This window comes from Phyllobates terribilis, unplaced genomic scaffold, assembly GCF_046119375.1.
Source record: "Phyllobates terribilis strain yellow unplaced genomic scaffold, ASM4611937v1 Scaffold_13__5_contigs__length_258822181, whole genome shotgun sequence".
Taxonomy (NCBI): domain Eukaryota; kingdom Metazoa; phylum Chordata; class Amphibia; order Anura; family Dendrobatidae; genus Phyllobates; species Phyllobates terribilis.
The window spans coordinates 120,602,282-120,674,370 of NW_027362773.1; the positions used below are offsets into that span (position 1 = coordinate 120,602,282).

The following is a 72,089-nucleotide window of genomic DNA, read 5'->3' on the forward strand; positions in this document are numbered from 1 at the left end:
CCAGGTACAAATAGGCAGCTGGTGGTTGGGGGCAGCCCGTTCCTGCCTGCTGTACCTGACGGGACACAAATATAGGGCGAAGCCCCACGTCAATTTTTTTTAAATTATTTCAGGAAATTCATGAAATAATGAAAAAAAAATTGATGTGGGGCTTCGCCCTATATTTGTGTCCAGTCAGGTACAGCAGGCAGGAACGGGCTGCTCCCAACCACCAGCTGCCTATTTGTACCTAGCCGGACACAACAATATAGGGAAGCCCTTTTTTTCTTAATTATTTCATGAATTTCATGAATTTAAAAATAAAATACGTGGAGCTTCGCCCTATTTTTGTGTCCAGCCAGGTACAACTAGGCAGCTGGGGGCTGGAATCTGCAGCGCAGGGAGGCCCAAGCTTTCTGGGCCCCACCCGCTGCAAATTGCAGTCCGCAGCCGCCCCGGAAAATGGCGCGTTCATAGAAGCGCCATCTTCTGGCGCTGTACCCAACTCATCCAGGGCCCTGGTGCGGTGGCTCACTGGGTAATAAAGGGGTTAAGGCCAGCTTGGCATTATCAGCTGGCCCTAAGCCCGAAATTCATGGGGTCACGCCAATATTAGACATGACCACCATGAATTTCTAGTAAAGTATTTAAAAAAAACACAAGCACCCAGAAAAAAGTCCTTTAATTGAAATAAACACACAATTCTTTATTGTTCTAAATTAAACCATACTTACCGCCACGCCCATTCCAGCTGAAGCCAATGATCTCCTGCAATAAAAGTAAAATAATAAAGCAACATCATCCTTACCTTTCCATGGCTCCCACGACAGCTTCAGCTCTGCTACATCGAGATGACAGGCTGGACCGCAGCAGAAAGCTGCCATCCAGCCTGTCATCCCGCAGACACTGAGAAGCGCAGGCATGCTTGCGCTACTCAGTGTCTGGCTGTGACGGCATCCAGATGAGCCGAGGTCATGTCCAATGAACTCGGCTCACCTCATGCACGTCACTGACAGCGTGGGAAAATTCTCACGCTGAAGCGCTGAGTGCAGGAGAATTTTCCCACGCTGTCAGTGACGTACATGAGGTGAGCCGAGTTCATTGTCGGCTCATCTGGATGCCGTCACAGTCAGACACTGAGGAGCGCAAGCATGCCTGCGCTTCTCAGTGTCCGCGGGATGACAGGCTGGATGGCAGCGTTCTGCTGCGGTCCAGCCTGTCATCTCGATGTAGCATGTAGCGCTGGCGTCCCTGCCCTCTGCTAGGCAGGGACGCTGCTCCCCTCACCGCTCTGCTCCGTGCCCGGCGTCCTCTCCCCGCTCTGCTGTCAGCGCGCGCTCCTTCCCGGCGTCCTCCTCCCGCTCTGCTCTCAGCGCGCGCTCCTTCCCGGCCCCTGTGCTTAGGGCGCGCGCGCGCGCGCTCCCCTCCTCTTAAAGGGGCCGCGCGCGCCGTCCTAAGGAGTCCCCGGCCAATGGCCGGAGGACTTCATCATATATAAGGCACCTCCTCCAAAATGGAGGTGCCCGAGCAATGTTGTTTGCACCTGTGTCTCACCTGTGCTTCAGCCCTCAGGTCCCGTTGCCAGTTTCCTGCCAGTTACCTGCCAGTTTCCTGCCAGTTACCTGCCTGATTCCCGCCTGAATACTTGTTACCTGTCTGCCAGTCTGAGGTCCGACGGTCTGCCTTACTACTCCTGTCAGTCTGTCTAAAGGACCAGCCTGCCCGCTCACCTGGGAGCGCACATCAGCTACCTGCCTACTTTCCTGAGGTCCGACGGTCTGCCTTACAACTCCGGTCAGTCTGTCTATGGACCAGCTTGCCCGCTCACCTGGGAGCGCTTCTCCGTTACCTGCCTGCTTGCCAGCCCGGAGGCTCCGTTGTCACGTGCTGTGACCATCAGCTACTTCAGACTCTTGTCCGCTCACCTGGGAGCGCTTCTCCGTTACCTGCCTGCTTGCCAACCCGGAGGCTCCGTTGTCACGTGCTGTGACCATCAGCTACTTCAGAGACTCTTGCCCGCTCACCTGGGAGCGCTTCTCCGTTACCTGCCTGCTTGCCAGCCCGGAGGTTCCGCCGTCACGTGCCGTGACCACCTGTTATTCCAGAGACTCTCGCTTGCTCACCTGGGAGCACACATCTACCATCTGCCTGCTAGCCTACCCGGAGGCTCTGCCATCACAGGTCGTACCTACCCTTTACCCAGAGACTGCCCTGATCACTTGCCGTATCTCCCTGTCCGTTCATCCAGAGACTGCCGCCCGCTCCCTTACAAGGGCCGCCCCCTTGTATAGTAGCTCAGAGGTTCCGCCTCCCAGACCCGTTACAGTTTGCTCGGGCCATGGAACCCGGTGGCACCCAAGCTCCCTCGCTCTCGGACCTCTGTCTTGAACTGTCCCGTCAGAGGTCCCAACAGGAGTCCATCCTGGGTCACCTGCGGAATGTTAATACTCGCCTGAACACTCTGTCTGATCCACCAACAACCTCCGCCAGTGCCATATCTTGCAATCCGGCAGCTCCGCTGCCCACTAATACCATGGTATCCTACCCCGGACCCCGGCTTTCTGCACCTCCTCGCTTCGGAGGCGACTCCGTCCAGGCTCGGGGCTTCTTAAATCAGTGCACCCTGCATTTTGAACTTTTGTCCTACCAGTTTAACTCCGACCGGGCCAAAATTGCCTTCATCATGTCCCATCTCACCGGGGAGGCCCTGGCCTGGCTAAATCCTCTATGGGAGAGAGGAGACCCCCTGGTGTCCAACTTGCCTGCTTTTCTCACGGCTTTCCGGAAAGTCTTCGACGAACCCGGACGGAAGACCTCATCTGCATCATCGTTGCTACGCCTCCGTCAGGGGAGTCTCACCGTGGGCCAATATGCCATACGGTTCCGTACCCTTGCCTCGGAGCTGACCTGGGATAACGACGCTCTGGTTTCCGTCTTCTGGGAGGGTCTGTCCGGACGTATTAAAGATGAACTTGCCGGTCGGGACATTCCTACCACTCTCGATGACTTAATAACTCTTGCCACCCGGATTGACCTACGGTTCCAGGAGCGTGCCAGAGAGGTCACCCGTGAGAGGAGGTTACCACGTCTAGCTCCTACTTTTCAGAAACCCGTCACTCCTTCTGTCTCTAACCAGGTACACCCTCCTGAGCCTATGCAGGTCGACCAGACCAAGATGGTCAAGACCCGTCAGGACTTACGCCGTGCCGAGGGGACCTGCTTCTACTGTGGCAGTAAGGAGCACCAGATCCGTGCCTGCCCGGAAAGGTCGGGAAACGCCTGTGTCTAGGTTCGCTCAGAGAGGTCCACCTAGACAAGAATAAATCCTCTCCATCCCTGCTGTTGTCAGTTTCAATCGTCTACGGGGAGAACCGTTATTTCGAACTAGCCCAACTGGACTCTGGAGCAGCCGGGAATCTTATTTCACAGTCCCTGGTAGAGAAATACCGCATCCCCACCAATCCTCTGGCTGTACCCTTGTCTGTGGCTGCCGTGGATGGGGGGCTCTTACCACGCCCCATCCAACTCATCACCGAATCCATTACCCTGCAGGTGGGAATGCTGCATTCTGAGAGTATCTCCTTTCATGTTCTGCCTGGACTCTCTCACGCCCTCTTGCTAGGTCTGCCTTGGCTCCAGAGACATGCACCCGTGCTTGACTGGCAAACCGGAGAAGTCCTTCGCTGGGGACAAGACTGTCATAAGACCTGCCTGGTTCCCGTCCATCCCGTCCGTCCCTCTCCTACCCCAGCTAATCTACCTGGACTTCCAATTCCTTATTGGTCTTATGCTGATGTCTTTAATAAAAAGGAGGCAGAGACATTACCCCCTCATAGACCATACGACTGTCCCATCGACCTGTTACCCGGTACTACTCCTCCCCGTGGGCGTATTTATCCTTTATCCGCTGCTGAGACCCGGTCGATGTCCGAATATATTGAGGAGAATCTGGCCAGGGGATTCATCCGGAAATCTACCTCCCCGGCGGGAGCAGGCTTCTTTTTCGTTAAAAAGAAGGACGGCTCTCTCCGTCCCTGTATAGACTATAGAGGCCTAAACCAGATCACGGTGAAGAATAAGTACCCCCTTCCGCTCATTCCAGAATTATTTGATCGTCTGAGGGGGGCTAGAATCTTCACCAAACTAGACCTCCGTGGGGCGTACAACCTGGTTCGTATCCGTCAAGGGGATGAATGGAAGACGGCATTCAACACCCGGGACGGCCACTATGAATACCTGGTAATGCCCTTTGGTCTCTGTAACGCTCCTGCCGTCTTTCAAGAGTTGGTCAATGACATCTTCCGGGACCTTCTCTACTCCTGCGTAGTGGTGTACCTGGACGACATCTTGGTCTTCTCTCCGGATCTCCAGACTCACCGGAGGGACGTTCGTCAGGTCCTGCTCAGGCTCAGGCAGAATCACCTCTTCGCTAAATACGAGAAGTGCCTCTTTGAGCAGACCTCGCTTCCGTTTTTGGGCTACATTATTTCTCAGACCGGCCTACGAATGGATCCAGAGAAACTGTCTGCCATCGAGAAATGGCCTCGACCGGAGGGGTTGAAGGCCATTCAGCGGTTCCTGGGCTTCGCCAACTACTACCGCCTTTTCATACCACACTTCTCTTCCCGGACTGCCCCAATTTCCGCGCTCACCCGTAAGGGTACTAATCCCAAAGAGTGGCCGCCCGAAGCAGAAGAAGCCTTTCTTTCCTTAAAACAGGCCTTCTCTTCCGCCCCGGTGCTGCATCGCCCGGACGGCAACAAGCAGTTCTTCCTGGAAGTGGACGCCTCCTCCTCTGGAGCTGGAGCGGTACTTACTCAAAAATCTTCTTCCGGGAGGATGGTAACTTGCGGCTTCTTCTCTAAACTCTTCTCCTCCTCAGAGCGCAATTATTCCATAGGAGATCGAGAGTTATTGGCCATCAAACTGGCATTGGAGGAGTGGCGTTACCTGCTTGAGGGGGCTCTTCACCCGGTAATAATTTACACTGACCACAAGAACTTGGCTTATCTCCAGCATGCCCAGAGACTTAACCCGCGCCAAGCCCGGTGGTCCTTGTTTTTTGCTCGTTTTGATTTTGTCCTTCATTTTCGCCCGGCTGACAAAAACGTCAAGGCGGACGCCTTGTCTCGATCCTTTCTGGTATCTGATCTCGAGGAAGATCCGAAACACATCATCGATCCCGCCAGAGTAATGCAGGTGGCTCCCGTGAGTCTAAATCGTCTTCCTCCCGGAAAGACGTTCGTATCAGTACCTGATCGGGAGAAGATCCTTCACTGGGGTCACTCGTCTAAACTGGCTGGCCACGCTGGTCAGAAGAAGACCCTCCAGCTTATTTCCCGGCACTACTGGTGGCCTACCCTGCACAAGGATGTAATAGACTTTGTTTCTGCCTGTGTGTCCTGCGCCCGCAACAAGGTTCCGAGACATCTGCCAGCCGGTCGCCTCCTTCCGCTCCCAGTACCTGCTGCCCCCTGGCAGCATATTGCAATGGACTTCATAACTGACCTCCCACTCTCTGCCGGTTGTACGGTCATTTGGGTGGTCGCTGACCGCTTCTCCAAGATGGCTCATTTCGTTCCCCTGCCAGGCCTCCCGTCTGCACCCGAGCTAGCTAGAGACTTTATTCGTCACATCTTCCGTTTTCATGGCCTGCCCCTCCACATCGTGTCGGATCGTGGGGTACAGTTCACCTCACGCTTCTGGAGAGCCACTTGTAAACTACTAGACGTCTCCCTGGACTTCTCTTCCGCTTACCACCCACAGTCCAATGGTCAAGTGGAGCGGATCAATCAGAACCTGACCAGTTACCTCCGGCACTTCGTTAATGCCCACCATTCTGACTGGGTGGATCTCCTACCATGGGCCGAGTTCTCTTACAATAATCACGAGAGCGAATCCTCCTCCAAATCCCCGTTTTTTGTAGTCTTTGGTCAGCATCCTCGGATTCCTTTTCCTGTCTCCACCTCGGTGGACAACCCGGCTGCGGAATCTCTCGTTAGCAAATTTTCCTCCATTTGGGAGAGTACCCGATCCGCACTCCTTCAGTCTTCCGAGCGTATGAAAAGACACGCTGACAAAAAACGTCTGGACCCTCCTCAATTCCGTCCTGGGGATAAAGTCTGGCTCTCGTCCAAATATGTCCGGCTCAAGATCCCTTCCTATAAGTTAGGGCCTCGGTTCATCGGCCCACTGGAGGTCATCAGTCAGATCAACCCGGTGGCCTATAAATTGAAACTCCCGGTCAACTTACGGATCCCTAACTCCTTCCATGTATCTCTCCTCAAACCTGTGGTACTTAACTCTTTTTCCAAGTCTACAGGTACGCCTCCTGCTCCGGTTTCTGCTGAGGACGAGTTTGAGGTAGAGAACATTCTTGCCACCAAAAGGGTAAGAGGAAAGACCTTTTTTCTGGTAGATTGGAAGGGGTTTGGTCCTGAGGAGAGAACGTGGGAGCCCCGGGAGAACATCCATGCCCCTCTCATCCTAGCTAAATTTCTGTCTGGCCTAAAAAAGGGGGGGGCCTAAAGGGGGGGGTACTGTAGCGCTGGCGTCCCTGCCCTCTGCTAGGCAGGGACGCTGCTCCCCTCACCGCTCTGCTCCGTGCCCGGCGTCCTCTCCCCGCTCTGCTGTCAGCGCGCGCTCCTTCCCGGCGTCCTCCTCCCGCTCTGCTCTCAGCGCGCGCTCCTTCCCGGCCCCTGTGCTTAGGGCGCGCGCGCGCGCGCTCCCCTCCTCTTAAAGGGGCCGCGCGCGCCGTCCTAAGGAGTCCCCGGCCAATGGCCGGAGGACTTCATCATATATAAGGCACCTCCTCCAAAATGGAGGTGCCCGAGCAATGTTGTTTGCACCTGTGTCTCACCTGTGCTTCAGCCCTCAGGTCCCGTTGCCAGTTTCCTGCCAGTTTCCTGCCAGTTACCTGCCTGATTCCCGCCTGAATACTTGTTACCTGTCTGCCAGTCTGAGGTCCGACGGTCTGCCTTACTACTCCTGTCAGTCTGTCTAAAGGACCAGCCTGCCCGCTCACCTGGGAGCGCACATCAGCTACCTGCCTACTTTCCTGAGGTCCGACGGTCTGCCTTACAACTCCGGTCAGTCTGTCTATGGACCAGCTTGCCCGCTCACCTGGGAGCGCTTCTCCGTTACCTGCCTGCTTGCCAGCCCGGAGGCTCCGTTGTCACGTGCTGTGACCATCAGCTACTTCAGACTCTTGTCCGCTCACCTGGGAGCGCTTCTCCGTTACCTGCCTGCTTGCCAGCCCGGAGGCTCCGTTGTCACGTGCTGTGACCATCAGCTACTTCAGAGACTCTTGCCTGCTCACCTGGGAGCGCTTCTCCGTTACCTGCCTGCTTGCCAGCCCGGAGGTTCCACCGTCACGTGCCGTGACCACCTGTTATTCCAGAGACTCTCGCTTGCTCACCTGGGAGCACACATCTACCATCTGCCTGCTAGCCTACCCGGAGGCTCTGCCATCACAGGTCGTACCTACCCTTTACCCAGAGACTGCCCTGATCACTTGCCGTATCTCCCTGTCCGTTCATCCAGAGACTGCCGCCCGCTCCCTTACAAGGGCCGCCCCCTTGTATAGTAGCTCAGAGGTTCCGCCTCCCAGACCCGTTACATAGCAGAGCTGGAGCTGTCCTGGGAACCATGGAAAGGTAAGGATGAGGTTGCTTTATTATTTTTCTTTTATTGCAGGAGATCGTTGGCTTCAGCTGGAATGGGGGTGATGGTAAGTATGGTTTAATTTAGAACAATAAAGAATTGTGTCTTTATTTCAATTAAAGGACTTTATTCTGGGTGTTTGTGTTTTTTTTTTTAACTTTCACTATGGGGTTAGTAATGGGGGTGTCTTATAGACGCCTCTCCATTACTAACCTGGGCTTGATGTCAGCTGGCATTATAAGCTGACATCAACCCCAACCCTATTACCCCCTGCCACCGCACCAGGGCAGCGTGGAAGAGCGAGGCTAAGTGCCAGAATTGGCGCATCCTATGGATGCGCCATTTCTGGGGCGGCTGACGGCTGGTGTTTCTAGCCTGGGAGGGGGCCAATATTCATGGCTCCCTTCCTGGGCTATTAATATCAGCCCCCAGCTGTCTGCCTAGCCTTTGCTAGCTATTAAATTAGGGGGGACCCCACGTCATTTTTTTGGGGGGGGTCCCCCATTTTAATAGCTAGTAAAGGCTAGGTATTCAGCTGGGGGCTGATATTAGTAGCCTGGGAAGCTCCGTGGGTATTACCCCCTTCCCAGGCTTCAAACATCTGCCCCAGCCGTCTGCTTAACCTCCGCTAGAGACTAAAATTACGGGGAACCCCACGCCAATTTTTTTTAATAATAAATCCTTTATTTTAATACTAAATGACAAGTACAGTAACCAACACTATCACTGTACTTCTTCTATATGTGACTGACATGTTTCTATCTATCTAATCTATGTGTGAAGCTCTATTCTGTCTGTTATAAATTGTTGGGTACAGATGCTGAATTGCCGGCCGGCTTTTTTAAAGAGACGGTGCATGAAAACACTATTATTTTTTTTGATAAATCCTTTACACTAAATGACAATTACAGTAAGCAACACTGTCACTGTACTTCGTATATATGTGGCTGACATGTTTCTATCTATCTAATCTATGTGTGATTCTCTATTCCTTCTATTCTAAATTGTCGGGTACAGATGCTGAATTGCCGGCCGGCTTTTTTAAAGAGACGGTGCATGAAAACACTATTATTTTTTTTAATAAATTCTTTGCAGTAAATGACAAGTACAGTAAGCAACACTGTCACTGTACTTCATATATATGTGGCTGACATGTTTCTATCTATCTAATCTATGTGTGAAGCTCTATTCTGTCTGTTATAAATTGTCGGGTACCGCTGCTGAATTGCCGACCGGCTTTTTTAAAGAGACGGTGCACGAAAACACTATTATATTTTTTAATAAATCCTTTACACTAAATGACAAGTACAGTAAGCAACACTGTCACTGTACTTCATATATATGTGACTGACATGTTTCTATCTATCTAATCTATGTGTGATGCTCTATTCCTTCATGTCTAAATTGTCGGGTACCGGTGTATGCCGCTGCTGAATTGCCGGCCGGCTTTTTTAAAGAAAGCGTCTTCTGAGCAGTTTGTCAGCTTTTGGACACCTTTGAAGGTGTTTTCTATGTGTTCCTATGTGTTTTTGTTTGCCTGCCATTGGTTTTAACGGTGTTCGACGGTGTTCTAAGGTGTTCGACGAACAGTTCGACGAACAGTTCCTCGAACATCCCGGTGTTCGACGAACCGAACCGAACCCGAACACTACGGGGGTGGCTCAACACTACTGCTGACACACTCCAGCCACATGAGGTCTGGCATTGTCCTGCATTAGGAGGAACCCAAGGCCAACCGCACCAGCATATGGTCTCACAAGAGGTCTGAGGATCTCATCTCGATACCTAATGGCAGTCAGGCTACCTCTGGCGAGCACATGGAGGGCTGTGCGGCCCTCCAAAGAAATGCCACCCCACACCATTAATGACCCACTGCCAAACCGATCATGCTGAAGGATGTTGCAGGCAGCAGATCGCTCTCCACGGCGTCTCCAGACTCTGTCACGTTTGTCACATGTGCCCAGTGTGAACCTGCTTTCATCTGTGAAGAGCACAGGGCACCAGTTGCGACTTTGCCAATCATGGTGTTCTGTGGCAAATGCCAAGCGTCCTGCAAGGTGTTGGGCTGTGAGCACAACCCTCATCTGTGGACGTCGGGCTCTCATACCACCCTCATGGAGTCGGTTTCTAACCGTTTGTACAGACACATGCACATTTGTGGCCTGCTGGAGGTCATTTTGCAGGGCTCTGGTAGTGCTCCTCCTGTTCCTCCTTGCACAAAGGCAGAGGAAGCGCTCCTGCTGCTGGGCTGTTGCCCTCCTACGGCCCCCTACACGTCTCCTGGTGTACTGGCCTGTCTCCTGGTAGCGCCTCCAGCCTCTGGACACTACGCTGACAGACACAGCAAACCTTCTTGCCACAGCTCGCATTGATGTGCCATCCTGGATGAGCTGCACTACCTGAGCAACTTCTGTGGGTTATAGAGTCCATCTCATGCTACCACGAGTGTGAAAGCACAACCAACATTCAAAAGTGACAAAAACATCAGCCAGAAAGCATTGGTACTGAGATGTGGTCTGTGGTCCCCACCTGCAGAACCACTCCTTTATTGAGGGTGTCTTGATAATTGCCAATAATTTCCATCTATTGTCTATTCCATTTGCACAACAGCATGTGAAATTGATTGTCAATCAGTGTTGCTTCCTAAGTGGACAGTTTGATTTCACAGAAGTTTGATTTACTTGGAGTTATAGTCTGTTGTTTAAGTGTTCCCTTTATTTTTTTGAGCAGTGTATATACATATATATATATATATATATATATATATATATATATATATACTGTATATAGGTGCATCTCACTAAATTAGAATATCATCAAAAAGTTAATTTATTTCAGTTCTTCAATAAAAAAAAGTGAAACTCATATATTATATAGAGTCATTACAGAGTGATCTATTTCAAGTGTTTATTTCTGTTAATGTTGATGATTATGGCGTACAGCCAATGAAAACACAAAAGTCATTATCTCAGTAAATTAGAATACTTTATAACAACAGCTTGAAAAATGTTTTTAAAATCCAAAATGTTGGTCTACTGAAATGTACAGTACAGACCAAAAGTTTGGACACACCTTCTCATTTAAAGATTTTTCTGTATTTTCATGACTATGAAAATTGTACATTCACACTGAAGGCATCAAAACTATGAATTAACACATGTGGAATTATATACTTAACAAAAAAGTGTGAAACAACTGAAAATATGACTTATATTCTAGGTTCTTCAAAGTAGCCAACTTTTGCTTTGATGACTACTTTGCACACTCTTGGCATTCTGTTGATGTGCTTCAAGAGGTAGTCACCGGAAATGGTCTTCCAACAATCTTGAAGAAGTTCCCAGAGATGCTTAGCACTTGTTGGCCCTTTTGCCTTCACTCTGCAGTCCAGCTCACCCCAAACCATCTCGATTGGGTTCAGGTCTGGTGACTGTGGAGGCCAGGTCATCTGGCGTAGCACCCCATCACTCTCCTTCTTGTTCAAATAGTCTTTACACAGCCTGGAGGTGTGTTTGGGGTCATTGTCTTGTTGAAAAATAAATGATGGTCCAACTAAACGCAAACCGGATGGAATAGCATGCTGCTACAAGATGCTGTGGTAGCCATGCTGGTTCAGTATGCCTTCAATTTTGAATAAATCCCCAACAGTGTCACCTGCAAAGGACCCCCACACCATCACACCTCCTCCTCCATGCTTCACGGTGGGAACCAGGCATGTAGTGTCCATCCGTTCACCTTTTCTGCATCGTACAAAGACACGGTGGTTGGAACCAAAGATCTCAAATTTGGACTCATCCGACCAAAGCACAGATTTCCACTGGTCTAATGTCCATTCCTTGTGTTCTTTAGCCCAAACAAGTCTCTTCTGCTTGTTGCCTGTCCTTAGCAGTGGTTTCCTAGCAGCTATTTTACCATGAAGGCCTGCTGCACAAAGTCTCCTCTTAACATTTGTTGAAGAGATGTGTCTGCTGCTAGAACTCTGTGTGGCATTGACCTGGTCTCTAATCTGAGCTGCTGTTAACCTGTGATTTCTGAGGCTGGTGACTTGGATAAACTTATCCTCAGAAGCAGAGGTGACTCTTGGTTTTCCTTTCCTGGGGCGGTCCTCATGTGAGCCAGTTTCTTTGTATCGCTTGATGATTTTTGCAACTGCACTTGGGGACACATTCAAAGTATGCCCAATTTTTCGGACTGACTGACCTTCATTTCTTAAGGTAATGATGGCCACTCGTTTTTCTTTACTTAGCTGCTTTTTTCTTGCCATAATACAAATTCTAACAGTCTATTCAGTAGGACTATCAGCTGTGCATACACCGGACTTCTGCACAACACAACTGATGGTCCCAACCCCATTTATAAGGCAAGAAATCCCACTTATTAAACCTGACAGGGCACACCTGTGAAGTGAAAACCATTTCCGGTGACTCCCTCTTGAAGCTCATCAAGAGAATGCCAAGAGTGTGCAAAGCAGTCATCAAAGCAAAAGGTGGCTACTTTGAAGAACCTAGAATATAAGACATATTTTCAGTTGTTTCACACTTTTTTGTTAAGTATATAATTCCACATGTGTTAATTCATAGTTTTGACGCCTTCAGTGTGAATGTACAATTTTCAAAGTCATGAAAATACAGAAAAATCTTTAAATGAGAAGGTGCGTCCAAACTTTTGGTCTGTACTGTATATTCAGTAAATCCCCTCAATACTTGGTCGGGGCTCCTTTTACATCAATTACTGCATCAATGCGGCGTGGCATGGAGACGATCAGCCTGTGGCACTGCTGAAGTGTTATGGAAGCCCAGGTTGCTTTGATAGCAGCCTTCATCTTGTCTATATTGTTGGGTCTGGTGTTTCTCATCTTCCTCTTGACAATACCCCATAGATTCTCTATGGGGTTAAGGTCAGGCGAGTTTGCTGGCCAATCAAGCACAGTGATACTGTTGTTTGTAAACCAGGTATTGGTACTTTTGGCAGTGTGGACAGGTGCCAAGTTCTGCTGGAGAATGACATTTCCATCTCCAAAAAGCTTGTCGGCAGATGAAGTGCTCTAAAATTTCCTGGTAGACGGCTGCGCTGACTTTGGTCTTCATAAAACACAGTGGACGTACACCAGCAGATGACATGGCTCCCCAAACCATCACTGATTGTGGAAACTTCACACTAGACCTCAAGCAGCTTGGATTGTGGCCTCTCCACTCTTCCTCCAGACTCTGGGACCTTGATTTCCAAATGAAAATTGGAACTCTGGGACCTTGTGGAGTGTGTCAATGACTGCCTTCTGAACATCTGTCAAGTCAGCAGTCTTTCCCATGATTGTGGAGCCTACTGAAACAGACTAAGGGAACTTTTTAAACACTTAGGAAGCCTTTGCAGGTGTTTTTTGTTAATTATTTTAATTTACTGAGATAATGACTTTTGTGTTTTCATTGGCTATAAGCCATAATCATCAACATTAACAGAAATAAACACTTGAAATAGATCACCCGGTTTGTAATGACTCTATATAATATATGAGTTTCACTTTTTGTATTGAAGAACTGAAATAAATTAACTTTTTGATGATATTCTAATTTAGTGAGATGTACCTGTATATATATATGTATGTGTGTGTGTGTATATGTAATATATACATATTTATATATATATGTATATATATGTATATATATTATATATATACACATATATATATATATATGTATGTATATGTATATATGTACAGTGTATTGTGAAGGTATTTGGCCCCCTTGAACTTTTCTACCTTTTGCCACATTTCTGGCTTCAAAGATATAAAATTCAAATTTTTTTGGGAAGAATCAACAACAAGTGGGACACAATTGTGAAGTGGAACGAAATTTATTGAATATTTTACATTTTTAAAAAAAATTAAAAACTGAAAAGTGGGTGTGCAATATTATTCGCCCCTTTACTTTCAGTGCAGCAAACTCACTCCAGAAGTTCAGCGAGGATCTCTGAATGATCCAATGTTGTTCTAAATGACTGGTAATGATAAATAGAATCCACCTGTGTGTAATCAACTCTCCGTATAAATGCACCTGCTCTGTGATAGTCTCAGGGTTCTGTTTCAAGTGCAGAGAGCATCATGAAGACCAAGGAACACACCAGGTAGGTCTGAGATACTGTTGTAGCAAAGTTTAAAGCCGGATTTGGACACAAAAAGATTTCCCAAGTTTTAAACATCTCAAGCAGCACTGTGCAAGCGATCATATTGAAATGGAGGGAGTATCAGACCACTGCAAATCTACCAAGACCCGGCCGTCCCTCTAGACTTTCATCTCGAACAAGGAGAAGACTGATCAGAGATGCAGCCAAAAGACCCATGATCACTCTGGATGAACTGCAGAGATCTACAGCTGAGGTGGGAGGGTCTGTCCATAAAACAACAATCAGTCATACACTGCACAAATCTGGCCTTTATGGAAGAGTGGCAAGAAGAAAGCCACTTCTCAAAGACATCCATAAAAATTCTCGTTTGAAGTTTGCCACAAGCCACCTGGGAGACACACCAAACATGTGGAATAAGGTGCTCTGGTCAGATGAAACCAAAATCGAACTTTTTGGCCACAATGCAAAACGATATGTTTGGCGTAAAAGCAGCACAGCTCATCACCCTCAAAACACCATCCCCACTGTCAAACATGGTGGTGGCAGCATCATGGTTTGGGCCTGCTTTTTTTCAGCAGAGACAGGGAAGATGGTTAAAATTGATGGGAAGATGGATGGAGCCAAATACAGGACCATTCTGGAAAAAAACCTGTTGGAGTCTGCAAAAGACCTGAGACTGGGACGGAGATTTATCTTCCAACAAGACAATGATCCCAAACATAAAGCAAAATCTACAATGGAATGGTTCAAAAATAAACGTATCCAGGTGTTAGAATGGCCAAGTCAAAGTCCAGACCTGAATCCAATCGAGAATCTGTGGAAAGAGCTGAAAACTGCTGTTTACAAACACCCTCCATCCAACCTCAATGAGCTTGAGCTGTTTTGCAAGGAAGAATGGGCAAGAATTTCAGCCTCTCAATGTGCAAAACTGATAGAGACATACCCCAAGCAACTTGCAGCTGTAATCGCAGCAAAAGGTGGTGCTACAATGTATTAACTCAAGGGGGCCGAATAATATTGCACGCCCCACTTTTCAGTTTTAATTTTTTCAAAAAGTTTAAAATATCCAATAAATTTTGTTCCACTTCGCGATTGTGTCCCACTTGTTGTTGATTCTTCCCAAAAAAGTTAGAATTTTATATCTCTATGTTTGAAGCCAGAAATGTGGCAAAAGGTAGAAAAGTTCAAGGGGGCCAAATACTTTCACAAGGCACCGTATGTGTGTGTGTGTGTATATATATAGTATTATAATATAACTATTTTTTTTTGTAATTGTATGAATTAGTAAAGTCTGCTAAGGTTTTTCCCTACAGCAAGAAAATGTAAATCACAGATAAAATAAATATTTGTGTAAATACTATACTGAAAATGGTCATCTTCCAAATGGCTAGAACTATCAATATATATATATATATATATATATATATATATATATATATATATATATATATATATCTCATGCTGCTCTCGGATTACATAGCAAAGATCTCCTGACAGATATACGGTAATTATATTCCTTTACAGTTTACTTGTTACTAAAAATTCACTCTGCTCTCAAGAACCGGCCACCTCTACAGTCTATCAGGTGATTGGACACCCGGTACAGGTAGTTTATGGCTTCAGAGGTGCAGTTTACGGAGCAAGAGGAACAAAGCTATTAAATTTTATATATTTAATCCAGAAAGGTAGGCAGTGTTTAAAAATATACAAAAGATGTTATGAAACAAACAATTCTGTATCTACAATTACATAAAATAAAAAAGAATAACAAAAGAAAATTACTAATTATCTTTAGGCCGGTTTCACATATCCGGATATTTCCAGTTCCAGAGATATACGTGTCCCGTGTGTGTCACACGTGTGGCAACCATGTGCCGCATCAGGATCACACGGACCAGTGCCTGGGAATCAGCGCTACAGTTAGCGCTGTTCCCAAGCGCCGGGTGCTGGACGCTGCCTTCATCATGGTTCCCTGCCGGCGCTGTGATCAGCACCAGCAAGGACAATGATGAGGGTAGTGGTAGTATGCTCCTGCAGTGTCCCCACCTGTAAAAATAAGAATAAAATAATAAAATCCATATACTCACTTCTCCTAGGTGTCCCCCACTGTAATATATGTGACCGCTGCTGCCGAGGAGCGGGGAGAATGAGCGGGTCTGGAGGTGCAGCTCAGGAGCGGTGTCCTGTCACTCACTGAGTGCATGTCCGGAGCCGCTCGCTCATTCTCCCCGCCTCCTCTGCAGCAGAAGTCGCATGAATTATACTGACCAAATACTGATAGTGGGGCCGTGGCCTTAAGCGAAGCATGTGAAGTCTTTTTGGATCATATAAAAATGGAAACTATGACCCCCAATGTGAACATGCTCCATCCTCCATGTAAAAACTCATTTCTCAGATTTATTAAAACTACCAAAAAAAAAAAATAACTTCTGTCTTCGCTGCCCACAGCAATCACAGTGCATTAATTATAGTGCAAATCCTTCCCAGGCAAATATGCGCTTAAAATTTGTACAGGAGCGTAGTTTCTGATAAATTCGGGGACAGCTTACGCAATGCTTTTTAAGCCTTTGTGTGTTAAAGGAAATGATTCCCTTTATTTCGGAGGAAATCTCAAGGTGGGAAAAAAATCTGAGAAAAGGTGAATTATTTACACAGACATCCAGGGGAGGATGTTAAAGGGCTTATCACAGTCCTGGCAGAGGAGTAGTTAATCTGGACATAGCCCCCCAATGGCTATTGTTGTCAGAGTAGCAGAACTGCCAGGCAATTCCCCTGTAGTGAGTGCGGAGTGCGCTCTGATGTAACCGCGCCAGCCAGAGGCACATGTCCGCTCTCCAAGCCGCACTTTGATATTTCTGTGTACTGACAGCACAAGGGACTGTTCCACTATCTGAGGTCGCACATAAATAGCAGCTGCCCATAGAATTCTCCGTACTATCACAGAACACATTACTTCAATGAAATGCACCAAAAAAAAACCATGCACGATACAACAGACGATCGCTACTTCAAATTCTACTCTGCAAAACGCATAGTCAGATAATAAAAAATTGCATCGAATATCTACAAGTTGCAATGCTGGAGCCAAATGTATCATTGACCTGCACCATTCGTTGGTACATCATTTTGGGAAACCTGCATGACTACTGTAGTGCTTGCATCAAATATGTTGCATGGCAATTTCAATATATTTAGTGTCATGCGTACCTGTAATTTTACCCAAACGACAGTAAAATCTTGATCTTCCATTCCACATCAAGTTAACACTGCTTTTGGTGCCCATATCAGTTTAATATGTCCAGGAACTATCCCGTTCTCTATAACTTGCCATACATTCGTTTTCAGTGGATGGTTCCTCTTCATCGGCATTCTGACAGCACTATAGGTTCAGAACCTTTTTTTCCCTTATTTCCACACATGCATTCCCCATGCTATAGTACATTGACGTAAAGCCCACTTCTCTGTTATAGCTGTGTAAACAGGTGCCTGTGGAGAGGTGAATACTTGTTTTCCCCAGAGAACCCCTGTAAGTGCATCTTGTTCTAAGTATTTAATCACTAATGGAAATAAAGAATCTTCTAATTGATATCAGAGAGAACAAATGACCGCCATACACAACACAATCCACTGTACCAACACCAATAGCACCACATACAAGGGAGAAATACTGCCACACCATGACCAGACCACATATTACCACCACATAGTGACCGAATAATGCTACATACAAGAGAGAAATACAGTGACACCCGTGACCAGACCACTTATTACCACCACATAGTGACCGAATAATATCACATACAAGGGAGAAATACCACCACACCGTGACCAGACCAGATATTAACAGCATATAGTATCCAAATAATTCCCCATCATTGCTCTCCCCACCTCCTCCATCATTGCTCTCCCCATCCCCATCATTGCTCTTCCCACCTCCTCCATCATTGTTCTCTCCCACCTCCTCCATCATTGCTCTCCCCCACCTCCTCCATCATTTTCATATCTCCTCCACCATCATTGCCATATCTCCCCATCATAATTGCCATATCTCCCTCCCACCTCCTCCATCATTTCCATATCCCCCCACCTCCTCCATCATCATTGCCATATCTTCCCCACCTCCTCCATCATCTTCATATCCCCCCCACCTCCTCCATCATCATTGCCATATCTCTCCCACCTCCTCCATCATTGCCATATCTCCCCCACCTCCTCCAATATTGCCATATCTCCATCCACCTCCTCCATCATCATTGCCATATTTCCCCCCACCTCCATCATTGCCATGCCATATCTCCCCCCACCTCCTCCATCATCGTTGCCATATCTCCCACCACCTCCTCCATCATTGCCATATCTCCCCCCACCTCTTCTATTGTCATTGCCATATCTCCCCCACCTCCTCCATCATCATTGCCATATCTTCCCCTTCTCCTCCATCATTGCCATATCTCCCCCCACCTCCTCCATCATTATTGCCATATCTCTCCCACCTCCTCCATCATTGCCATATCCCCCATCCCCTCTATCATTGCCATATCTCCACTCACCTCCTCCATCATCATTGCCATATCTCCACCCATCTCCTCCATCATCATTGCCATATTTCCCCCCACCTCCTCCATCATCATTGCCATGCCATATCTCCCCCCACCTCCTCCATCATCGTTGCCATATCTCCCCCCACCTCCTCCATCATTACCATATCTCCCCCCACCTCCTCTATCATCATTGCCATATCTCCCCCACTTCCTGCATCACCATTGCCATATCTCCCCCACCTCCTTCATTATCATTGCCATGCTATATCTCCCCCACCTCCTCCGTCATCATTGCCATATCTCCCCCACCTCCTCCGTCATTGCCATATCTCCTGCCACCTCCTCCATCATTGCCATATCTCCCCCCACCTCCTCCATCATCATTGCCATGCTTCCCCCACCTCCTCCATCACCATTGCCATGCCACATCTCCCCCCACCTCCTCCATCACCATGCCATATGTCCCCCCACTTCCTCCATCACCATAGCTCCTTTCACCTCCTCCATCACCATTGCCATATCTCCCCCACCTCCTCCATCATTGCCATATCTCCCCCCCACCTTCTCCATCATTGCCATATCTCCCCCCACCCCATCCCCATCATTGCTCTCCTCACCTCCTCCATCATTGTTCTCTCCCACCTCCTCCATCATTGCTATCCCCCACCTCCTCCATCATTTTCATATCTCCTCCACCATCATTGCCATATCTCCCCATCATAATTGCCATATCTCCCTCCCACCTCCTCCATCATTTCCATATCCCCCCACCTCCTCCATCATCATTGCCATATCTTCCCCACCTCCTCCATCATCTTCATATCTCCCCCCCACCTCCTCCATCACCATGCCATGCGTATCTCCCCCCACATCCTCCATCACCATTACCATATCTCCCCCCACCTCCTCCATCACCATTGCCATATCTCCCCCACCTCCTCCATCATTGCCATATCTCCCCCCACCTCCTCCATCATCATGCCATGCATATCTCCCCCCACCTCCTCCATCACCATGCCATGCATATGTCCCCCCACATCCTCCATCACCATATCCATGCGTCCCCTCACCTCCTCCATCACCATGCCATATCCTCCCCACATCCTCCTCCACCATAGCATACATATCTCCCCCCACCTCCTCCATCACCATTACCATAGCTCCTTTCACCTCGTCCATCACCATTGCCATATCTCCCCCACCTCCTCCATCATTGCCATATCTCCCCCCACCTTCTCCATCATTGCCATATCTCCCCCCACATCCTCCATCACCATTACCATATCTCCCCCCACCTCCTCCATCACCATTGCCATATCTCCCCCACCTCCTCCTCCATCATTGCCATATCTCCCCCCACCTCCTCCATCACCATGCCATGCATATCTCCCCCACCTCCTCTATCACCATGCCATGCATATCTCCCCCCACATCCTCCATCACCATTGCCATGCGTCCCCCCACCTCCTCCATCACCATGCCATATTCCCCCCACATCCTCCACCACACCATACATATCTCCCCCCACCTCCTCCATCACCACTCCCATATCTCCCCCACCTCCTCCATCACCATTGCTCTACCTCACCTCCCTCCACCTCCTCCATCACTGTTGCTCTCCGTCATCTTCCCCCCACCTCCTCCATCCCCACTGTATTAGTTAAAAAAAACAACAACACTCACCCTCTCTGCTCCTTCCCCTGTAGCACCGTCCTCAGCTTCCTGCCCGGCATCTTTCTCCCTGACACAGGCCCGCGCTGCATGGTGACGTCATCAAGCAGCGCGAGCCTGTGTCAGGGAGAAAGCGGCGGGCAGAAAGCACAGGACGGATCCCTTTGCTCCGCTGCCATTTTCCTCCCGTCAGCAGCGGAGCGGGAGGGATCGCTCCCTGCCCGCCTCACACTTTGAGGGCAATCTGGCCTGGTTCGTGGACCCCCAGGCCAGATTGCCCTCAAAGTGTGCGGCGAGCAACCCTCATCAGCCGCACTGCAACGGCCCCCCCCTCCACCTCGGCCATGTTAACCAGCGGGCCCCTTGCGTCCTGCTCAGGGGCCCGCCGAAGACCTGGACCCCCAGTTCGACCCTAGCTGGGAAGGTTCATGGTTATTGACCCCTTCCTAGACTAAAACCTGTTCGGAGAGACTCTGCCTCGCTAACATGCTCTTTTTTTACACACAGTCATGTGACTTAGTAGAAAATTGACCCTCCAGATGTTTTTCACTAGTACCACTTACTTTTCCAGCCTTTTGTTAAAATTGGTCCAACTTTTTTGATATGTGCTGCTGCCATCAATTTCTAAATGAGTTTTTTCTAATGAAATTGAAACATGTCCAACATTCATTTTCTCATCTGTGTTCTATGTTCGGCTGTGAATAAAATATCGATATAAAATATTTCCAAATCATTACATTCTTCACATTTCACACAGCATCTCAACTTTTTCGGAATTAGGGTTGTACATTGTGATTTTGTTAGTCATTACATTGGCCATCGTGTGAGTTTATTCAAATAACAGTGAATTTTTAAGCAGGTTGTTACGGGTCCGGGTGGTGGAACCTCTGTGCTGTGATGCAAGGAGGTACCAGAGGGGCGTAACTAAGTGCCTACCGGGACCAACCCTGGCTACACGGCGGCTTAATCGAACCAAGGAGGGACCGGGAAGGTGGACCAGGTGCCACTCCGGGACCGACCTCGTGTGAGAACAGGCGACTCCCACGGGACAGAAGGCTGAAGCCGACAGATGAGCACGGCTGATAGGAAGGCAGGCAACGCAGATAGGCAGGCAGGCTTGGCTGGAAGGCGGGCACGGCTGGTAGACTGGCTGGCGGCACGGCTGGTAGATAGACTGGGGGGCACGGCTGATGGACAGACTGGCGGGCAAGGCTGACGGACAGGCTGGCGGGCACGGCTGATAGGCTGGTGAGCACGGCTGATAGACAGGTTGGCGGGCACGGATGGGACCTGAGGGCTGGAGAGAGTGTAAGCACACAAACAACAACTTTGCACAGGCACCTCCATTTGGGAGGAGGTGCCTTAAATAGGGGCAGTCCTCCAACCATTGGCCGGGGACTCTTTAGGACGGCGCGTGCAGCCCCTTTAAGAGAGAGGGAGCGCGCGTGTGCGTGCCCTTAGTACAGTGCCCGGGGATCTGCACACGGTGCGCGCACCCCAGGCAGACGCAGCAGGAAGACCAGAGGGAGGAGCGGGGAACACTGGACAGGGCCGCTGCAGTGAGTGGATCGGCGTCTCTGCCGGGCAGGAGGCAGAGACGCCGGCGCTACACAGGTTATCTGATGGAGAGCAGATGCGGAAAGTGTACAGAGAGGAATTAACAAACAGCTGACAGTTGTTGGAAGGGAAAACTTTGACGGTGTACACCCTAATTACCAAAGAGGTGCGAATCAATGCAAGGTGAAGATACCTGCCTCGAAGGCATATGGCACGTCTCCATATCAGAGGTCCCACAAGACAATGGAAGTCCAATATTTTCTTTGCCATATCTATAAAATCAGCGTTTCACATAATCCATGGATATTTCCATGATCAGGGAACATCGTAAAAGTTTTGGTAGCTGGCAACCCACAGGAATGCCATATCAGCCTGAATTATGGATATATCATATTCATTCGTGGTATGTATAGAATGCTTGATGATGGAAGTATTGTTTCTCTAGGAAGTTCCTGGGGGAAAATATGACCGACTGCGTAAATATGGCTGAAAACTGAGTTAGAATCTAATCTAATTGGCTGACCCCCTCTTAACCTCAGCTGAGGGAAGATTGAGGGATCTGGTAACACCCTTTAAAACATGTCACCTAAGAAATATCAGGGAAAGACCCCAGGAGAGGCAACGACTAGTATTGCAGATCTGTCCATATTTCCTGCGCAGTTCTCCTCCACCAGAAGCTTTCACGGATCAAAGTCATAAGATGTATCTGTATTTTAGCCCATTTATTTTATACTGTTTTTGACAGTATGTACTGTATGTGTTTTTTATTATTCCATCTTTTGTAACCTTTTTTAAGCACTGTACTTCTTTTTGTATATTAAATCTAAAATTTATTAAGTTTGTTCCTTTCTGCTCTAAACGTTCTCACAAAAAGTGAGGATGTCGAGAATATCTTGGTTGTGTTACTCTGTGTGCAAGAGGAGTACCTATTAGATTCTCGAGAAAGCTGGGTGGCGTGTGTTACCCATTGCAGGCGTCTCGCTGGCTTATCAAAACGGCAAGTAGTGGCAGCGAAAAGTGTAGCGTGGATGTTGGAACTGTGGGGTCATTGTCAGCCTACTGCGATACGTGAGTTAGGCAAGCAGAGTCCCCCTATGCAGAAGCTTCTGAGTCACGTGTATTGCAAGTGAGTGGTGTTCGTGACAGGTTGGTGGTGGCGGGAGTGGTGTTCCTGACAATACAATGTCAATAAAAAATTCCCACGGCCACAAAGGTGTGACATTTATTGTTTTAATACACATTTTATGTTTTCTTTGAAAAGTGTCTAGAAAAAGAGAACAAAAAAAAAAAAAAGAAGTGCCTGTGCACATAGGGCACCACCTGGAGATGGTGTGGGGGTTGCCAGTTATAGTGATACATTTACCTGGTGCAGTTTTGCTGATTACACAACTAACTTCACTTGCTCAGGTCATTTGGACAGTTGCAGTTGGCGACTCCTTCCCGAAAACGGTATTAGCACATCTAGTAGTTTTTCATATGATCCCGCTTCCTTGGTGCTGCTGTTAGACACCAATGCGTTGTGCTGTATCTTTCCAGGACTGAAGATGTCAGGCGATACAGATAGCGTCACATGTGAGATATGTGCTACCATATATCACAGGGATAGTACCCATCAGAAGAAAGTATGCCCCCTAAGGAAGCCTACACGAAAAACGCGTTGGGGCTCTCATTTTGACGCACTTGGCACTTTATAGGTGAGCATACTTTCTTCTGATGGGTACTATCCGTTTTGATATATATTAGCACATATCTCACATGTGACGCTATCTGTATGGCATTGTACACATTATTACTATGATAGCATGTGGACTGTCTGGCATTTGCCTTTTTGACAGTCTTTTTTCCACAAGGGATTTATTATGTCTAACATTTAATTACCACTCCTCTTAGATGGGATTTTTTGTATCAGTGATTGTGACCATACATGACTGATACACTCATGTGGTTTCATGTGTTACATATCTAGTCAGTTACTCCTGTTAGGCAACGGCCCCACTATCAGTATTTGGCCAGTATTTTTTCTCAGGAGTGGGAGCCAAAACCAGGTGAGGAACATTCAGAGAAAAGGTATAATAGAAACAAGTTACCAATTCTGCATTTATAACCCACTCCTGAGAAAAAATACTGACCGAATCAGGGCTTCCACCAGGAATTTCAGGGCCCAATACAGGCAACATTTTCAGGCCCCCTTGAGACTCTGCCCAGGCTCCACCCCAGCTCCGCCTCCACCTCTCGAACCTTCCACAGTCCCACCACCCTCTCTTGGAAAACTCCACTTCTGCACCACGTCCTCGCCAATCTCACATTAAACGTACCCATCAAATACCATAACACATACATATCCATCAGCTTTTGTTTTGGCCAAAATATTTTTTATGCCACCACCACAAGGAGACTTTTCTGGCCGGGCCCTACTCTACTTCAACCTCTTAAACGTTTATTATAATACCCAATACTCTTTTTAGGTATATTTTTATTTATTTTTCTTTAAGGGAATGTGTCACATACATTTTTTAAAATGACCAATAATATCACATACAAGGGACAAATACACCATGACCGGACCACACAGTACCACCACATAGTGACTGATTAATACCACATACTGCCACACTGTGACCAGATCACATATTACCACCACATAATAAAAGAATAATACCACATACAAGGGACAAATACCGCCACACCATGACCAGACCACATATTACCACCACATAGTGACCAATAATACCACATACAGGGGACTAATACCGCCACACCATGACCAGATCACATATTACCACCACATAGTGACCAAATAATACCACATACAAGGGACAAATACCGCCACAACATGGCCAGACCACATATTACCACCATATAGTGACCGAATAATACCACATACAGGGAAGAAATACTGTCACACCATGACCAGACCACATATCACCACAACATAGTGACCGAATACTACCACATACAAGGAACAAATACCACCACATCATGACCAGACCACATATTACCACCACAGTGAATGAATAATACAACGTACGAGGGACACATATCGTCACACCAGGACCAGACCACATATTACCATCACTTAGTGACCATTCCTGGCCCCATATCCATCATGTCAGCTGGCGGCTGTCAACTATTGCGATGCAGGAAGACCAGCTTCCTGCATGGCAATATATTTCAACTGTATGTGCATCCGAGGACATGTTCAGTTGAATACTAAAACGGCCCAACCCACCCCTGCAGCCTAGTGAGCAGAAGCAAAAGGGGGCTGGACTGGGTGAAACATGCAGTGTGTGTTTCTCACCCAGTCTGGGGCCTCCTCTTTACTGCTGCTCACCGGGCCTCATACTCCAGTAAGGGTAGTAATGCCCTGATGGCGGCCCTGGACCAAATACTGATAGTGGGGCCGTGGCCTTATATTGACATCTGAACTCTGCCAGTGTGGTCACACTTTTTTGTGTTTTCCCCAGCAACCATGTATACTTGCCATGATATTCTACAACTTTTTTAAAGTGTTTAATAAAGTCGATACATATTTTATACGCATGATACTCTTGTTTGGCATTACTTTTGGGGTATATAGCTCCTGTTTTTCTCTATTTTTGTCCTAATTGCTTTGGGATTTCCCCCTATAGTCAGTCAATGGTCCCCTTACATATTCTTGCTTCTAGCAAATGTTCTATATTTCATAAGAGAACGTTGGAGTATTTTAGGAGTCATTTTTTAGGATACACTTTTGCTGAGCATTTTACAGTAGAGGTGCAGAGCATTTGGTAGGAGAGGTGCAGAGCTTATTAGACTACATAGTGTGATGAGCAGAACATTTGGTAGCACAAAGCAGCGGCGCTTCCTGGTCTACAGATTCTGATGTGCAATGATTTCTTTAGCACAGAGGTGCAGAGCTTATTAGATTTTATATAGTGATGTGCAGAGCATTTTATAGCACATAAGTGCAGCGGCTACAGATTCTGCGGTGCAGAGCGTTTTGGTAGCACAGAGCAGTTGGTAGGAGAGGTGCGGAGCACAATAGACTACATATGGTGATGTGCAGAGCATTTCAGGCTGTGGATCCTGATGTGCAGAGCATTTCAGGTTGCGGATCCTGACGTGCAGAGCATTTCAGGCTGAGGATCCTGACGTGCAGAGCATTTCAGGCTGAGGATCCTGACGTGCAGAGCATTTCAGGCTGCGGATCCTGACGTGCAGAGCATTTCAGGCTGCGGATCCTGACGTGCAGAGCATTTCAGGCTGCGGATCCTGACGTGCAGAGCATTTCAGGCTGCGGATCCTGGTGTGCAGAGCATTTCAGGCTGCGGATCCTGGTGTGCAGAGCATTTTGGGCAGCAGATCCTGATGTGCAGAGCATTTCAGCCTGCAGATCCTGATGTGCAGAGCATTTTTTAGGACACACACCACAGTGGTGCAGTCATTTCCCAACACAATGGTGCAGAGCTTGTTGGGCAGGATTGCAGCTCTGCAGAGTATCTCCTAATAAAGCGCTGCGGCAGAGCTTTTCTTTTGGATAATGTAGAGCACTCGGGTATCTGAGGAGACTGTATATACTCTGGCCCCCCCAGGCGATGTCGGCCCCCAGGGTGTCACGTGACCCCGCCCTAGCCAGGCCCCTGTCCTGTGCGGCGCTCGCAGCCGCAGGTCCTCTGCGTCACGTGAGTCTTTGTCCCCGCCTCCCCAGTCCTGTGCGGCGCAGCACAATGCACGGCTTTCTCCAATGACGTCATCTCCCCGCCCCTCTGTCCTGTGCGGCGCTCGTTGGCCCTGCCCCTTCCGTGGCGTCAGGCCGAAAGCTCCGCCCTCCTGTGCGGTGCTGGCTTCGTGCGGCGTGGACCTCGGGCCCCTCAGTGTCTGCACCGCGCGCGCTCAGGGCTGACAAAAAAAAAAAAACCTCGAAAAAAAACGGACAGCCAAAACGAACGGTGCACGAGAGGCGGAGGACAATGCAACGGCCCAAGCTGCAGGAGGGAGAGCCGGATGTGACGGTAGAGCCCAAGACGGGCCCGGCCGGGGAGTTATCAGCCGAGAGCGGCGAGCTGGAGCTAGACAACCCGATAATGGATATGAAGGAGGAGGAGGCCGCAGGGGGTGAGTGGCGGAGCCGGATAGCGAGAGGTGACTCATGGCGGTGCGAGGCGGTAACTGCAAGGCGGGGAGGCTGGCGACACCTGCTGGCCGCAGGGGGTTATGACACCGGAGATCACACGTGACCTGCAGGGGAGGCTCCAGCACGGGCACAGCTGTGGCTCCAGCCAGGACATGCTGGGGCGAGTAGTGCCACAGGGTCATCCATAATATTCTGTACCATACACACACACTGCTCTCCAGCTCTGACACTACAACTCCCAGCATATCTCAGTGTAGGACTTGTTCACACATTGCATTTTTTTTTCATAAAGCAGCTTTTTCATTTTTTTGTTTTATTTCTGCAGAAAAAAAGAAACAGCAAGTGGATTTTCCATTTGTGATACCCCCCCAGCTCTGTGTCCCAAGGGCATGCTCACACTTGGGTGTTTTTTTTGCATAAAAAACATCCTATGGCTGTTGAACAGCAGGGGAGATTCATTGGTGTGAAATAAACTCCAAAATGCATACAAAAAAGGATCATTTACAGTACATGGGAACTGCTGCATTGCACTTGGCGTGTGAAGTTTTTTTTTTTTTTTTTTTTTTATTTTGGGGGGGGGGGGGGAGAAAAAAAACACATTATTTTATGAATACGGTTTTTAACATCTCATTAACCAGGCACATTTTTGTTCATTACGTTTCTGACCTGTGGTGCACGCAGCACGTCATTTTTTGTGTTTTTACTGCAGTTTTTGCCCCATTGAGATCAAAGAGCCACAGCAAGAAAAAAGGCACTAATAAACACATAAAAAGTGCAGTTTTAGATTGCATCGTTCATGCACTACGTAAAGTGCCACGTGTGAACATGGGGGTCTTCACAAAAGGCTTTATTTTATTTATTTAAATTTTTTTTGCAAAATGTATTTATTTTTGTTTGTTTTTTTGCTGCATTTTTACGTAGTTTTTTTTTTTTAAGAAACAAAATACGACAGATGTTAGGTGGCATTTAATAGGGAAATATAAAACGTGCTACAAACATATTTTTTTGTGTTTTTTTTTTTCTCCGAAAACGCAGCATGCCATAAGTGAAAAAGTTTTCGGGGTATTTATTCATTAAAGTATGTGCACACTTTAAGTATTTGCTGCAGACATTTCGGCATCTTTTGGCAGTAAAACCACAGTGTAAAATCCGTGTTTTTTTTTTGTTTCTTTTTTTGTCACACTTTTGGAGCAGATTTTTTTTTTCCATTCATTAGTATGGGTGAAATCTGCTGTAAAACGTTGCAAGAAATGACAAACTGCAGATTTACGGTAAATCTGCAAGGAAAAAAATAAGCAACATGTGCATGAGACTTCAGGAACCTCATTCACTTTGCTGGGACTAGGAAATCCTTCAAGGTTTTGTGACAAAGCTGCGCAGAAAAAAACGCAACGTGTGTACAGACCATAGGCTTCTTTAGAAGGAAAAAAAAAATGTTTTTAATGCTTTCCAATGAATGGGATGCAGCCCACTGTACCGTTAGCCTCGGCCCTTTTGTAGTTTCCATAGTTTTGTAATTAATGCTAATGATCGTAAAGTGCTGCGATTGGCTAAAAATTAATTATGACGGTAAATGAACATATGGGAAGATCTGTGGGTTCAGTCACTGGATTGGTCTTGATGCTGTAAAGGGCCAATGTAGACGATAATCATCGATTGAGTGTTTGTAAAAATACTTGTCCATGATATCGGCCCATGTAAGCACGCCAGTGATCGGCTGATAAATGAGAAAAATATTTGTTCATCGGACGAGCTATAATTTATGCCGGCATAAAAATTATTGTTCTTGGCAGCACATCGCCCGGTGAAAACAGGAGATGTGCTGTTGGTAACCGTCTGGTGGCAGAGCAATCTTATTAGCGATCATTGCACTCCCATCAGTACTAGTTGTCTTTGTAAACAGGACAGTATCGCCGAGCAGCTTATATGTGGGTAATATATGATATTAATAAGTTCTCGTTAATGGGCCAAAATTATTCCCTCTAAATAGGACTTAAAGGGGTTGTTCGGCCTTAGGCTACAAGTCTGAGGCCTAAGAGTTCTTCAGTGCTTGTGGTGGGCGTGTGACCGCAAGTATATGATTTGCATACATGTGGTCACATGCCGACTAGACATGCACAGTTTCGCTCAATGCAAGTACAATGAGTGAGTCGGAATGTGATCAGAAGTAAGCAAATTGCATACTTGTGGTTACATGACTGCCTGTTCCTAGCACCCGAGAATAGAGTGACTGCAGACTTATATCCTAAGGATGGACAACCCCTTTAACAAAGGAAGACAGCCAAAACACTTTAGGGTATATTTGGACGTAGTGGTTGGGCCATGGTTCTTGCTGCACAGGTGAATCTCATTAAAGGGATGTGCTCATCTTCTTTCTTCAGGAGCGCACTGCTCCTCTGCCTCTGCTTGCCAGGGGACAGTGCACTCCTGAAGATTGGCAGTCAAGCTTGCAAGCGCGCACTCCTTGCCTAGGAAAGCGTCCACCTCTGATAGACTGCAGGGTGGCAGGTAACTTAGACATTGAGCTGTAAGAGATCTATTGTAAAGATTATTTTTACAAGCACGTTTTTAATTTTGCTCATTTAGCAACATGAGATAACCCCTTTAAAACTGCATTAATTCACATTAAAACCGCATGCATGTTTTGCATTTGTTATGATCTGCTAGAAGCACTAAGGAAAGAAAGGAGATCTGTCCCTACAATAGAACTAAGCTAGATCCCTACGATGTAACGGGGAATCTGATCCTGCGATCAGACCCGCTAAAGTCCTCGGCTAGTCTGTACGAAGACCTATAGATGCAAGGGAGGGATCCCTACAAGAACTAGGGACTGGGATAAAGTTGGACACCTCCTAGCAGAAATTGTAGCAGTAAAAGACAAACACACAACATAGAACATAAAGGTCCGAAGACCTAGCTAAACTGACTGAGAAAGGTAACTAAGCACCAGGCTAACTTAAGAGTAGAAATTACAGTGAAGTCCAGCCAGGCCAGGAGGGCGGAGCAGGATAAATAGGCAAAAAAGGTCATGTGACCAGCAAGATAAAAAAAACAACAGGAGAGTTCTAACACTACCCCCTCTTCTATGAGGATCCTCCGGATCCCCTAGGCCCAGGCTTATCAGGAAACCTCTTGTGAAACGCTCTGACAAGTCTGGAAGCAGAAACATCATCCGCCCTCACCCATGAGTTATCCTCGGGACCGAAACCCTTCCAAGCGACGAGATACTGCAAACTTCCTCTATACCGTCTAGAATTTAGGATGCGGGAAATTTCGTATTCCCCGTCCTCCACCACCGGACGAACAGTGGCAGAGGTGTCTCCATCCGACACATAAGCTCTTTTCAACAGAGAAACATGAAACACCGGATTAATCTTCCAGGAGGTAGGAACCTCCAACCTAACAGCAGATTGGTTAACTACCTGAAGCACCTTAAAGGACCCTACAAACTTGGGACCCAATTTTTTAGAAGGAATCCTCAATCGCAGATTTTTAGAGGACAACCAAACCATGTCACCAATAGCAAACAAAACCTCTTGCCGTTTCCTATCAAAGTACCTCTTAGATTTTTTGTTAGCCTCCTGAAGATTACCACGCACATCCGTCCAAACTCTCTCCAAATCACCGGAAAAACTCTCCTCCTCAGGCACAGCCGATACCAATTTGGAGAATGACCCAAAAGACGGATGTCTCCCAGATCAACAAAAAAAAGGCGAACAACCAGCAGAAGAGGATGTATGGTTGTTAAGAGCAAACTCAGCAAGTGGCAGAAACTCAGACCACCCCTCCTGATTGTCTGCTACAAAACAACGCAAGAACTGCTCAACATCCTGATTCTTCCTTTCTGTCTGGCCATTAGACTCAGGATGATATCTGGATGAAAACGACAAATGAACTCCCAACCTCTCACAAAAGGCACGCCAAAAACGAGCCACGAACTGAGGTCCCCTATCCGAAACAATGTCAGTAGGAACGCCATGTAGTCTGACAATTTCCTTGACAAAGGCCTTTGCGAGTGTCTTAGCGCAGGGCAGTTTGATGAAAGGAACCAAGTGACACATCTTGCTAAAACGGTCCACGACCACCCAGATGACTGTGAAACCCTCAGAGGGGGGAAGGTCAGTAATAAAGTCCATAGCCAGATGTGTCCAAGGTGCACTAGGAACCTCCAGAGGGCAAAGCAACCCCGCCGCAGGAGTATGAGAAGACTTAGATCTAGCACACACAGTACATTGACGCACCCACTTAATGACTTCCTTCTGCCATCCAGGCCACCAAAAACTGCGACCCACAAGTCTCTTGGTCTCAGAAATTCCTGGATGACCTGCCAACCGAGAGTCATGACACTCAACAAACAAATCTCTCCTAAAGGTCCTAGGCACAAACAACCTCCCATGGGGAGTGTTAGATGGGGCATTCTCCTGTGCTTTAAGAATCTCATCTTCCAAAACGGAGTCCAAAGCAGCTATCACAACACCTTCTTGTAAAATGCTCTCCTCCTCCTCAGCACCGACCATGGGAGAAAAGCTGCAAGACAAAGCATCAGCTTTAACATTCTTGGAACCCGGGATGTAAGTAACGGAAAAATTAAACCGCGAGAAAAAAAGTGCCCACCTAGCCTGACGGGCATTCAAGCGCTTGGCAGCATCAAGATAGATCAGATTTTTATGATCAGTGAAAACCTGAATGGGAAATTCAGCACCTTCCAAGAGATGACGCCAGTGTTCAAATGCGAGTTTAATAGCAAGCAATTCCCGATTACCAATATCGTAATTAAGTTCAGTCTCAGAAAATTTTTTTGAAAAAAAAGCACAGGGATGTACTCAATCCTTGTTTTTCTGAGACAACACCGCACCGACCCCCACAGAAGAAGCATCAACCTCAACCAAAAACGGCTTAGTCACATCAGGCTGCATAAGGATGGGAGCAGAGGTGAACCTCTCCTTTAGAAACACAAAAGCTTCAATGGCCTCAGTAGTCCACTGAACCGCATTAGCACCTTTCCTGGTGAGATCGGTCAGTGGTTTGACAATAATAGAAAAATTTTTAATGAATTTTCTGTAATAATTGGCGACACCCAAAAACCTCTGTATCGATTTCAAACCAATAGGCCTAGGCCATTCCTGAACCGCCTGAACCTTCACAGGGTCCATCTCAAAACCCTCGCTGGAGATAATGTAGCCCAAAAAACTAATTCTCTGTACAGCGAACTCACATTTCTCCAGCTTAGCAAAAAGCGAATTGTCAATTAATAACTGTAATACCTCACGTACGCTCCGCCAATGAGACTCCAGATCCGGTGAATAAATCAAAATGTTATCCAAATACACAACCACATTTTTGCCGATCAAAGGTCTAAGGATGTCATTAATAAGATTCTGAAAAAATGCTGGAGCATTGGTAAGACCAAAAGGCATAACCAGGTTCTCAAAATGACCCACAGGAGTGTTAAAAGCAGTCTTCCATTCATCACCCTCCTTCATGCGCAACAAATTGTATGCCCCCCGGAGATCAATTTTAGAGAACCACTTGGCCCCCACTAACTGGTTAAACAAATCAGGAATCAATGGCAGTGGGTAAGGATTGCGTACAGTAATTTTATTAATCTCACGAAAATCCAGACAAGGACGTAAACCGCCGTCCTTTTTTTTAACAAAAAAAAAATCCAACAGCCACAGGAGACTTGGAAGGCCTAATGTGACCGGCGGCCAAGCTTGTCTGTATGCATTCCTCTAAAGCCTTTCTCTCAGGAATAGTAAGATTAAATAAACGACTTTTAGGAAGAGTCGCTCCAGGGACAAATTCAGTGGTACAATCATAGTCTCTATGGGGAGGCAAAATTTGTGGCTCCTCCTCAGAAAAAACTCTCCAAAAATCCTGAATAGGTACAGGTAATTCCCCTTTTTCCACCGCAGCAATACGTCCGTTACAACACTTGTCATAACACTTAGGGCTCCAGGACTTAATTTCATTGGTAGACCAATCCAGTACAGGATTGTGCAATTTTAACCAGGGTAACCCCAATATTACTGGAGAAGGCAAATTTATTTAATACCACCAAATACAAATTTTCTTGGTGAATACCATTAATAGTGAGGGGAAATTCACAGACCTTGTGAGTAACACTCTTCAAGGGGGAGCCATCGACAGAAACCACAGCAATAGGGGATGACAAAGGTTTGGGTTTTAATTTAAGTTTTTCCAAGAATCCCCCATCAATCACATTCAGAGTAGAACCACAATCCACAAATATCCAAAATTCAATTAATTCTTCCTGAGCAGCAGTAGTTGCAGAAAGAAATACCCCCTTAGTATTTAAACAGGCAATACGGGCGTAACTGACCTTTTTTTTTTCTTTGTTCATATGAAGCCCACAGTTCTTAATAAAATGGTCAGATTTCCCGCAATAAAAGCACAAGCCTTCAGAAGATCTGCGGTCTTATTCCTGAGAGCGGGGTGCCATCGCCACAATCTCCATCGGCTCTCCAATGTCAGTACAGACCCTCTCAAGACTCGGAGCTGACATGGCAGAGGATTTACTCTCATTAACCCTTGCACGCAGTCTCCTGTCCACCCGTATAGCTAATTGCATTGCCTCCTGCAAGTTTCCAGGTGTGGGATAAGCAATCAGCAAATCCTTAACCCTTTCACCTAGCCCCGCAAGAAACAAACTTTTCAAAGCTGAATCGTTCCACCCCACCTGGGCTGACCACCGACGGAAGTGAGAACAATCTTTTTCCACATTACCTGATCCCTGTCTCAAACGTCTCAATTCAGTCTCAGCTGATGAGACACGATCAGAATCATCATACAACAAACCCAAAGCAGAAAAAAAACTATCCACTGATCTAAAGCATGGATCACTAGGTTGGAGAGAAAAGGCCCATCCCTGAGGTTCTTTGCGCAAAAGTGACATTATGAACCCTATGCGCTGTGATTCATCACCAGAGGATCTGGGTCTCAAACGAAAATACAACAAACAAGCATTTTTAAAGGAAAAAAATTCTTCTTGATCAACAAAAAATAAATCAGGCAAATGTACCTTTGGCTCCACAAACAGCTACTCACGTGTTGTTGGAGCTCGGCCACCTCCAGAGAGAGTCCCTGCAGGCGTTGAGCCAAATCCTGAACCGACACCATGATGGAAACTGGAAGTCTTTCCTTAGAGATATTTTTGGGCTGGACTTACTGTTATGATCTGCTAGAAGCACTAAGGAAAGAAAGGAGATCTGTCCCTACAATAGAACTAAGCTAGATCCCTACGATGTAACGGGGAACCTGATCCTGCGATCAGACCCGCTAAAGTCCTCGGCTAGTCTGTACGAAGACCTATAGATGCAAGGGAGGGATCCCTAGAAGAACTAGGGACTGGGATAAAGTTGGACACCTCCTAGCAGAAATTGTAGCAGTAAAAGACAAACACACAACATAGAACATAAAGGTCCGAAGACCTAGCTAAACTGACTGAGAAAGGTAACTAAGCACCAGGCTAACTTAAGAGTAGAAATTACAGTGAAGTCCAGCTAGGCCAGGAGGGCGGAGCAGGATAAATAGGCAAAAAAAGGTCATGTGACCAGCAAGATAGAAAAAACCTAATAGGAGAGTTCTAACAGCATTGTTCTCATTTGCAAGTCTTAATAAACACTGAGATTGCATGGGTTATAGCAATCACAGTGACTACCTATGGGAAAAAAAATTTTCTTTTAAGTTGCATACTATGATGTTCCAGTCTGCACTTGTACCAAGCCACATTAGCTACATGTGGCTATGGCTCCAAGGTAATATTTGGTCTCTCACGAGTAGGGACTTGTTTCCTTTTGTGGGAAACCATCATATGTTGTCCCCAACTTTTTTGTTCAGTATGATGAACCTTGAGGTCGCACGTTGAGTCATTGAACAATTCACCGCATCCAAAATTTTTCTTGGAGCCCTAGCCTTAATTGCAAGTTGTACGACCATTTGTGCGACTTGCTGTTATTTGACCATTTTAAAGATGCAATTTCACTGTAAAGAAACATCCAAATTGCAGACAAGTTGCATGCAAACTACAAATTGCACTCAACTTGGATTGACATTTCTGAGGCATGGTCGTGTTAGACCAAAAGAAAAATCCAATCATGTTGGATTTTTTTGCGGTACATCAAAATTTGATTTCAATGAGCATTTTTAGATGGGACGACACATTGCGACTACTCCATGATCTTCATATCGCACGACCAGTGTCGCTGTGAAGCCCTTGCCTTGGGCGGCACACAGTGGCACTTTTGTGATTTTTGTGGCTTGAATGCTGTTCTTCAAAAGTAGGGCAGCACACATTTTAGATTGATGCAATTTGTGCAAAGGTTTACTGGCTCCAATGTAGTTCACGTGGTGCAATGTTTCAGCCAAACCAGCCAATGTGCAGAAGAAGGAGCGACCTGCAACAAGCAAGTAGCCACTTCTGCTGTAACTGTGGGACGCTCCTTACACTTCACACTCTTTCTATGGCTACATTCACACATCTGTGTGTCGCAAACAGATCACAAAGATCGTCTGCGGGTCTCCTAATCGAACTCAACAGTCTTATAGCCATAAACAGTATGTCATGTTTGGGTTGGTTGGGACTTGCAGCTGAAAGTACTTGGTCTTTAAGAGCAAGAGTTGCTGTTTGCAGCTGCTCTGACTACGACTGGGTTCTTTCTGTCGTATTTCACGGTGTATATATGAGTCACAATGCATGACTAATCACAGGTCCCCTGCCGTAACGTTACAGCCTCTTGGGCATATACACTGCTCAAAAAAATAAAGGGAACACTCAAATAACACATCCTAGATCTGAATGAATGAAATATTCTCATTGAATACTTTGTTCTGTACAAAGATGAATGTGCTGACAACAAAATCACACAAAAATCATCAATGGAAATAAAATTTATTAACCAATGGAGGCCTGGATTTGGAGTCACCCCCAAAATTAAACTGGAAAAACACACTACAGGCTGATCCAACTTTGATGTAATGTCCTTTAAACAAGTCAAAATGAGGCTCAGTATTGTGTGTGGCCTCCACGTGCCTGTATGACCTCCATACGACGCCTGGGCATGCTCCTGATGAGGTTGCGGATGGTCTCCTGTGGGATCTCCTCCCAGACCTGGACTAAAGCAACCACCAACTCCTGGACAGTCTGTGGTGCAACGTGACGCTGGTGGATTGAGCGAGACATGATGTCCCAGATGTGCTCAATCGGATTCAGGTCTGGGGAACGGGCGGGCCAGTCCATAGCTTCAATGCCTTCATCTTGCAGGAACTACTGACACACTCCAGCCACATGAGGTCTGGCATTGTCCTGCATTAGGAGGAACCCAGGGCCAACCGCACCAGCATATGGTCTCACAAGAGGTCTGAGGATCTCATCTCGGTACCTAATGGCAGTCAGGCTACCTCTGGCGAGCACATGGAGCGCTGTGCGGCCCTCCAAAGAAATGCCACTCCACACCATTACTGACCCACTGCCAAACCGGACATGCTGCAGGATGTTGCAGGCAGCAGATCGCTCTCCACGGCGTCTTCAGACTCTGTCACGTCTGTCACAATTGCTCAGTATGAACCTGCTTTCATCTGTGAAGAGCACAGGGCACCAGTGGCAACTTTGCCAATCCTGGTGTTCTGTGGCAAATGCCAAGCGTCCTGCACTGTGTTGGGCTGTGAGCACAACCCCCATCTGTGTACGTCGGGCCCTCATACCACCCTCATGGAGTCGGTTTCTAACAGTTTGTGCAGACACATGCACATTTGTGGCCTGGTGTAGGTCATTTTGCAGGGCTCTGGCAGTGCTCCTCCTGTTCCTCCTTGCACAAAGGCGGAGGTAGCGGTCCTGCTGCTCGGTTGTTGCCCTCCTACGCCCCCCTCCACTTCTCCTGGTGTACTAGCCTGTCTCCTGGTAGCGCCTCTGGACACTACGCTGACAGACACAGCAAACCTTCTTGCCACAGCTCGCATTGATGTGCCATCCTGGATGAGCTGCACTACCTGAGCAACTTCTGTGGGTTGTAGAGTCCATCTCATGCTACCACGAGTGTGAAAGCACAACCAACATTCAAAAGTGACCAAAACATCAGCCAGAAAGCATTGGTACTGAGATGTGGTCTGTGGTCCCCACCTGCAGAACCACTCCTTTATTGAGGGTGTCTTGATAATTGCCAATAATTTCCATCTATTATCTATTCCATTTGCACAACAGCATGTGAAATTGATTGTCAATCAGTGTTGCTTCCTAAGTGGACAGTTTGATTTCACAGAAGTTTGATTTACTTGGAGTTATATTCTGTTGTTTAAGTGTTCCCTTTATTTTTTTGAGCAGTGTATATCGTTGTGCTTCAAAGTGAACCCTTCAAATTTCTGCAGAAATTTGGAAAATTCTAATATAAAACTACATCAGATTTTCAAACAAGTCCTAAAAGTATATCAAAAAACAGATCAAACAAAGGAGTCAACAATAAAAGAGGAAAAAATGATCCAATATCACATCTGTGAGTGGCAAAAGTATGTGAACCTTTGCTTTCAGTATCTGGTATGACCCCTTGTGCAGCTATAATTCTTCTAAGGCTGCGTGCCCACTATGCGTTTTTCAAGCGTTTTTGCCGCGGAATTTCCGCAGCGAAAACGCTTAAAAAAACGCTTGGTAATACGTGCCCCATGGTCCCCAATGATAATTGGCATTTGCTGTGCACATGCTGCGGAAATTTCCGCTGCAGATTATCATTGCGGAAAAATACGCAGCATGTCCATTAATTTTGCGGACACGCAGCGTAATTGCCGCCATTGACTTGCATTGAATCACTTAATATCCGCATGACTACATGTGCACATGCGGATATTAAGCGATTCAATGTGCGGATGGTACCCGGGTCTGGAGAAGAGGAGACTCTCATAGTACCTGTAAAAAAAAAAAAAAAAAGAATTTAAAATAAAAAAATAAACATTATACTCACCTTCTGATGGCCCGCGGTCTCCTTAGTGATGCGTCCTGGCTCCCCGGTGGCTCGCGATGGTGTAAAAGGACCTTCCATGACGCGATTTAGTCATGTGACAGGTCACGCGGTCACATCGGCGGTCGCGTGACCTGTCACATGACTAAATGACGTCATGAAAAGTCGTTTTACACCACTGGGAGCTGTACAAGAGACCGGACGCACTGGAGAAAAGACCAGGGGCCATCGGAAGGTGAGTATAATGTTTTTATTTTTTACCATTTTTATTCTTTTTTTTTTAACTATTAACTTGGTCACACTATATAAATCCATGCCGTTTGCATGGATTTATATAGTGTGACCAAGTTGTCAAGCACTTTTCCAAGTGATGCTAAAATCGCTTGGAAAAGCGCTTGATAACCCGCATGCAGAAATGCATGCAAAAACATTTGACAAACGCTTCTACCTGGCAGGAAAAACGCATGTAAAATCCGCATGCGTTTTTCCTGCCAGGGAAATGCGGAAAAAATCTGCAGCATTTCTGCATCGTGGGCACTTAGCCTTAATGTTTCTGGGAATTGTTGATTTGTCCTTCATGTCGACTTGGGGGAATTTTAGCTCCTTTCTCCCTACAAAACAGCTTCAACTCTATTATATTGTTTTTTTTTCCCTTGAATTTGCTCACTTCAAGTCCTTCCACAGGATTAAACTTTGTATTGGCCATTCCATTACTTGAACTTTATACCTTAAGGATTCTTTTGCAGAACGACTTGCGTTCTTTGGGTTGTTGTCTTGCTGCATGAACCATGTTCTCTTGAGATTCAGCTCTTAGACAGATGTCCTGTCATTTTCCTTTTAGAATTCATTCAAATTCAGAATTCATTATTCCATTAATGATGACAGTAGTCCTGGCCCTGATAGAGCAAGAACAAAACAAGCCCAAGCCATGATACTACCACCCCCCGTTTCACAGATGGTATGAGGATTTTATGCTGTAATGCAGTGTTTTCCTTTCTACAAACATAACGCTTCCCATGTAATCCAAAATGTTCTATTTTGGTCTCATCCGTCCAAAAAACATTGTTCCAATGACCTTTAGCAAACTGCAGATGGGCCGCAATGTTCTTTTTGAAGAGTAGGGATGGTCTCCTTGTAATCCTGCAATGCACGTCATTGTTTTCCTGGTGATAAATTCATGAACATTAACATTAGCTTAAGTGAAAGAGGCCTTTAGTTGCTTATAGGTATTCTTGGGTTCCTTTCACTTCTTGTCCTATTATTCACCTTGCTCTTGGAGTGATCAAAGTTGGTCAGCCACTCCTGAGAAAGGCAATAATGGTCTTGAATTTCCTCCATTTATACACAATCTGTCTAACTGTGGATTGGTGCATTCCACACTCTTTAGAGATGGTTTTGTAACCTTTTCTATCCTGATAAGCATCATCAACTCCTCTTCTGAAGCCCTCAGAAATCTCCTTTGTTCATACCATTATACTTTGGTCACACACTTGTTGTGAAGATCAGATTTTGATAAATCCCTGTTCTTTAAATAAAACTGGTCACCCACTCAACACCTGATTGTAATCCCATTGATAGAAAACACCAGACTCTAATTTCAATTCCAAGTCATCTGCTAATCCTAAAGGCCCCGTCACACATAACGAGATCGCTAGCGAGATCGTTGATACGTCACGGTTTTTGTGGCGCAATAGCGATCTTGCTAGTGATCTCGTTATGTCTGACAGGTAGCAACGATCAGGCCCCTGCTGTGAGATCGCTGATCGTTACAAAGCTTCCTGGACCATTCCTGGGTCGTTGTGCTCCCGCTGGGCTGTGTGCATCGCTGTATTTGACACCTTATCAACGACCTCGTTAGCGATTCAGAACTGAGACACGTAGGCGTGCATAAATTGGACTTTTCCGCGCCCCCTCGTCCCCGATTGGTGGTCGCTACAGCGTTCTCATTTTCCGCCGTGCATAAAGAAGGCAACAGAATAGCGATTCCATCCTTTGTTTCTGACCTCGTGCTGGATTGCAGATCCTAGCAGAATTCTCTGGGCTGTTGATATCCGTTCATTCGACTGAGTCCTGATTTTGCGTAATTTTATGCACGCCTTTGTGACACAGTACAGTCCCTATCAAGGTGTGGATCGTTGAAATAGCTGCTGTGTGAAAGCGTCCCAACGACCGCCGAGATCGTTAGTTAGATCGCTGGGGTGGCCGAAATAGTTGGGAAGTTCTGCATGTTTGACAGCTCCCCGGCGATCACGAAACGACTCTCCAGCGATCCCAAAACCGTGACGTAATAACGATCTCGCTAGCGATCTCGTTATGTGTGACGGGGCCTTAAAGGTTCACAGACTATCAGATCTTTATCCTAAATATAAAAAAAAATGACAAAGTAATATTTTTTACTCATTTGTTCAGTTTGGTTCTCTTTATTTACTTTTAGGATTTGTGTGAAATTTTGATGTAGTTTTAGGTCAAATTCATGTAGAAATAAGGAAAATTCTGAAGGATTCACAAACTTTCAAGCACCACTGTATGAAGTTGTAAGTTCTGGTCGAGAGACCTGCGGTCAGTCCATGCATTGTGGTCTGTATACAGACCTGCCTAATGGATAAATGTGTCCCCCACCCCATTTTAACTCAGAATTCCTCTTTAATATAATTTTTAAAAATAAATTTGAAAACCAGATGAAACTTTTAAAATATCTAGAAAAGCAATTTTCGATCAGGGAAGTTGAGCTAATATATATTTTCTAATCGTATCATGTAAGGCACAATATAAGAATGTGAGCACCAGACCGAACAAAGCAAATCATGTAGTGGCCGCTTTCGAAAAAGTTTTTTTTCCAACTTGGGCAGTTTTAATGTACTGGTTTGCAAAATGTGTATTTCCTAGGTTACTTAAAATACAAAATAATTTTTCATTTTCTCTTTGTAGAGATACCTTGTCTTTTTTTTTTTTTTTTGGTCTCATGAATTTTTATTTTTTTATTTTTATATTACTGTTTTTTAGATACAAGTTATGCAAGCTCACTAGATGCCATGTATCCAGATCCGTCTGATTCATTTCCTGGAGGGCTTTTCCCTGGTTCTTTTGATTGGAGTTCCCCAGATAGTAGTAGTGAGGGTCGAAACAACGTCGGAGAAGTAGCCGGGCAAGAGGCCTGTGAAGAAAGGGCTTCCAGGCCAGGAAATAGCCGAATTCCTGGAAAAGACCACAGGCGTTACTACCATAACCACTGGAGACTAGAATATTTGATGGACTTTAATCCCCGCTGCCATAGTATGATCTGTATGGTTTGTGGCAGTTCTCTGGCCACTTTAAAACTCAGCACCATCAAGCGACACATACGCCAGAAGCATCCCTATTCCCTCAACTGGACTCCTTGTGAGAAGGAGGTCATCATTGGTAGCTGGGACGCGCACCTATGCGTTGATGCTCAGACACTTGCTGGAAGTGAGGAGCAAATGGCAGGTAATTCTGTGCCAGTTGTGAATGTTTGCCTGGTTTCTTTTTAATAACTTCCAAAGTTCAGTGCTTGTAATAATTACTTATTTAACAGCAGAAAATAAAAAAATCTTTATCCAGATCAGATTTCTTCCTGTGACTGATTATCACCCATGTTCTCTGATAGCATTGCCCTCTTTGGCGGACCCCATTTTTCAATGCAGTTTTGGGTGGTCATCTCACAGAGATTGCAATAGAAAAAAAGTAAACAATCAAATATTCAGGGCTCCAGATGGTGAATAAAAATATAATTTGACTCTAAATTTTAGAGTCGGCCAAAGGCGCCTTTTTCTTTGCATTGTGCCGCTGCTTTGTTATTCCTCCTCCAAATTTATGAATGACTGTTGGGGGTGTGTCCCTACGCGGTCTGATACCGTCCAATCAGTGGGCAGCACGGTAGGGACACACCCCCTGTAACAAAAAGAAATGTAACAACTAGTTATCAATTTATTTATACAGTTGTAGCCAAGAGTTTTCACACTTACACAAATTTTGCTTTTCACAATGTTTACTGCCTGTAGTGTTTTTAGATTTTATAGTCAGATGTTTCTCTGGTTACTGAAGTACAATTCTAAGCATTTCATAAACTTTTATTGACCTATACATTAAGTTTATGCAGAGACTCAATATTTCCAGCGCTGACTTTTATTTCTCAAGACTTCTGCCCTTTCCCTCGTCGCTGGCTATCAGCTTCTGGGCCAAATCCGAACTAATGACTGCCCATTTTTGCCTAATCAGTGCTTGGAGTTTATCACAATTTCTGTGTTTTTGTTTGTCCACCCTATTTTTGAGGATTAACCACAGATTGAGATTTGGGGCATTTCATAGCTATGGACCCAAAATTTAAATGTTTTGCTCACTGAGCCGCTTAGCTATAATTTTTGCCATGCTGGAAAAAGCTTTGATCACCACCAAATTACTCCTGGGAGAAGTTCCTCTTGGAGGAGGTTTAGATCCCATTCTTTAATCATGACAGTGTTCTTAGGCAATATTGGGAATGAGCCCACTCAATAGGTAAGAAGCCCCCACACATGAGTGGACTCAGAACACTTTACTGTTGGCAGACACAGGACTCATGGTAGCACTTAACTTTTCTTCTCCAGACAAGCATTCTTCTAAATATATCAGGGGGCTTAATCAGAGAAAGTAACTTTACCCCAGTGCTCTGCAGTCCAATGCCCCTGGGTCCATTCCGACTGGTGGAAGAGTGCGCTGGAGTAAATTGTGCCAGTTGCATCAACAGACATGCACCTCTAAATGAATTTGGCACATCTTTCATCTGCGGAGTGCCACCGCAATGAATGTACGCTAGTTTTACTCTAGTGAAAACTGATGAATCAGGGATATCATAGCTCTTATTCACCGAATGCAAATGTCATGCAAGGATTGCTGCTAAATTTACATTCTGGAGCTTGCAGAATTATAACTGCAGCTCCCTGAGATAGGAGAATGGGGTCCTATATCCTTTATTAAGGCCTCATATGCATTAGATTAAAGTCAGCCCAACCTGTCAAATTTCATGTGTATGGGAGCTCCCTGACATATGTTGTCCCTTGACTTTACCCTGACGGATCAGGCATATTTGACATAATGTCCAATCTCTTTGTTTTGCTCAGATAAAAGCCAAGGGAGAGTATTTTTTTTTCTCCTCCTTTTTAGTTTTTTTTTTTTTTCTCTGTTAGGAAGAAAAATAAATTTTGGACTGCCCCTTGGCCATCCACTTAAATGTGTAGTAATCTCATTACATTTCAAATGGTATTTTATAATTAAGAAAATCCGCAGGGGAGCAAAGACTTAATTAGTTGATAATGATTTTTGTTCATAAATAGCAGGCAGTTGTGCAAAGGTCTTCTTTATCTAAGGTAGGAAGGACAGAAGACGGCACTATTTAACCCACACATTATAGATACATGCCATTCTGTGATTGTTGTAGGACATGAAAAGAGAAGGTAGAAGATGGGTAGCAGTAGTGTGCAAAGGCTCACTAAAATGTTGCTTGCAATTTGTTGGTCTTCTGTAATAAGCAAATGTCATCTGCTTGTCTTAAATATTTTGTATCCTATTTATCCCCCCCCCAGAGAGTATGAAAGCCAAAACTGGTCCAAAAAAGAAAAGACGACGTCTGCCACCAGTGGCGAAAGGAACATGGCGGCCAATGTTGGGTCCAGAATGTCCTTTGCCTTCACCAATGGATAGAACCCAGCTGGAGCAGTACATGAACGAGTCCCTTAAGCAGTGGTTTAGATTGGAGTTTCTGATGGATTATGACTACCAAGGAAATCAGCTCCACTGTATGATGTGTTCCATGACCTTGCCAAGTCTGTGTCTTACCGACATCAAATATCACATTTTGGATAATCATCCCACATCACTGCAGTTCACCCATTCCCAGAAAAGTGTGATTATAGATGCTTGGATAAATCGTAAGGGGACTCCAGAGATGGAAATGGAAGGAGACCGGACTCCAGAGATGGAAATGGAAGGAGACCGGACTCCAGAGATGGAAATGGAAGGGGACATGAGTCCAGAGATGGAAGAAGACATGGATGATGATGAAGCTGAAGAGAAATTGGCTAAAAAAGATGGAAAATGTGATACGGTGGCACAAAAGACCGCAAAGCCAAGACCTGAAAATTGGAAGTTAAAATCAAAAAGTTCAGCTGATTTAATGGAAAAGGATATAGAATCTGGAGAAGAGAAAACAAACAATTGTAGAACAGAGTCTATGGAAGAGGAAAAACTTGAAACCTCTGATTTGGAGCTTATGGATGATGATGAATCAACAACTGGAGATGGTCAACTGCTTGATAAGGAGGAATGGGATGCGAAAGATTTACAGTTAATAGCTGATCAGGAGTGGAAAGTAAGGAAGAAACATCTGCTGGAGTCACAATGGAAAGCCAGAGAACTGCGGATCCTAGAAGAACAGCAGAAACCTAGAGAGGAACATGGAGCTAGGAAAGGTCAATTCTTAGAGGAAGAGAAGAAGAAAACGAAGGAGACACAGCTGCTTAAGGAGGAACAAAAACCGAGAGATAGACAACTGTTGGAGGAACAAGAAAAAGATAGAGAGTCTGCCCTGGTAGAGGAACGACAAAAACCTACCGATGCCCAATTGCCGGAGGAAGAAAAGATGAAAGCACAGGAAGCCAATCTACAAGAAGAAGAAAAGAGGAAAGCTGAGGAGGCACGGCGGCAAGAAGAAGAAAAGAAGAAAGCAAAGGAGGCCCAGATCCAAGAAGAAGAAAAGAAGAACGCCCATGAGGTCCAGCTGCAAGAGGAAGAGAAGAGAAAAACTGAGGAAACTGAGCTGTCTGAGGAAGAAAAGCCAAACGCTAAGGAGATACATTTGCTGGAGGAAGAAAAGACCAGGGACGACAAGCAGGTGGAGGAAAAGAAGAAGAATGCGAAGGAGGCTCAATTATTAGAGGAAGAGGATGAGGAGGCTAAAGAGGGCCAGCTGCTGGAGGAAGAGATGATTAAAATAGAAGTACAGGAGATAATGGAAACCGAGGGACTGGAACAGGATACACCCATAGATCAGGAAGTAAAGCTGAAAGAGGAGAAAGAGGTATCAAGGGAAGTACAAAATGTGCACCGAGAAATAACTGTAAAACTCGAGGACCACCAGTATGCGGATGTGAACATGAATAAAACCGAAAAGACCCAGATTGTAAATCATGTCCATGCTGATAAGATACAGGTTATAGCAAAAATGTTGGACGGAGGGAAACCGAAGCCAAAGGTGACGGAGACCCGGATAATAAAGGTTACACCAATGCCGCAAGCACCTACTGTGTTGGGAATTGGACTTCCTGTGATAAAAAGTGAGTAAATGGATAAAATTCCTTTTGTGATTTATGCCTATAATTATTAATTATTATTTTCTGGGGGGGGGGGGGGTTGCAATCATTAAAAATGTCTGTAATACAGATAAAATTCATCAGTTATATAACAGTAATGGATGTGACTGTATGCTAGTGACCTGACAAGTAACTTTTACACTTCTCTTTCAGTGAAAGCTCCAACACCTATCATTATAACCCGGGTTTCTGTTATCCCAGAGCATACCATCCTGCCGGCCCCAAAACCCAAACCCTCCACTTCTACTGCCGAGATCGCAAAAACCTGGCGAGTTATCGCACCTAAGGTCACTCCGACAGATAGCCAGAATCAAACACCTCCTGCCCTTCCGGCCAGCATTGAAGCCTCCCCCTCTCCTGCAGGGGTTGACCCCACAGTTTGGGAGGTTAGTGTATCCCGGGCTAACAGTGGAAATCATACGCTAAGCAACATGTACCAAATACGTTGGCGCTCGGAATTCCTGATGGACTTCAATGGTGTACGAGGGAGTGTGGTCTGCATGTATTGTAGCTCCTCTCTAACTGTACTCAAGGAGAGCAGTATCAAAAGGCACATATCACAAAAGCACGCACATACCGGGAACTTCACTGCCGAGGAGAGGGCTGCAGTTATCCTGGACTGGGAAAATAAATTGACTGAGGTAAAGAAGATTGGAGCAAATCCAAACAAGGAAGGAGCAGTTATAGGAGGTAAGCATTGTGGTTACTAAGGGTATATTCACACTGATCAGTTTGTATATGGATTTCAGCTCGGATTCTGTGCCAACAATCAGACGTCTTCCAAATAAAAGCCTACTGATCAGCCCCATGCGGATTAGCCCTGTTGAATATGGATCTGCAGCTCTTTACGCTATAAAGGGGGTTGTCCACTACTGGAAACCCCTTATGAAAGTCCCTAGGGATCCGCTGTGAGCCCTGTATTCCTTGACAATCTTGTGACACACTGACGTAATTGTGACGGCTGCAGTCAATCAGTTGCATCACTCTCGTGACAAACAGTCGGGGACACGGTGCTCAGAGCAGTCAAGCGGCGCCTGTCCGATGAGTATATTTTCACTTTGGGGACATTCATAAGAGGTTGTCCAGTTGTGGACAACTCCTTTAAATATTTATTGGACATATTGAATGTATTAATACGACACATGTGAACATAGCTTTAGAAGCCACCCGTCTCTGTTAAAAACAAACAGGATTTTTTTTTTTTACTATGGCATTAGTGCAGAGGCCTCCTCGCCCTCTTGTTGCCCTGAAGCGAAGGAAGATGAGGATGATTGAGGGCCTAGGGATACTTTTGGTATATGGACGAGGAACTTTCCCAGTTAAATGTATACTATAAACACAATGTGAACTGAGCCAATATATTGTCAGGACTGATGAGAATGGCCACAAGTCTGCCGTTTCTAAATTGCATGTAAGATAGAATAAAATACAAAATAAACCCTCCACTCTTTGATCACTATTTTACAGTTTATAGACAGAATTAACTATACGTTAAGTAATTGAGGCAATCCATTGCATCACTTTTCTTGTAGTGATACTAACTTACAGTCAATGTCATCGTCCAGAGCTGCATTTACAATTCTGAAGATGTGATGTAATAAAAAGCTAAATCTGACCATACAATTAGAGCATCTGCACATGAGTGCATTTTTTTTTATGGTTTTGGAGAAGAAACGGAGTGGAAGCTCTAAATTTTCCCCAAAAGCTCCAAACTTGGAGGTCCTGCAATTCATCTCCACCGCCGTCTTGGTCTTTGTTGATCGACCTGGTGCCGCCAGTCCCTGATCTAAACGTCACGAGCTGCTGAGTTGAAGGATTGGCTGCATTACTGACATGAAACCAAATAATAAGGTCTGGGGACAGTGGCAGAGACCTAGCACCTAGCACAGGACCTGCGGGGGGGTTAGTAAAGCTCAGTTTTTGTCTTTTTACACATCACTATGTGCACATAGACTGAATGTAATTGAAAGGTGACAAACCCTTTTAAAGGGAAACTATAAAGAGAAAACAACCTATTGTTTAAATTAAGTTTTTGTTACGGATTTTTTTTTACATTTTGGCAATGTTTTTACTTTTTTTTTTTAATTAGCATCCTGAAAAGAAAAAAAAAATCTTGCAATTTTCACAATGGCCACTGGAGCTATTTTAGACTTAGACTTTTTTGCTGTCCTTTTAGGAAGAGTTATCAGCAGGTTCCTTATCATCAGAGGCAGGATTATAATAGCAGGTAACACCTCTTTACAAGGCTGGATCCACCAATCACAATAGGCAATGTCACAGCTCCTCCTACCTTCACAGTGACATCAGCACAGGCTCATTAGATGCATCACATACAAATCATGGGATCAGGGTCTAACCCCATGCTATGCACATGTGTTGTTTCCTGAAACAGCAGGAAGTTAGTATCTTAATAAAAGTCCTAGGGTCTAATGTGAAAATTGCAAGATTTCTAATTTTTATTTGTATTGTGATGTGTAAAAAAAAAAAAAAAAAAACACCGAAAAACAAAACGCAACAAAAAAAATATGTAAAAATTATATTTAAAACAAAAACTTGATTTAAACCATATAACTTTCGTTCAGGGGTGTGTCAGCCGACAAACTTGCTGATTATTTCCAGTAGCAATATGTTTAGCTCCTTACTTGGATACAAGCTATAACTCCAGGTCAGTACATGATGGCAATATCCCCCCCCCCCCCCCCAAAAAAAAAAAAAAAAGCTGCAAAATATCAACAAAGATACTGTGCGCGGCCTTGCTTTATACTTCTAACCTTTTGATGCTCTTTGATTCTGTTGTTTTAGACCAGGGGCTAAACATTGTAAATGTTCGAGATTATGACCCTGTAGAACCCGAGGAGGAAGAGTCTAACTGGACTGGTGTACTGCCCGAAGGTAAAGGTGCCTCTTGGGAGTTTGCATTCGGAAGACTTCAAGCTAAAGTAAAGGACCCCCGTAGGTATCAGCACGACCGCTGGAAGCTGGAGTTCCTGATGGACTACACTCCAGCCAAAGATGGGTTAATCTGCATGGTATGCGGCACGACACTGATGAATCCAAAAATCAGTAGCGTGAAAATGCACATCCAACAGAAGCACCCAGATACCACGTACCTGAGCGATCAGGAGAAGGCTGTCGTCATGGAAGAATGGGAGCAAAAAATTGCCTTGGGCCAAAAACCTGGAGGGCACGCACACGGCGGGGATGAAATCTGCATAGAAATAAATGGTAAGCTGACCGTCTGTGCAACCATAATATTAATTGTTTCAGGTGAGCGTATGACATATGAGTAACACAAAACTCCACATTTTTAACAACATATCAGTGTATTGATTAAAAGTTGGTCAAGGCCACGTTCACACGAGCTTATAAAAAAAATAGTGTTTCATCCAGAAAACTCAGATGATTTTTTTTCTCACTTTTGTAATCAGTTTTTTACAGCAGCTGCTATTATAATTACAAAACCATTTACAGTTTCCTATGTTACAGAATTGCAATGTATCCGTAAAAATGTGATGCTTTACTGTGGCTCTGAATGGAATCCGATTTTTTCTTTTAAAAAAATAAATAAATTTTGCGGACCCAGTGACTTTAATGGGTGATTGGCAACTGATTTATGGAAGAAACTAGTGCATACTGCATTTTTTTTTCCACCCAGATTTGGTCCGTGAAAAAAAAATCACTCATCTGCACTGCCTCATTGAATAACATTGGTCCGAGCATGGGGTTTGGGACATCACCTTAAGAGCTTGTTCACATAACCATGTTTTCAGTCCGAGTGCTGTCCATAAAAGAAAAAAAGGACTGTACTTAGACCGATGTTATTCTTTGCGATGAGCAATTTTTTTTCTTTTTACTTCTTGGATCAAATCTATACGTGGAAAAAAAAACAGATTGCATTCAGATTGACAAGTGAAAAAATAAAATCGTCCAAGTATTCTGGATGAAACTGACGACTGTTTATACGCTCGTGTGAACCTGCGCTGAACCACGCACTCAAAGTATTAGGTTTTCCTTTAAAAAACCCTCCAATAGGAAACCAATTCTTTTTTTTTTTTTTAAGGAAGCCTGTGAGTTATGCTGCCTCAACCTTGAAAATTACTGTGATTTATCTTTTACTATGAAATAATATGTTGTTTCAGAGAAAACCAAGTTTAATAAACAGGAGTCGGGGACTAGGAGAATAGTCACCTGGGTGGGACTTGGCTAGATTGACAGGTGTCTGCCTGTTTGTTTATGTCCCAGAAATAGGACTTGGGTCACCTTTCTGTCAATCCCTTAGTGTTGGGTTATCTTTCTAGACTTTGGCTGGTTATATTTACATTTCCGGTCTGTGCTGACGAGGAACTGTGTACTATATAGAAAAAAAATTGTATTTGCATTTTATTTAGATTTTTTTTTTTTTTTTTTTTTAACTGTTCTTCTTATACTTTCCCTTAACACAGAAGACTCGACCACCACTGAAACAAACGGCTCAAGTGTTGCAGCTAGCAGTCCTCACCCCGAAATCGTTCTGCCAGCTTTGTCCAAGACACCTAAATCTACCCCCTCCCTGCCGCCCCCATGCAATAGTGCAAAACGTAATTACCAGGTCCGATGGCGTACGGAATTCATGATGGACTATGACTGTCGACGTCAAGGTCTCATCTGCATGGTGTGTGGTGGGACTTTAGCCACCCTGAAGGTCAGCACTATTAAGCGCCACATAGTCCAGGTGCACCCTTACTCCGTAGATTTCACAGCTGAGGAGCGGCATAGGATCCTGGATGCCTACAGTGAAATGGCTCTGCATTATATCCATTCTGAGGAATGTTTTAAAACTCAACCTCAGGAGGAAGTAAAAGGACGCAAGCGAAAATCGACTGCCATGGAGGATTCTTGAAGATCCCAATAGACAATACCTTACTGTGTAAAGAAATAACCACCACTTCTGACTTGGCCTAATGTGTCGTCTTTGCACATGTAAGAAGCCTCATCATTTATAATTTGCTTGATTTACAGTCTTTATCCCACCAGTTTAAAGACCGGTAGTGGCATCACTACCCATTGTAAGACTTGCATTATGGGTCAGCATTGGGGCATCTCATAGTTCCTCCCTTGCTATCAATGACCGTGGATCCTTTAGTTGCTTCCTGGAATCTATATATTGTCTAAATCTCCCTTTTGCGAGCAGACTGTAACTATGCATATACCATCTTTTACACATTTGTGGCTTTGCATTTTAAGGCCACCTGTACCAGACTGTGAAAATATGGTCCACAAAAGATTTTCTTTTTTTTTCAGGATAAAATACATGGGTCAGCAATGAACTTTATTTTATATATTCACCTAAATGCATTAATCCTGGCAAATGTATTTACACCTTTCCCACAAATAAGTGTCACTTTTCCGTTGCTAGAAGTCTGCTGCAGTAAAGGTTTTAATATTTTCTCATTCTCTGACTGGATATTAATAATTTTCATGGAAAACTTAATACAGACATTTTATGGATTTGGAACTTTAACACGTCTTCACCCCCTTACCAAAATCAGGACATTTCCCCCTGTGATAAACACTTGAGCGTATTGGGACATGGTTGCTGAATACTTGGTTGAGTGATGGATTCAACATCTTTGATTAGGACTAAGTTCACACTAGCCTATGAAACGTCGAACGTTTTTCATCAAGAAAAACTGTCATTTTTTTTATCCATATTTTTTTTTTTACGTCCACAAAGATACAAATGGTGCACCTATTGAAATTTATATGCTGCTGCATTTATTATTTTTTTTGTTACCTCCTTTTCCCCCACACACTGTAACTCAATGAGAAAAACTGTTCATGTGAACAACCACATTAACATTTGGTGCACGTGTGGTCTATTTTGCATATGAAATTACCAAAAAACGGACACTCGTGTGAACTTATCCTAAAGCTACATTCATAGTGCTGCCGACTTTTTATTTGTTTTTTTCTCGGACAGCAGACCGGTCCATCGTTTCATTGATCAATACTCGCAGCAGTTTTGGAAATAGATCCGTTAAGACTCTGAGCAGATCCTTTTCTCATCCAATTTTTTCGGATCACACTCAGCCCATATAAAGCGGATAAAACGCGGAAGACAGACTTCTTCATTGTTGCATCCGATTTTCATCCGTGTTTTTTTTTTAAACTGAGTAATAGGATAAAAAAAAAAAGTTCAGTCTAAAAAAAAAAAAATTACCTAAAAAATGGAAACTTGGATGACACCTTAGAACATAAATCTGTTTGTTAATCTTGGATGGTATCACTGTGTGAATTCAGCCTAAGAGGAATAAAGAGTATATCGAACATGTATTTACGTGGCTTCGAAAGGGATTTCTTGTAATTCTTAAACCCTTTATTTTCGTTATCAATTTGCCTCCTTTTGGACTTTCGTTCATATGGAAGCATTCCCAATGTTAAATTTCATACTGAAAAACAAATTTGGGGACCAATTCATTACTTTTCAGGTTTTTTTTTTTTGCTTATAAATTATGAGTAATGATGTTGCTCTATAAAATGAACTGTTTGAATTGTACGTTGCAGATAAACCTGGTTTCCTCATGCAGGTTGTGGCTTATTTTTTTAGTTATTGTGCACGTGTTCTGCAGTTTATCCTGTTGGTCGTTAGCACTTTTCAAGAACTGCGGTGACAGATAAGTCATTACTTGCAGCTCCACAGACTTCTTCTTATCATGCCTCTGTAGACCTTTCACTGTTCTTATTTGGCTCACGATAAAGATCTGTTTACAAGCAAAGAAAAAGCACAGTGGAGTGCGAAAGTCTCTTCGATTTTGCAATACGTGAGGATCTTGACCCATCCAGTCCCCACTGATTACAATTTTTTTTTTAACGTATAGATATTCTTAGGGCTAATTCAGACTGTGCAAATGAATCCAATCTCAGACCACAGTGCATGGAGTGGCAACGGTTCTCCCAACTCATACGTGTCAGCGTCCTATATTTCTGAGGCAGTCACGCTCTGTTCGGGAGAGCCACTGCCAGTCCATTCTCAGACGTCTGCATGAGCCCTTACTCTCTTCACCTCATTGAAAATGTATGCATGCTCACCCAAATTGAGTGTGTATCTGTATAGGGAGTTTTAAATGGATGGCTGTAAAAAAATGTGTTTTAAAGGAAGTCTGTAAGCACAGGGTGACTGTTCAAACCAAGCACAGGTGCTCAGTGCACCCTTATCATGGCCGAACAGTTCAGTGCACTTTCCCACCTACTTGTTTTTTTTTTTTTATCTATATCTGCCCTTCTCTGTCTCTATAAAGAAAGAGCTGTGAAACAAAGAATAGGGGAGGGCATAGATAAAAGGAAAATTAGTAGGTGGGAAGTTGCACTTAAATGTTTGGCCACACCAAGGGTGCACTGAGTGCCTGTGCTTGGTTTGAACTGCCATTCTGTGCTGACAGCTATTGAAATGATATGATAACCTTTGCCAATAGAAGCTTTTAGGACCTATACATATCATCCATAATACAACTTTTCATGAGAGCTAAATGATAGGATTGGCTCCTGTCTTGTGAGAGTTGGCAAACCATTTTACTAAAGCAACATTTGACTCCTACGTTTGGTTACATACAAGTGACGAACAAAACTGAACTACTTAAACATATGGAAAGAATAATTCTTCACCTGAAATGTAAGGCATCGTCTGTGGCTGTCCTCAGATATGCTTGTCAAGGGGAAGGAGAGACTAAGGGATATTGTGATTCTATGTATAGCTTGGTAATCCACTTTGCGCACACACGCCATGAGCTCCATTATTCACAAGTAGACCAAAGGGAAGCAGGAAAACAAAATATCTGATGTGTTCTCACTTAAAGTGTAATATGCAAATCGATTTAAATGTCTGCCTAAATGCAGATTGTTGGTGTTTTCCTTTTCTGTGTAGTGCTCTTACTTTACAGATTTGTTCTCACATTTACACTCCGCAACATTGACTTTGCAATTCCAAAAAAGAAAAATCATGGAATTATGGAAATCACAGGATGGATAGACATAATACTGATCTACAAATGATGGTAAAAAGGAAACCATATTTTCAAAAGGTCGAAATTTATTCAGTATTGACTGAGTGCCATGTGAAGAAATCCCCGCACGTGGCTGCTATCTATGAGGTTATTAATGGTTGTTTGAGGACTGTTCTGCTACGCTGGATGCACTTGGGGAAATCGAGATCCGCTGCTGATAGCTCCCTGTGCAAGTGCCGACCAATGAAAATGTGACTGAAGGGAAACAAGTCTGGAGACGCTAAAGGCCTCTTCATGGCATTGCCTATGTGGTCTCCAAACCAGTCTTCTGCTATTATTGTTCAAGACAAAAGCGGAACTTACTGTTGAAGAGGGTAGACCTCCATTGCTGTGTTGCTCTGCACCATAATTGACCTCACGCCACTGCTCTCAAAGTCTATGAAGAGGCCTTCTCAAGGGAGCGTCATACTGGTCCTACTCATGGATTATGGTGCTAAAGTGGCATAATTTCCAGTAGTAAGACTCTTCCAGTCTTCATTCCAGGTGCACAGCTCAACGTTTCAATGACTTAGTTGTAGAAGCAGTGGTGCAACCATTTCTCCAAAATGTCACAGGAGTCAGTTTTCAATGCCAGGCTGCATGTTGCTCATATTTCTGGCCTAAATGTGCTACCATGGCCTGCAGCTTCTCTAGGATTTTCTCCCATCGAGCACATCTGGGATGTCATTGGTCGGCTAATGCACAGAAGCTGCCAGCAGCGGATCTTGATGGTTTGCCCAAGTGCATTCAGTGCAGCAGAACATTCCTCAGACAACCATTAATAACCTCACTGATAGCAGCCAAGGCTGTAAGTGACGGGATTTTTTGTGTGAGACTGTCATATTCGATACTGAAGACATTGAGATGTTTCCAAAATTTTGTTTCCGTTTTTTTCCTCCTTTCCATATCACTAACACTTCTATCCATTCTGCAATTTCCATAATTCGACGACCTTTGCTTCTTGGTGCTGCAACTTCAATGTAGAGGAGTGTATTAATCAGGCTCCTCTGTATAAGGCTCGCAAACGCTGGACTTATCAGACAATGCAAATTGGGATATGACTGGCTCCATGTCCTCACAGTGGATTAATGCTGGAGCTGCCTGCTGTTTATGTGCACAGGCCTGGTCCATAAATCAGATAGGTAGAACGTTTTTTTTTTTTTCCCTGCAGACTTCTGTGGAAAATCATCCATTTGCACTAGCACGTACACTACAGTTGATCCTTTGTGCACAGACAAAAAAAAAGCTTGCGTGAACGTATGGAGGTATTTGTTTTACACAGAATATCAGAGGCCCAGGTTCCCTTTTGGATTATGTCCAATAAAAATCTTTCTGTTCTTGGGTAGAAAAGCAGGAAAAGTCTTGTCAGAGGACATTGCTACCTACTTTTCCTATAATGTGATTCTGCACTTAGTATAAAGCTGAGGCCACTGACACCACATTGGTGGTTGGGAATATGATGCATTCAAAGTGGGTAGGGTCATTGCGTGACAGCGCGGGAAACATGCTCTCGGATCAGCGGTAACATCGTTACTAGTGTTGAGCGAGCACTAAAATGCTCGGGTGCTCGAAGCTCGGGCCGAGCTCGCCGTGATACTCGGGTGCTCGACCCGAGCAACGAGCCCAATGTTAATCTATGGGAGACCCGAGCATTTTTGCGGCGGCACCCCCGGCAGTCTTTTAAAAGCCTAACAAGTGCCCAAAACGATAGTGACAGTGCTCAAATGACATGGGGATCGCCCCAGGAAGCATTTCTGACCCCCAGGTCACTGCTGTCAACAACGTGGTCAGAGGTATTAAGCCACTTTTAAGGGCTCACGTTCAAAAACTAAACTGAAACTGGTTTCCTGTGAAATATGTTAAGGAAGTTCTTTTCCAGGGTAAAGACTTGTGTATAAGGTAAGGTAAAATAACAAAAAAAAAATACTCCTCCACACCTTGGGCTATGTTCACAAGTAGCATTTTTTTATGCGGTTTTGCACTTTTGTATTGCTTTCAACCGTGACAAATGCATTCACCGGGAAATGGCATTTTAACATTTTACAACCTTATCTGGCCAGGTGCTGTGTGACACATGCATACAGTGCTGAAAAGACATGGGAACAGCATGGGGAAGACCCCTGAAAGTATCTTTGACACCCAGGTCACTGCCTAAAAGTGTGCCCATCAGATGTCATCCTTGCCGCATCAGAAGATGCAGACTTGCAACTATCCCTGTGCAAGTTCTTGTCCCAGGGCAGTGTTCAATTGTACCTCCCGGTGTGCCTTATACATAAGATTAAGCGTGCATACCAAAACATTACCTGTGCCCTCCCCAGTGCATTTAGTGGGAAGGACAGCCTATTCCACTGTAGTGTGTGCATGCCAAACCCCTGTTCATGGTACATGCGAAGATGCCTCCCACCCTGCAACTGTCGTTGCAGACTTGCAACTATCCCCATTCAAGTCCTTGTCCCAGGGCAGTGTTCAATTGTGCCTCTCCCATTCCTTGCAATGCAAGCGCAAGTATGCCGCCTGCCACCCACCCACCCCCAGGCTGCAATACCATACTGCTTGCTTGCACTAGAAATTGGGCCTTTTAGGCATGTGGAGGCGGAATCTGGCCACCACGTCATGGCTGCGTTGGCGGCCTGGTATCCATACTCAGTCCCCAGCTGCCCGGCGGCCGGGTGTCCACACTCGGTCCCCAGCTGCCAGGGGGCAGCCGGGTGTCCATAAACTGTCCCCAGCCGCCCCTATTTCTCCTGTCAACTTCCCCCACACACTTTTCTTAGCCCGGCCTGCTTTAGGGCAGCATTGGACGAGCCCACCAGAGAACCAGACTCCTCCGGTGGGCCCTGGCTTCTCCATCGGAGGAGTTGAGAGTGCCAAGGTGAGGAGCATGATGATGATGATAGAAGTTAGCATCTGCTTTGTTTTCGTGGAATGCAAGCGCATGTATGTAGTAGCGGCTAGGCCTGAGGTGGTCAGCGTTTTGGCACATATCCTACCTCCTCCGAGGATTGCTGGATGTTTTCCTGCTACTATCCCAGTTCTATGACTCCCATTAAAACAAAGCTTCAGGTGATAAATGATGGATGAGGTAGTGGCAAAGGAGAAAGAGCAGGAGGAACAGGGACCATTCACATCAATATCAGGCCAGTCAACCACATATGTCTTGTAGGATATGTTTATGTAACAAAAGGAGCGGTTCGGCTACACAGTTATAGGGCATACAGTGAGTACAATGCCTACCAAAAATTTTGAGGCACTCCAATGCCCCTTGGCAATGACATGGAGGTCAGAGGGCCTTAACTAAACCGTTTTTTCCATTTATAGCAACTGGGTCTCATGTACACTGTTGGCCTAAGCAGTGAATGGAAGGCTTTCCAAAAATTATGAGGAACTGCAATGCCCCTTGAAACAGACGTGGATTACAGCGTACTAAAAACCTTCTACCCATTATTGGGGAGTGGGTCTCCCTTCGTTTTCGCCTTTGCATTGAAAAGCAAAAGCTGACTAAAATTAGGAGGAAATACAATGCCCGTTGGAAGAGTCGTGGAGGTTAGAGGTAATTAAAAACAACATTTCAATGCCCCTTGGAAGAGCTGTGGAGTTCAGAGTGGCTTAAGAAGACGCTTTTAATGCCCCTCAGAAGAGACGTGGAGGTCCCAGTAGCTTAACAAGATGGTTTTAATGCCCCTTGGAAAAGTAGTGGAGGTCACAGTAGCTTAACAAGACGCTTTTAATGCCCCTCAGAAGAGACGTGGAGGTCCCAGTAGCCTAACAAGACGGTTTTAATGCCCCTTGGAAAAGTGGTGGAGGTCCCAGTAGCTTAACAAGACGGTTTTAATGCCCCTTACAAGAGCCATACAGTACAGCATCTTAAAAACATTATTCCCATTATTGGGGAGTGTGTCTCCCATAGTCTTTGCTTATGCCTTCCAAGCAAAAGCTGCCAAAAATTAGGTGGAAATGCAATGCCCGTTCGAAGACTCGTGGAGGTTAGAGTTAATTAAAAACAACATTTCAATGCCCCTTGGAAGAGCTGTAGAGTTCAGAGTGGTTTAACAAGACGCTTTTAATGCCCCTCAGAAGAGACGTGGAGTTCCCAGTAGCTTAACAAGACGGTTTTAATGCCCCTTGGAAGAGACGTGGAGGTCACAGTAGCTTAACAAGACGGTTTTAATGCCCCTTAGAAGAGCTATACAGTACAGCATATTACAAACATTATTCCCATTATTGTGGAGTGTGTCTCCCATAGTCTTTGCTTATGCCTTCCAAGCAAAAGCTGCCAAAAATTAGGACGGAGGAACTTGCAATGCCCCTTACAAGAGCCATGCAGTACAGCATATTACAAACATTATTCCCATTATTGGGGAGTGGGTCTCCCATACTATTTGCTTATGCCTTCCAAGCAAAAGCTGACAAAAATTAGGAGAAAATGCAATGCCCGTTCGAAGAGTCGTGGAGGTTAGAGTTAATTAAACACAACATTTCAATGCCCCTTGGAAGAGCTGTGGAGTTCAGAGTCATTTAACAAGACGCTTTTAATGCCCCTCGGAAGAGACGTGGAGGTCACAGTAGCTTAACAAGACGGTTTTAATGCCCCTTGGAAAAGTGGTGGAGGTCGCAGTAGCTTAACAAGACGGTTTTAATGCCCCTTGGAAAAGTGGTGGAGCTCGCAGTAGCTTAACAAGACGGTTTTAATGCCCCTCGGAGGAGACGTGGAGGTCACAGTAGCTTAACAAGACGGTTTTAATGCCCCTCGGAAGAGACGTGGAGGTCCCAAAAGCTTAACAAGATGGTTTTAATGCCCCTTGGAAAAGTGGTGGAGCTCGCAGTAGCTTAACAAGATGGTTTTAATGCCCCTTGGAAAAGTGGTGGAGGTGACAGTAGCTTAACAAGACGGTTTTAATGCCCCTAAGAAGAGACGTGGAGGTCCCAGTAGCTTAACAAGACGGTTTTAATGCCCCTTGGAAAAGTGGTGGAGGTCGCAGTAGCTTAACAAGACGGTTTTAATGCCCCTTGGAAAAGTGGTGGAGGTCACAGTAGCTTAACAAGACGGTTTTAATGCCCCTTGGAAAAGTGGTGGAGGTCACAGTAGCTTAACAAGATGGTTTTAATGCCCCTCGGAAGAGACGTGGAGATTCCAGAAGCTTAACAAGACAGTTTTAATGCCCCTTGGAAAAGTGGTGGAGGTCACAGTAGCTTAACAAGACGGTTTTAATGCCCCTTGGAAAAGTGGTGGAGGTCGCAGTAGCTTAACAAGATGGTTTTAATGCCCCTTACAAGAGCCATACAGTACAGCATCTTAAAAATATTATTTCCATTATTGGGGAGTGGGTATCCCACAGTCTTTGGTTATGCCTTCCAAGCAAAAGCTGACAAAAATAAGGACGGAGGAACTTTCAGTAATGGCAACATGGACCACGGTCACCCTGGTGGTATAGTGGTGGTGGAGGCTGAGGATAAGGAGAAGAACATAAAACAGCCAAAATGAGGAAGCGTATACCCATGTGTGGGTGTGAAGAGGTACACGGGAATACACCTCCCGAAATAACACAGTGGATTTGAATTTTTGTTACTCTGCTGTCATTTGGTGGTGATGAGAAGACTGGCCCAATCCAGCCCTTGTTCATTTTGATAAGGATCAGCTTGTTAGCATTGTCAGTTGACAGGCGAGTGCGCTTATCTGTTATAATTCCCCCAGCGGCACTAAAAACACGCTCCGATAACACGCTAGCGGCAGGGCAGGCCAGGACCTCCAAGGCGTACAGAGCGAGTTCATTACAAGTGTGCAGCTTGGATACCCAATAATTAAAAGGCACAGAGGAATCACGGAGGACGCTGGTACGGTCGGCAAGGTACTCCCTCACCATCTTTTGAAACTTTCCACTACTTGTGAGAGCACCCCGCGCTTCAGGGTCTGTCCGAAGGGAGGGTCTGAGAAAACTGTCACAGAACGTTGACAGTGTTCCCCTGCCTCTGCTGGATTGGAGTTGCGTCTCTCTCGCATGTACGCCTTGGTTGGGCAACGAACTGTCACCTCTGCCGCTAGCGTGTTCAGATGGGAATTTTTTTAACAGTTCTGCAGCAAGGGCCTTCTGGTACAGCACCATTTTTGTAGACCTCTCCACCTCAGGAATAAGAGAGTGAAAGTTCTCCTTGTAGCGGGGGGTCTAAAAGTGTCACCAACCAGTAATGACTGTCACCCAACATTTTGACAACGCGAGGGTCACGGTTAAGGCAGTGTAACATAAAGTCAGCCATGCGTGCCAGACTGGTAATGGGCAAGACTTCCGTGTCCTCACCAAGATGACGACTGACCATGCTCTCCTCCCCCCTGTCCTCAGGTCACCCACGCTGAACCGACGGTATGACAGTTGTACAGGTACTACCGTCTACAGCGTATGATACAAGCTCCTGTTCTTCCTCCTCCTCCTCATTGTCCCCCAGTGCACGTTGGGATGAGATGAGGCTGGGCTGTGTGTAATCGACCGCTACGGCTTCTTGATCCATCTCATCATACTCTGGCTTCAATGCCTCCTCTTTAATTCTATGCAGAGAGCGTTGCAAAAGAAAGACAAGTGGAATGCTGACGCTAATGATGGCATCATCGCCACTCACCATCTTGGTGGACTCCTCAAAGTTTGTCAAGATGGTACATATGTCAGACATCCAGGTCCACTCGTGAGGTCTTATGTGTGGAGTCTGACCTGAATATCGACGGCCTTGTTGCAGCTGGTACTGCACAACTGCTCTCTTCTGCTCACAAATCCTTTGCAACATGTGGAGGGTAGAGTTCCAACGTGTGGGGACATCACACACCAGTCGGTGTGACGGAAGCTGCAAACGCTGCTGTAACACAGCAAGGGCGGCGGAAGCTGTAGCCGACTTGCGAAAATGAGCTGACAGGCGGCGTACTTTGACGAGCAGATCTGGCAACTCGGGGTACGATTTAAGAAACCGCTGAACCACGAGGTTAAGCACATGAGCCAGGCATGGTACGTGTGTGATCTCGCCTCGCCTCAGAGCCACCACCAGGTTACGGCCATTGTCACACACGACCATGAATGGATGTAGGTTCAGCGGTGTCAGCAACAGATCTGCCTGCTCTTTCACAGCTGTCCACAACTCACAAGCATTGTGAGGTTTATCACCTAAGTTTATGAGTTTCAGTACAGCCTGTTGCCGCTTGCGGAGGCAGTACTGCAGTGCTTCCAGCTTGTAACTGATGTGGTGATATCTGAGATGGAGGCTGAACATGAGGAGGAGGAGGAGGAGGATGCGCAGGAACTGTACACTGTGGGGGCAACTCTGACTGACATAGGGCCCGCAATCCTCGGTGTGAGGAGGATGTGTTCCATCCCAAGGTCCGACTGGGTCCCGGCTTCCAGTATGTTTACCCAGTGTGCCGTCAGGGAGATGTACCGTCCCTGGCCACAAGCACTTGTCCACGTGTCCGTTGTCAGGTGGACTCTCCCAGTAACTGCGTTGTTGAGGGCACGGCAGATGTTTTGGGACACGTGCTTGTGTAGTGCGGGGATGGCACACTGGGTAAAATAGTGTCGGCTGGGGACCGAGTACCGAGGGATGGCCACCGCCATAAGGTTGCGGAAGGATTCCATCTCCACCAGCCTAAAAGGCAGCATTTCCAACGCAAGCAGTCGTGAAATGTGCGAATTTAGGACTGTGGCCTGTGGGGCGTTAGCTGCGAATTTCCGCTTTCGTTCAAAGGTCTGGGATATTTACAATTGAACGCAGCGGTGGGACGTGGATGCTGTTTCTTGAGAAACTGCCAGAACAAGTGAAGACTGAGAGGAGGGGGCATCTTTGCATGCAGTATGGACAGGGGATTGCCTTGCACACACAACAGGGGGTTCTATTGCACGCACAACAGCGGAAGAAGCAGTGGTGACTCCTCTCTGACACTGGTCGTGGACTCTGGGGTTCGCCCCACAAAGTCGGGTGCTTTGCTGCCATGTGCCTGATCATGCTGCTGGTGGTTAGGCTGGTAGGTGTTAGAACCTTGCTCTTAGGTCTTTTTTCCTTTGCTGGTCACATGACCTTGTTGGCCTATTTAATCCTGCTCCGCCCTTCTGGCTTTGCTGGACTTCATTGTATATCTACTTTCTAGCTAGCCTGTGCTCTGTGTCTTGCTCTGTTAGTTTGCTTGGTCTACTGACCTCTATGTTCTATATATTTTGTTTGTTCGTCTGTCTGCTACTATTTCTGTTAGGAGGTGTCCCATATTCCTCCCAGTCCTTAGTACTTGTAGGGATTCCTTCCCCACATCTATAGGTCTCCGTACAGACTAGCTTAGGACTTTAGCAGGTCTGATCGCAGGATCAGGTCCCCTGTTACATCGTAGGGATTAAGCTGAGTTCTATCGTAGGGACAGATCTCCTCTCTTTCCTTAGCTCTGGTAGCAGAACATAACAGTAAGTCCAGCCAGCAAATTCTCTAAGGAAAGATTTTTCTGTTCCATCATGGTGTCGGTTCAGGATTTGGTTCATCGCCTGCAGGGACTCTCTCTGGAGGTGGCCGAGCTCCGTTAGCACGTGAGTAACTGTCCTGGAGCACATTTCTTGGAGCCTAAGGTATGTTTGCCGGATTTATTTTTTGGTGAACACCGAGAATTTTTTTCATTTAAAAATGCTTGCTTATTGTATTTTCGTTTGAGACCTAAGTCCTCTGGGGATGAATCCCAGCGCGTAGGGTTCATAATGTCACTTTTGCGCAAAGAGCCTCAGGAGTGGGCCTTTTCTTTGCAACCTAGTGATTCATGCTTCAGATCAGTGGATAGTTTTTTTTCTGCTTTGGGACTATTATATGATGATCCTGACCGTGTCGCATCAGCTGAGACTGAGTTTAGACGTTTAAAACAAGGATCAGGTAATGTGGAAAAATATTGTACTCATTTCCGTCGTTGGTCTACTCAAACAGGGTGGAACGATTCTGCTCTGAAAAGTCTATTTCTTGCTGGGCTCAGTGAAAGGGTTAAAGACCTGCTAATTGCTTATCCTACACCTGAAGATTTGCAACAGGCTATGCAGTTAGCTATACGGGTGGATAGAAGACTGCATGCAAGGGTTAATGAGAGCAAATCCTCTGCTATGTCAGTTTCTGGTTATGAGAATGTGTGTACTAACAGTGGTGAACCGATGGAGATTGGATCGGTGGCACCTCGCTCTCAAGAAAAAGATCGTCGATTTTCTGAAGGCTTGTGTTTCTATTGCGGAAAATCTGGTCATTTGATTAAAGGCTGTGAGCTTCGTATGAAGAAAGAAAAAAAAAAGGTCAGTCACGCCCGTATTGCCTGTTTAAATTCCAAGGGTATATTTTTAGCTGCTTCCACGATTGCTCAGAAAAAATTAATGGAATTTCGGGTGTTTGTTGATTGCGGGTCTACTCTGAATGTAATTGATGGGGGATTCGTGGAAAGACTCAATTTAAAACCTGAACCTTTATCATCCCCCATTGCTGTGGTTTCTGTGGATGGTTCCCCTTTGAAGAATATTACTCTCAAGGTCTGTGAATTTCCTCTCACTATTAATGGTGTTCACCATGAGAAATTGGATTTGGTAGTGTTGAATAACTTGCCTTCTCCAGTAATATTGGGATTGCCCTGGTTAAAATTTCACAATCCTGTACTGGATTGGTCTACCAGTAAAATTAAATCCTGGAGCCATAAATGTTATGACAAGTGTTGTAACGGGCGTATTGCAGCTTTGGATAGGGGAGAATTGCCTGTTCCTATTCAGGATTTTTGGAGAGTTTTTTCTGAGAAGGAATCGCAGGTTTTGCCTCCCCATAGAGACTATGATTGTTCTATTGAATTTGTCCCTGGAGCGACTCTTCCTAAAAGTCGTTTATTTAACCTTACTATTCCTGAGAGGAAGGCTTTGGAGGAATACATACAGACAAGTTTGGCCGCCGATCACATTAGGCCCTCTAAGTCTCCTGTGGCGGTTGGATTTTTTTTTTTAAAAAAAAGGACGGCGATTTACGTCCTTGTCTGGATTTTCGTGAGATTAACAAAATTACTGTACGCAATCCTTACCCACTGCCATTGATTCCTGATCTGTTTAACCAGTTAATGGGGGCCAAGTGGTTCTCTAAAATTGACCTTAAGGGGGCATACAATCTGTTGCGCATGAAGGAGGGTGATGAATGGAAGACTGCTTTTAACACTCCTGTGGGTCATTTTGAGAATCTGGTTATGCCTTTTGGTCTTACTAATGCTCCTGCATTTTTTCAGAATCTGATTAATGACATCCTTAGACCTTTGATCGGTAAAAATGTGGTTGTGTATTTGGATGACATTTTGATTTATTCGCCAGATCTGGAGTCTCATTGGCGGAGCGTGCGTGAGGTATTACAGTTATTAATGGACAATTCGCTTTTTGCTAAGCTGGAGAAATGTGAGTTCGCTGTACAGAGAATTAGTTTTTTGGGCTACATTATCTCCAGCAAAGGTTTTGAGATGGATCCGGTTAAGGTTCAGGCTGTGCAGGAATGGCCTAGGCCTATTGGTTTGAAATCGATACAGAGGTTTTTGGGTTTCGCCAATTACTACAGAAAATTCATAAAAAATTTTTCTAGTATTGTCAAACCTCTGACTGATCTCACCAGGAAAGGTGCTGATGCGGTTCAGTGGTCTTCTGAGGCCATTGAAGCTTTTGTGTATCTCAAGGAGAGGTTCACCTCTGCTCCCATCCTTATGCAGCCTGATGTTACTAGGCCGTTTTTGGTTGAGGTTGATGCTTCCTCTGTGGGGGTTGGCGCAGTATTGTCTCAGGATAACGGGGATGGATTACATCCCTGTGCCTTTTTTTCAAAAAAATTTTCGGAGACTGAACTGAATTACGATATTGGTAATCGGGAATTATTGGCTATTAAACTCGCATTTGAACACTGGCGCCACTTCTTGGAAGGTGCGGAATTTCCCGTTCAGGTTCTTACGGATCATAAAAATCTGATATATCTTGATGCTGCCAAGCGCCTGAATGCCCGTCAGGCTAGGTGGGCACTGTTTTTCTCGCGGTTTAATTTCTCCGTTACTTACATCCCTGGTACTAAGAATGTTAAGGCGGATGCCTTGTCTCGCAGTTTTTCTCCCATAGTCGGTGCTGAGAAAGAGGAGAACATTTTACAAGAAGGTGTTGTGATAGCTGCTTTGGACTCCGTTTTGGAAAATGAGATTCTTAAAGCACAGGAGAATGCCCCTTCTAACACTCCTCATGGGAGGTTGTTTGTGCCTGGGACCTTTAGGAGAGATTTGTTTGTTGAGTGTCACGAATCTCGGTTGGCAGGTCATCCCGGAATCTCTGAGACCAAGAGACTGGTGGGTCGCAGTTTTTGGTGGCCTGGATGGCAGAAGGAAGTCATTAAGTGGGTGCGTCAATGTACTATATGTGCTAGATCTAAGTCCTCACATACTCCTGCTGCGGGGTTGCTTTGTCCTTTGGAGGTTCCCAGTGCTCCTTGGACACATTTGGCTATGGACTTTATAACTGACCTTCCCCCCTCTGAGGGTTTTACTGTCATCTGGGTGGTCGTGGACCGTTTTAGCAAGATGTGTCACTTGGTTCCTTTCGTCAAACTGCCCTGCGCTAAAACTCTCGCTAAGGCCTTTGTCAAGGAAATTGTCAGACTTCATGGCGTTCCTACTGACATTGTTTCTGATAGGGGTCCTCAGTTCGTGGCTCGTTTTTGGCGTGCCTTTTGTGATAGGTTGGGAATTCATTTGTCGTTCTCGTCCGGATATCATCCTGAATCTAATGGCCAGACAGAAAGGAAAAACCAGGATGTTGAGCAGTTCTTGCGCTGTTTTGTGGCAGACAATCAAGAGGGGTGGTCTGAGTTTCTGCCACTTGCTGAATTTGCTCTGAACAATCATACATCTTCTTCTGCTGGTTGTTCGCCTTTTTTTTGTTGTTCTGGGAGACATCCGTCTTTTGGGTCGTTCTCCAAGTTGGGATCTGCCGTGCCTGAGGAGGAGAATTTTTCCGGTGATTTGGAGAGAGTTTGGACGGATGTGCGTGGTAATCTTCAGGAGGCCAACAGAAAATCTAAAGACTACTTTGATAGGAAACGACAGGGGGTTTTGTTCACTGTTGGTGACATGGTTTGGTTGTCCTCTAGGAATCTGCGGTTGAGGATTCCTTCAAAGAAATTGGGTCCCAAGTTTGTAGGGCCCTTTAAGGTGCTTCAGGTTGTCAACCAATCTGCTGTTAGGTTGGAGGTTCCTACCTCCTGGAGAATTAATCCGGTATTTCATGTCTCTCTGTTGAAAAAAGCTGTTGTATCGGATTGTGACGCCTCTGCCTCTGTTCCTCCGGTGGTGGAGGACGGGGAATATGAAATTTCTCGCATCCTTAACTCTAGACGGTATAGAGGTAGTTTGCAGTATCTTGTGGCCTGGAAAGGTTTCGGTCCCGAGGATAACTCTTGGGTGAGGTCGGATGATGTTTCCGCGTCCAGACTTATCAGAGCGTTTCACAGGAGATTTCCTGATAAGCCTGGTCCTAGGGGATCCGGAGGATCCTCTTAGAAGGGGGGGTACTGTTAGAACCTTGCTCTTAGGTCTTTTTTCCTTTGCTGGTCACATGACCTTGTTGGCCTATTTAATCCTGCTCCGCCCTTCTGGCTTTGCTGGACTTCATTGTATATCTACTTTCTAGCTAGCCTGTGCTCTGTGTCTTGCTCTGTTAGTTTGCTTGGTCTACTGACCTCTATGTTCTATATATTTTGTTTGTTCGTCTGTCTGCTACTATTTCTGTTAGGAGGTGTCCCATATTCCTCCCAGTCCTTAGTACTTGTAGGGATTCCTTCCCCACATCTATAGGTCTCCGTACAGACTAGCTTAGGACTTAGGTCCCCTGTTACATCGTAGGGATTAAGCTGAGTTCTATCGTAGGGACAGATCTCCTCTCTTTCCTTAGCTCTGGTAGCAGAACATAACAGTAGGTTTGTCACCCCTGCTGATGCTGGCATGGCAGGTGGTACAAATGGCCTTTTTGGGGTTATCAGCAGAGTCTTTAAAAAAATTCCAGACTCTGGAAGACCTACAGGTTGTACTGGCAACGTCCCTCGTGTTGGTGTTACAGGGAACTGTTGCCCGCCTTCTGTGTGCGGCCACCACACTGCTTCTTCCTGCCTGTTGGGGTGCTCTGCCTCCCTCACCCTGTGTGCTGCTGGCCTCGCTCTGCATGTCCTCCTGCCTCGTTGGGTCAGTTACTAGATCATCCACCACCTCCTCCTCTTCCACTTGCGCACCACGATCCTCCTCACTTCCTGGCAATTGTTTCTCGTCATCGTCCATCTCTTGTGACAAATTGCCAGCGTCGACTTCCTGTGGCCGTGGCTGTTCATATATTTGGGCATCGCTACATGGGATCTCCTCTTCCACCACTTCAAGCGGAGCAGGCGAGGGGCACAAATATGGAAATGGACCAGTGAACAGCTCTTCAGAGTGTCCAAGTGTGGGATCAGTTGCTGTCTGACGACACTCGGCATGGTGGGAGGAAGGAGCATCAGGGTGAGAAGGAGTATGCAGTCGAGACTCACGGCTACTAAGAGTTGACCGTGTGGAAGACAGACCGGAGGTGGTGGTGCCCAGGTAACTGGAAGTATTATCTGCTATCCAATTAATAACCTGTTCACACTGATCAGTTCGCAATACTGGTGTTGTTCTGTGCTTCCCTAGTAATTCGGTCAAGAAGTGGGAGCGAGAAGATGTGGCTGTTGGTTGTGGCACATTTTCACCTTGGCCACGGCCCAGTCCTCTGCACGGACCATCACCAGAACGTCCAGTTCCACGTCCCTTGCCACGCGCCTTGCCCATTGTAAAGGAAGTAAAATAGCTTACACTCGCACTATCAATGGAAAAAGGGTAATAGAAAGTAGATTAGAACCGTGGAAGAGGAAAACCACAGTTCTATTTCTCTGGCCTACACACGACTCTTTTAAACAATCTGAACAATCAGGGAGAAACTATTACTGTTTTTCTTTACGGAAAAAAAATAACAAAATCTGGATAATAGAGATTTTGACCCGTGGAACTGCAAAACCACACTTGTATTTCTCAGGCCTACACCAGACTATTTTCAACAGATATATTTGTGTCTGAACAATCAGGAGACACTACTGTTTTTCTTTACGGCAAAGAAATGCAAAAAAGCAGGACAATACAGAGATTTGACCCGTGGAACTGCAAAACCACACTTGTATTTCTCGGGCCTACACCAGACTATTTTCAACAGATATATTTGTGTCTGAACAATCAGGAGACACTACTGTTTTTCTTTACGGCAAAAAATGCTAAAAGAAGGATAATACAGAGATTTGACCCGTGGAACTGCAAAACCACACTTGTATTTCTCGGGCCTACACCAGACTATTTTCAACAGATATATTTGTGTCTGAACAATCAGGAGACACTACTGTTTTTCTTTACGGCAAAAAATGCAAAAAAGCAGGATAATACAGAGATTTGACCCGTGGAACTGCAAAACCACACTTGTATTTCTTGGGCCTACACCAGACTATGTTCAACAGATATATTTTTGTCTGAACAATCAGGAGACACTACTGTTTTTCTTTACGGCCAAAAATGCCAAATGAAGGATAATACAGAGATTTGACCCGTGGAACTGCAAAACCACAGTTCTAGTAATCTGGCCTACACCAGACTATTTTCAATAGATATATTTGTGTCTGAACAATCAGGAGACACTACTGTTTTTCTTTACGGCAAAAAATGCCAAAAGAAGGATAATACAGAGATTTGACCCGTGGAACTGCAAAACCACAGTTCTAGTAATCTGGCCTACACCAGACTATTTTCAACAGATATATTTGTGTCTGAACAATCAGGAGACACTACTGTTTTTCTTTACGGCAAAAAATGCAAAAAAGCAGGATAATACCGAGATTTGACCCGTGGAACTGCAAAACCACACTTGTATTTCTCGGGCCTACACCAGACTATTTTCAACAGATATATTTATGTCTGAACAATCAGGAAATACTACTGTTTTACTTTACGGCAAAAAATGCTAAAAGAAGGATAATACAGAGATTTGACCCGTGGAACTGCAAAACCACACTTGTATTTCTCGGGCCTACACCAGACTATTTTCAACAGATATATTTGTGTCTGAACAATTAGGAGACACTACTGGTTTTCTTTACGGTAAAAAATGCAAAAAAGCAGGATAATACAGAGATTTGACCCGTGGAACTGCAAAACCACACTTGTATTTCTCGGGCCTACACCAGACTATTTTCAACAGATATATTTGTGTCTGAACAATCAGGAGACACTACTGTTTTTCTTTACAGCAAAAAATGCCAAAAGAAGAATAATACAGAGATTTGACCCGTGGAACTGCAAAACCACAGTTCTAGTAATCTGGCCTACACCAGACTATTTTCAACAGATATATTTGTGTCTGAAAAATCAGGGAGACACTATTAGTTTTTTTTTTATGGCAAAAAATGCCAAAAGCAGGATAATAGAGATTTTTTACCGTGGAACAGCAAAACCACGGTTATAATTTACTGGTGTATACCAGACTTTTTTAAATATATATATTTGCGGCTGAACAGTGAGCGACACACTCAACTTTTTTCGATACAAATGGCCCAAAAGTGGATAATACAGAGGTTTGAACCGTGGAACTGCAAAACCACACTTCTGTTACTCTAGCCTACACCAGACTATTTTCAACAGATGTATTCCTGGCCCCCGAGACCTGGAGCTATGTCCAGCAATTTCAGCAACAGGAGCTCACAGGACTTTAATGCAGCGTTTGCTGGTATAACCACTGCGTCTCCTATACAGCCTGCCTGATATCTGGGATGGATATTAGTCCTGAGAAGGACTGTTTGTTTGATCTGGCAGCCTTTACAGACCCTACACTAACTATTTCGCAGGATATATCTCTCCCTAAATCAGCAGCGCTGTACCTACACTGTCTGATCCGGAGCGACTGTGTCCAAGATGGCGGCGCCCGGTTTTAAATACTCGAGGTGACGCTGTATGGCCAGCCAATCACTGTAATGCCCACAAACAACATGGCTGCGGCATTACAGTGACTGGCTGGCAATCCCTGCATGTTCATTGGCTCTGTAAAGAGCGCCAAACATGCAGGGCGGAGACCCGAGCTCCCACCCGAGTAACCCGGAAATGCTCGGTGCTCGCCGAACATCCCGAGTAGCGTGATGCTCGGGCGAGTACCGAGCAGTGTCAGCATGCTCGCTCAACACTAATCGTTACCGCGGTCAGAGCGCTGTGGGATCATGCTGTCAGATGTCAGCATGATCCTACAGTTGTGACAGTGACCCACGGTAAAAAGCTTACCGTGGGTCATGGGAGCCAGCTGATGGGAGTACTATCACCATCAGCCGGCGCCTGCTGTCATTGGAGATCGCCAGCATAGGTGCTGCTGGATGGGAGCAGTAGTCTCTCGTCAGTGGCGCTTGTGCTGAAAGTAAAAAAAAAAAAAAATGTTAAAATTAATAAAAAAAAATTCAAATAAGAAAAAATAATACTTACACCTTGTCACCGAAGCCCTCTTCCCCTGCAACAAAAAGCAAACCACCATATACTCACCTTACACCTAATCCCCAATGCTCATGTCTCTTTAAATAAAGAAAAAATAATAAATCACCATAATCCTCACCTGTCCGCCGTAGTCCATATAATCCGAGTGTCCCACATCGATCTCATAAAAATGTGACCGCTCTATTCAGCAGTTGCGATACACTTGACAGGAGCACAATCGCTCTCGCAGTGTATCGCGATGAGCTGCCGGCAGACGGGTTAAGGCCCCGTCACACATAGCGACGCTACAGCGATCCCGACAACGATACGACCTGTCAGGGATCGTTGCTGCGTCGCTATGTGATCGCTGGTGAGCTGTCAAACAGGCAGGTTCACCAGCGATTAGGGGAGCAGCGACATTGTGGAAAGAATCTTTCCACGATGTCCTGCTCCTGGTTACCATCCTGCTGAAGTAGGAGCAGGCTGGTAACCATGATAAACAGCGCGTTACTAGGGGCACACGCGCACTTAGTAACCCCTTGTTTATCATGGTTACCACTCTGCTACGGTGAGCGGAAGGTTACCGCTCACTTTAGCAGGCTCGTAACCATGATAAACAGCGGGTTACTAAGTGCGCGTGTGCCCCTAGTAACGCGCTGTTTATCATGGTTACGGGCCTGATCGCTGGTCACACACAGCGATGTGTGCAGACCAGCGGGAGGGCAAAAGCCAAAAAATGGTCTAGGACATTTTACAGCGATCAGCGACTTCACAGCAGGGGCCTGATCGCTGCAAAGTGTCACACATAGCGACATCGTTGGTGAGGTCGCTGTTGCGTCACCAAAACCGTGACTCAGCAGCGATCTCGCTATGTGAGACTGGGGCTTTACACTGCGGTGTGAGAATTTTCTCATGCAACAGTAGTGCTGTAAGTGAGGTCACACAAGTTCATCAGCTGATGAACTCGTGTGACCTCTGCCAGTAGCTCAGCCTGTACACTGACAGGAGTGATCTCACTCCTGTGTCAGTGTATAGCCTGCTGTCTTCTAGAACAGTCACATCAGTGACTGCTGATGTACCATATTTTTCGGACTATAAGGCTGCGTGCCCACTATGCGGAAATTCCGCAGCGAAAACGCTTAAAAAACGATTGGTAATACGTGCCCCATGGTTCCCAATGATAATCCGCATGTGCTGTCCAGATGCTGCGGAAATTTCCGCTGCGGATTATCATTGTGGAACAATACGCAGCATGTTCATTAATTTTGCGGGCACGCAGAGTAATCGCCGCCATTGACTTGCATTGGACCGCGTGACATCCGCATCACTGCATCTGCACATGCGGATATCACACGGTTCAATGTGCGGCTGGTACCCAGGTGTGGAGAAGAAGAGACTCTCACCCAGACCTGGGTACCATAGTACCTGTAAAAAAAAGAATTTAAAATAAAAAATAAAGTTTATACTTACCTTCTCATGGCCCCCGGTCTCCACAGCGATGCGTGTGGCGTGTTGGGCGGCTCGCCATTGAGTCATGTGACAGGTCACGCGACCGCTGACGTCGGCGGTCGCGTGACCTGTCACATGACTCAATGACGTCATCTCAGGTCCTTCACACCACCGCGAGACACCGGGGAGACCCGACTGAGCAGAGAAGGGCCATCGGAAGGTAAGTATAATCTTTATTTTTTATTTTTCACCATTCTTATTCTTTTTTTTTAACTATTACTTGGTCACACTATATAAATCCACGCGTCACTGCAATGTGCGGCTCACAAGGAGAGATCAGCTGCCGGAAGTCATTGCTCCCCACGCCGGGACTGTGTGCGCGGGGAGCAGTGACTTCATGCTCCTTAATAGCAGACACACAGTGTAGCCGCAGCGCGGCTCCTACTGCTGCCGGGCCATCACGTGTGCCGCTGTTAAAGGGCATGAATATTTACCCCCTCCCCACACCCATGGGCGTGGAGAGGGGGTGAATATTCATGCCGTTTAATAGTGGGCACACGCGATTGCCCGGCAGCAGCAGGAGCCGCGCTGTTGATACATTGTGTGCCGCCATTGAGGAGCATGATGGGCGTGGGGAGCAGTGAATATTCATTTGTGTGTGTGTATGTGTATATATATATATATATATATATATATATATATATATGTATATATATATATATATGTGTGTATATATATATGTATATACAGTACAGACCAAAAGTTTGGACACACCTTCTCATTTAAAGATTTTTCTATATTTTCTATATTTTCATGGGGTGAGCTGGACCGCAGAGTGAAGGCAAAAGGGTCAACAAGTGCTAAGCATCTCTGGGAACTCCTTCAAGATTGTTGGAAGACCATTTCCGGTGACTACCTCTTGAAGCTCATCAAGAGAATGCCAAGAGTGTGCAAAGCAGTCATCAAAGCAAAAGGTGGCTACTTTGAAGAACCTATAATATAAGACATATTTTCAGTTGTTTCACACTTTTTTGTTAAGTATATAATTCCACATGTGTTAATTTATAGTTTTGATGCCTTCAGTGTAAATGTACAATTTTCAAAGTCATGAAAATACAGA

The 72,089-nt window shown here is 45.5% G+C and overlaps 1 protein-coding gene across 3 annotated transcripts; it reads left to right on the forward strand.

Annotated features, from left to right (window-relative positions):
• The first annotated feature begins 26,277 nt into the window (after positions 1 to 26,277).
• ZFTA (zinc finger translocation associated) lies at positions 26,278 to 51,513 on the forward strand. 3 transcript variants are annotated; one of them, XM_073658554.1, is made up of 7 exons: positions 26,278 to 26,621; positions 40,611 to 41,072; positions 43,184 to 43,534; positions 43,565 to 44,932; positions 45,122 to 45,658; positions 47,771 to 48,193; positions 49,411 to 51,513. In XM_073658554.1, exons 1-7 carry the CDS (start codon positions 26,477 to 26,479, stop codon positions 49,845 to 49,847), a joined length of 3,723 nt encoding a protein of 1,240 aa, XP_073514655.1. In that variant the 5' UTR covers positions 26,278 to 26,476; the 3' UTR covers positions 49,848 to 51,513. The 3 variants fall into 3 exon arrangements, with proteins under 3 accessions (XP_073514655.1, XP_073514654.1, XP_073514656.1); XM_073658553.1 differs by having other exon boundaries at positions 26,279 to 26,621; positions 43,184 to 44,932; positions 49,411 to 51,512; XM_073658555.1 differs by lacking the exon at positions 40,611 to 41,072 and having other exon boundaries at positions 26,280 to 26,621; positions 43,184 to 44,932; positions 49,411 to 51,511.
• The last annotated feature ends 20,576 nt before the right edge of the window (positions 51,514 to 72,089 follow it).

Excerpts from the sequence above, each read along its gene's own strand:
- ZFTA (XM_073658553.1), top strand. The coding sequence starts at position 26,477 with ATGCAACGGCCCAAGCTGCAGGAGGGAGAGCCGGATGTGACGGTAGAG. Across the intron at positions 26,622-40,610 it reads GGAGGAGGAGGCCGCAGGGG|ATACAAGTTATGCAAGCTCA; the intron begins GTGAGTGGCGGA and ends ACTGTTTTTTAG. Across the intron at positions 48,194-49,410 it reads AATCTGCATAGAAATAAATG|AAGACTCGACCACCACTGAA; the intron begins GTAAGCTGACCG and ends CCCTTAACACAG.